This window comes from Mugil cephalus, chromosome 20 (assembly GCF_022458985.1).
Source record: "Mugil cephalus isolate CIBA_MC_2020 chromosome 20, CIBA_Mcephalus_1.1, whole genome shotgun sequence".
Classification (NCBI taxonomy): domain Eukaryota; kingdom Metazoa; phylum Chordata; class Actinopteri; order Mugiliformes; family Mugilidae; genus Mugil; species Mugil cephalus.
Window position 1 is genome coordinate 6963137 of NC_061789.1, and position 71029 is coordinate 7034165.

Below are 71029 nucleotides of genomic sequence, written 5' to 3' on the forward strand. Positions count from 1 at the left end.
TCTCAACTAATTATCTTTAGGAGGAGTACACTGAACCTATTCCCAAAACCTTGGATATCAATTTATAGTCCCACAGTGGGGAAGGATTCAGGAAGAGAATGAGTTTAAGACGGCAAGTTGATAACGTCCGTAATAAGCGGAGGTCGAGAGTCTTTTGATGCCCAAAAGGCAAGAAACCTTCAATCTGTGTTGAGTCTTGAAGATTCTCATTTATAAAGATATGAATAAAACTGTAAAACCTGGCTCTGTTTGGACAGCATTAATTGTTCTCGTACCCTCCTCTGCTCTCGATTGACAGACTGAAACTTTCGAATCCTTTTTACCAAATTCGTAATATCTGTGTTTAGTTTTTTAGAATGGCTTTTTCAACTTTGTAAGTGTGTAATGTATTATATTTAAGTGTTTTGTTTACCAGTAACTGGTAAGTTTTCTTAGATCCAGACTGTTGAAAGACTTTTTCTAAAGTGAAGATATGGAAAAAAATCTAATAATTTCCATATCCAGGTCCTCTAACTCTGTATATTTTTGAAGAAGAGTAGGGGTTAGGTGTCACCTATAGGAATTTACTGGCTTCTCAGGCATCAGTACGGACAGGATTAAGGGGGAGCGACCTGATAAAGTTCTCGACAGATATTCGTAGTCCAATGTTCTATGGAAGAATTGATGTGATAATCTATGAAGGAATAATCTCCAGGTTTGAGGGTGCATGCATCTCTAAATGTCAAGATTTAAATCTTTCATAAAGGCCTGGGTTGTTTTAGCTGCCTTTGTTTTTGTTAATGTCATAGTCGACTTGTCTACCACGGGATCCAAGCAGAAATTAAAGTCTTTCAAGAACATTTCCTGTATAAAGGATTCATGCATTTAAATGTAAGAGTGTCCAGCACTTTGAAAATATTTGAAATATTAGTTGACAAGAACATATCGCCCTGACGAATCACTAACAGTGTCTTGAATTTCTACAAGGGTGTTTTTTTTTTGTTTTTTTGTTTTTATCAGAATGGCTATTTCCCTGACCTTAGAATTAAAAGATGACAATATTACCTGTCCTATCTGCTATTTTCCCAACTTTTTATGCCCCTGTACAGTTAGGTATGTCACTTCTATAAAGGTGTATAAAGTGCTATCAAAAAATTAAAATAATCACATTAATCGCAGGGTTGCTTTGGATTATTTTCGAATAATCGTGATTAAATACCGATCATTTTTAATCTATATTAATCGCGATTCATAAGCAAACAGACAAAAGAAAGAAGGGAATATATATGCACTTAATGGATTTGCTAATCACCTTAAAACAACTTAAATTTTTCGTCTTTTTTTAAAAAAAAATCATTTATTAACATTAATGTGGCCCTGTTGCTACTCTTTCACAAAGACAGTGAACAGTGCAGTTGATGTTGTTTATTCTAATAAAACATTTTTTTAAAAAAAATGTGAATCAGCATTTGAAGCTGCCCCGTAAACCTGAACTAATATCTGTGCAAAACTGTTCTTATTTGCCAAAGTAGGGATTTATTTTATGTAATTTTGATCATTCATGGGTTCAATTACTAAGACTTCATCTAAACTAAAGAAAAAAAGAAAAACTGGAAATCTAAACACCATTTGCCATTAATGCAGCCCTATAGTGGTAAATAAACCTCAGCCCCAACACACCCTGGTCATCTTTCCGGAGTCCCAATAGGATGCAAAGCAGTGTCATGCAAATGTCACAAAGAGGGACCAGAGAAGAGAATGTTGAACTTTTATTTTATATAAGTTGCAACACTACATTTTTGAAAAATATTTATGTCTTTCATATATATATATACAAGAATAAGTATGCTGTAAAATGCTCCAATGAAAGAAAGAGACTAAAGTAAAGTAAAGATTATTACAATATACAATATAGACAGGATTATAAATTCAAAATGTCAAATGATTCCTATATTGGCAGTATTATACAGAGGTTTACTTTCAGAATGTAATAGTAGGAAAGCACTATTTTACATAAAATGAAAACACAAACAAAGAAACCTTTAATTTCAGCTAAAGTTTTCAAATAAATGTATTGAGCTGCATGGATCTACTAGTTAATTAGCTCAGCTAATTAGCTGGTGTTTTTTTTTATTTCTGTGGCTAGGCTAATTGTACCTCGTTTCTGACATACGCAGAAGAATGAGATGTCCTGGTCTGAGTGTAGTTGCATTCCCATCATCTCTATTACCGACTGCTGGTGTCTAGGCTAATTAGCTGATGTTTTTATTTCCGTGGCTAGGCTAATTGTATCTTGTTTCTGACAGTTAGTAGCTGACCACTGGTCTGCTGGTTGGTTGTCCAGTTGGACCTGGCTTCTAATGGAGTTTTGCCTTAGATCATGGCACAAGGGATTGTAACATCTTGTCCTGTGTATAAATGAATACCAAACCATGCCTACATTTGGAGTATTATACATTAGGCTACTTTCAGAATATAACAGTAGAAAGGAACTATTTCTCAAAATTGAAAGACAAAGACACCTATAATTTCTACTAAAATAGTCAAATAAATGTATTTAGCTGCATGGATCTACTGGTTTAAAGCCTCTTCTGACAAAAGAAGTTTCTTCTCTCGTTGCAGCTCCTTGTCCCAAAAGATGAAGTGGTCGTCTTCTCCAGGACACCACAGAACCGGTCAGCCTCGCACCTTTGAATGTTGTTGTACATCACCTGTTCTCCGCTCACCCACAGCCACTCACCAGCCAGGAAACGCAGGCCCGTCCACACCTACAAACATTTACCAGAGAGAAACAAACCTTCATGCCAACACAGAGGATGAATAGATCAGCAACACAAAAATACTGCAGCCAACGCCCCGACCTCATCAGTGGTAGCCTGCTGCGCGTTATGCCACACATATTCGTGTTCAGCCGGAGAGGTCAGTGTGACCAGGTCGTAGCTGTTCCCATACAGAGAGGCTGGATTATTTGTGTCCACTCCTCCGAGAGACCTGCAGTGGTCCAACGCTTCCTCCCACGTCTTATTCTCTTTCACCAGGACCAACATCTCATCGTAACACGTAAAAGAACGTGTGATACCGCAGTAATCGGACCTCCAACGTCCAGATCCAAATTTAACACCACAATGTTTGCCTGGGAATGGTTCTGCAAGAAGTAGAAAATGCAGATACATGGGTGAGTTTCAGAATCATTCGTTTCTTCTGTTGATATTGAATGCACAGAAATTCATCAAGTGGATGTCCTGGGAGTGGATGTACAGAATTAAATCCTTTAGACCTAAGAACAGAACATGTGTTTTGACACTGAATTTGAACAGCTGCAAATGAATGGACAGAGTCTGGGCCACCATTACACCCTAACAGGACTGTATGTAGGCCAATAGTAATCCATGTTAAAGATCTGACGTTCCATTAATAATATCAGGCCCCACAAAGAGAACAGGAGTTTCGTACTCTGCAAATTGGTATTAAGGCTTGTGTAAGAATCATAATAAGAATAAAATCAGTGGCAACCGAAACACAAACAGGAGTTGCTTAAAGAAAGACCAAATCAGTTTCATGCATCTTACCATTTTGATCCCAGTTTGTGTAGTTGGTTTTCTCATCTCCTCTGGACCATTTCCATGTTTTTCCTGTGCCATCTCTGTACAATCCAATCCAGCCCTGTGCTGAATCGTAGAACTAACTATCATGCTCATTTCTGATTGTGATTAGGTCTGTGTGATACTTCCGGCAGAAAGCCTGCGCATCTTTCCAGGTCAAGTTATTATAGAGAACTTTAAAGTTTAAGAATGCATGTCCACATAAAGGGAAAACGAAGAGGAGGAGCAGCAGGGGGAAAATAATGCACATCTTCCTCATAGTGTGTTTTTATCCACTGGAGAGTTTACACTGAAAGACAAACAGGCATCCATGAAAGAGATAGAGATGATAAATAAGAGACAAATAATGTACAAATGCATTTAAAGTGACCTGCCCCTCGGTCATCTGGTAACACTGGCCATATCTGTATTTGCCTTGAGAGACACAATTGGATGATGCACTCTGTATCATTTAACGGCATGGTATTTTGGACAACATTAATCAAACCATTCAAATTTTTAATCGCGATTAAGCAGGGTTGCTGTGGATTGATTTCAATTAATCGCAATTAAATATATATGCACTTAATGTGTTTATTAACCCCCCTGAAACAACTTAAATTTTTGTCTCTTTTTTTTTAAACAAACATTTATCCATGTTAATGTGGCCCTGTTGCTACTCTTTCACAAAGACAGTGAACAATGCAGTTGATGAACATTTGTACTAGTAGAACATTAGATTTTTAAAAATGTGAATGAGCATTTGAAGCTGCCTGGTAAACCTGAACTAACATCTGTGCAAAACCATTCTTGTTTGTCAAAGTAAGGATTTACTTTATGCAATTTTGATCATTTGATGGCATGCTATCATGAACAACATGGTTTCAATTACTAAAACTTTATCCAAACTAAATCAGTGCTTCCTATCACACACCATTTTCCATTATAGCAGCCCTATAGTGGTAAATAAACTCCAGCCCCTGCAATAGTATTTCCTTGTTCTACTTAATTTTCTACATCAGTTTCTACAGTACAACTCACCTTTCAAGAAAGTCTTCTCCTGAGCCAAGTCTAGTAAATACTCTGGAGGAATCTAAACCGGCTTTAGACTCTAATCTTCAGTCACGAGATCATGCAAATCCTGCAGAATGCCCTTGCAGGTAAGACACATCCTAATTTGCAGGACTTGACATTTGCATCCTCTCTTCTGAGTCATCTTTTCGGAGTGCCAAGAAGTTGCAAAGCAGTGTCATGCAAACACACAGTCACGTAGAGTGCCTAGAGAATGATTATATTGAAATACTGGACTTTGCTTTCTTCTCCTGTCATATGACAACTACTGTGGTTGCAAGTGTGCAAACTGGTGTTCTTTTCATGAAATATACATAGAACACCAATACGGTAGATCTTACAAACACATGATATATTACTGTGAAGTAGTGTAGCCATTGGGTCTTAAGCGAAGTACTCAAAAGGCTTGGTTGAAGGTCAAATTGGTGGTCATTTTATTTACAGTGTAACCAGGAATGTGCAAGAAGAAAAACTAAACAAAACTAGTAACATAAGTAATTGAGGCTAAATCATCTCATTATAACTCAACTCAAAGTACAGCACAAGCTGCTTTGGTAAACTTTCCTTCTCTGGTAGTGATGTGCGGATTAATACCGAAATATTGATACTTCCAATACCAGGTCTTTATGCTCTAAAATCATTTCTCAAATAAAAAATATCAATACTTTAGAAAATTCAGTCATTCAAGGTAATTTAGGACACAGCGGAAAGTAAATAAACTATTGGGAGACACCTTGTGAAACACCTCGGGTTGAACCACAACACAGAATACGAGGCATTTAGGATGAGGAGGACAGAAGAGGAGAGCACAAAGTATGAATTAAAGGGCAATTTTCATTTTATAGTAGTTCTTAATAGTTAAACGGTCCGGTTGGGGTAGAGTTGAGGTGAGGACCCAGGTGCAGGATGATAAGGATGAGGCAGGGAGTTCAACAAAAAGTATTTTATAATTAACAAAAAGCGCTGCACGAGGCAGGAAAGTACAAAAATACAAAAATCAAAAGAATCATGAGAATGGCATGGAGCTAAACAAATTAAAAGAGAAATTAAATGGCAAATAAATACACATATACTCAGGTGACAAATGGCATCTATAGGCCCACTTTGTCACAATTACATTAAAACAAAGACTTGGTTGTGTAATGCGTTCATAAAGTTGCTATTAAATCAAAATTTAACTCAGTATTATGAGATTGAATGTCCAAAACCCGGCATGGAGGACAAAGGAAATCTAGCAAAAACTAGTCATGCAAAAAACACATTTGATATAATGAGAATGACAACTGATCTATTCATTATTACACAGGATGAGATGTTACAGTCCCTTGTGCCCTGATCCGATGCAAAACATTTCGAAGCCCAGTCCAACTAAGAAACTGAGCAGCATCCTAGCAGTCAGCTACCAGCTAGCAACCAACATAAAGACACCAACCGACTAGCCTAGCCAACAACAGTAGGTTAGGAGTGATGGGATATGCAACTACATGTCAACGAAGACTTCGCCCTTGTGCCAAGATTCAGGAAAAGACACATTTGGAAAACCCAACCATGTGACTTTCAACCAAGAGGTTAGCTTAGCCCTACTACTAACTACTAAAACTACTCAACTAGCCTTACCTTTAGCATGCTCCTCAGGTAAGATGTTTCCTCCTTAGCCACAGCCACTCATTTACTCGCTCTGCTGCCAGGGACATGTTGTCTGTTCTCTCCCACGAATGCCCAGCTCTTACAGGAGAGCAATAGTGGATTAGCGACAAATCAACCTCCAAAGTTGCACCTTAATCCAACCCACCTCCACCAGTGCTCCCCCCTCGCTGCTCAGCTTCTGCTGCCATCTCTGCATATCTAACTCTCATTAGCCCCCTCAACTCTATCTTCCCACGGGACAGTAAGTTCAATAAAATACACTACCTTCTCTACTTCTGACCGCAACAGCAGGTGTGTTTTAGTTATTCTTATTTCTACCTGGGAAACAAATTCTGATATTTGAAGGATGGTCCATATACTTGCACATCATGTTGTATTTGGTTTATTGAAAACTAAAATAAAATAGACGGCTTGGGAAGGCTTTTTATTAAATGCAGGGTAAGACCAAGCATGTGGTAAAATGTTCTATCGAAATGAAAAAGACCTCCACTGAATATGCTATTTTTACAATAATATAGAAGGTAAAGGAAGCAACATATCACTGGTTTAATCAGGGCTTTCCTTACAATAGCCAGGTAATTATACCAAACCATGCATAGTTGTTATGTTCATAAGTGCTTGCTCACACAAAGAAATAACAACGAGAAGCAGAAGCACAAGAGTGCACATCAGTGAAGAGGGAGATGTTTTGCTGATTGTGGCTGTGGAACATTTCAATCACTAAAATCTTCTTTGAATATTAATGCGATCTAGAATTCAGTTTGTATTTATAGATTTAAGAGTTTCAGGTTTTTACAGGCAATTACTTTAGATATTTCCAGAATACAGAGTAAGTGAGTTCTAAGAATGGCTTGTAGAAATAAGTAATCTTTATCAGAGCTCAGCTCGTATGGGCTGAACGACACAATACAGCAGAACACAGTTTCTACAGAAACAGAACTCACCTTTTTGAGACAAGAGAAGAGGTGGTCAGCTTAGGAAGTCTTCTCCTCAGCCAAGTCTGTTAAATACTAATCACACAGGCAAGAACTGCCTTTAGAGAATAATTTCCAGTCACAGGATTATGCAAATCTTGTAGAATGACCTTGCCAGGGATACATGCACATTTGCTTTGCTTCTTCCGAGTCATCTTTCCGGAGTGTCAACAAGTTGCAAAGCAGTGTTATGCAAATGTCACAGAGACAACATATTTTATTACAATAAATAAATAAATAAATAAGTGGAATACAATCAGTAGGCTTGAAATGGATTTTTAATAAATGCTCAAATGGAAGAAAAAGACCTCCACTGAAATGCTGCTCTTATAATAATATAGAAGGTAGGGGAAGCAACATATCACTGGTTTAATCAGGGTTTTCATTATAATAGACAGGTAATTATACCAAACCATGCCTACATTTGGAGTATTATACAGAGTTTTACTTTCAGAATATAACAGTAGAAAGGAGCGATTTTTCATAAAATGGAAAGACGAACAAAGACACCTTTAACTTACTAAAGTACCCAAGTAAATGTATTTAGCTGCATGGATCTAGTGGTTTAAAGCCTCTTCTGACAAAAGAAGTTTCTTCTCTCGTTGCAGCTCCTTGTCCCAAAGAATGAAGTGTTCTTCCTCTCCAGGACACCACAGAACCGGTCAGCCTCGCACCTTTGAATGTTGTCGTACTTCACCTGTTCTCCGCTCACCCACAGCCACTCACCAGCCAGGAAACGCAGGCCCGTCCACACCTACAAACATTTACCAGAGAGAAACAAACCTTCATACCAACACAGAGGATGAGCTGCTCAAATGCAGTGTAGAAAACTGCCTGACCTCATCGGTGGTAGCTTCTCGGGCTTCACTTCTTGCAAAGCTGTGGTCAAATTCAGAGGACAGTGTCACCAGGTCGTAGCGGTGGTCCCTGTTGGTAGAGGTGTCCACTCCCCTGAGAGACCTGCAGTGGTCCAACGCCTCCTCCCATGTCTTATTCTCCTTCACCAGGACCAACGTCTCATCGTAACAGATGAAAGAGTGATCAACTGTACAGGGACCGTTCCACCATGTGTCGTAATTCGGATACTTAAACGCACAGTTTTGCTTTGAGTCCAGTTCTGCAAAAAGTAGACAACACTATAGTACGGTAGCCCTAAGCGGCCATGCATGCATACATATTAATTCCTCTGTTTTTCCCATGACAACAAGTTCATTTCCTCTGTTTTCAAAAGTTAATTATCTCATTATCTCAGGAAAACAAACACACATTGTAGTGTTAAGGGCATCCGTCAGTCAGCATGATGGAACTCGATAACGAGGTAAATAATTCATTTTCTTGGGAAAACAGGAAAAAATAATATGTAAGTGCATGGCCACTTAGGGCTTCCGTACTATGCTACAGCTTTGTAATATGGAGAATAAATAGTAGGCTATGGGACAACTTTGAACTTCCATCAATAAATATTAGGTTCCACAATGAGAGTTGAAGTCTTCATCTTTTGTAACTGAATATATTCCATCTCAAACACAGTCTGACAAAAATATGATGGAACTTAAGCTTAAAAACTCTTTTATGTGTCGCTTACCACTAGGGTCGAAAAAGGTGTAGTTGGCTTTCTCGTCTCCTCTGGACCACTTCCATGGACTACTGTCGTCCTCTCTGTACAAACCAATCCATCCTCTGCGTCCGTTAAGCTGCTGATTCTCTTCTTCATTTCTGATTGTCACCAGGTCAGTGTGGCGCGTCCTGCAGAAGTTCTGTGCCTCATTCCATGTCCGGCGTTTGTTAGTATATGTTGTTATGTTCATAAGTGCTTGCTCACACAAAGGAACAACGACGAGAAGCAGGAGCACAAGAATGCACATCTTCCTTGTCATGTTTTCCACTGGATAATTTGCACTGGAAGAGAAAAAAGAAGCGACAGAAACCGTTGAAGTCATGAAGAGGGAGATGTTTTGCTGATTGTGGCTGTGGAATATTTCAATCACTAATATACTTTGAACATTAATGCGATCTAAAATTCAGCTTGCATTTATAGATTTAAGAGTTTCACATTTTACAGGCAATTACTTTAGATATTTCCAGAATATACTGTAGGTGAGTTCTAAGAATGGCTTGTAGAAATAAGTAATCTTTAGCAGAGCTCAACTCATGGATCGAATGATACAATGACACAATACCAGCTGTGATTTACTTAGAAATCAGCAGAACTCACCTTTTTGAGACAAGAGGAGGTCAGCTTAGGAAGTCTTCTCCTCAGCCAAGTCTGTTAAATACTCAGCACACCGGCAAAACCTTTAGACCATAATTTCCAGTCACAAGATCATGCAAATCTAGAGTAAACATGCCAGGTACATTTACATCCTCTCTTCCGAGTCATCTTTCCAGAGTGTCAACAAGTTGCAAAGCAGTGTCATGCAAGTGTCACATAGACAACATGTTTTATCAGAATAAAGAAATAAATGGAATACAATCAGTAGGCTTGAAATGGATTTTTAATAAATGCTCAAATGGAGGAAAAAGACCTCCACTGAAATGCTGCTCTTATAATAATATAGAAGGTAAGGGAAGCAACATATCACTGGTTTAATCAGGGTTTTCATTGTAATAGACAGGTAATCATACCAAACCATGCCTACATTTGGAATATTATACAGAGTTTTACTTTCAGAATATAACAGTAGAAAGGAACTATTTTTCATAAAATGGAAAGACGAACAAAGACACCTTTAACTTACTAAAGTACCCAAGTAAATGTATTTAGCTGCATGTATCTACTGGTTTAAAGCCTCTTCTGACAAAAGAAGTTTCTTCTCTCGTTGCAGCTCCTTATCCCAAAGAATGAAGTGGTCTTCCTCTCCAGGACGCCACAGAACCGGTCAGCCTCGCACCTTTGAATTTTGTTGTACATCACCTGTTCTCCGCTCACCCACAGCCACTCACCAGCCAGGAAACGCAGGCCCGTCCACACCTACAAACATTTACCAGAGAGAAACAAAAATTCATGCCAACACAGAGGATGAGCTGCTCAAATGCAGTGTAGAAAACTGCCTGACCTCATCGGTGGTAGCTTCTCGGGCTTCAGTTCTTGCAAAGCTGTGGTCAAATTCAGAGGACAGTGTCACCAGGTCATAGCGGTGGTCCCTGTTGGTAGAGGTGTCCACTCCCCCGAGAGACCTGCAGTGGTCCAACGCCTCCTCCCACGTCTTATTCTCCTTCACCAGGACCAACGTCTCATCGTAACAGTTGAAAGCGCGGCCATTATAACAGGGAGACTTCCACCATGTGTCATATTTAAAATTCTTAAACGCACAGTTTTGGTTTGAGTCCAGTTCTGCAAGAAGTAGACAGCACTGTAGTACGGTAGCCCTAAGCGGCCATGCATGCATACATATTAATTACTCCGTTTTTCCCATGACAACAAGTTCATTTCCTCTGTTTCAAAAGTTAATTATCTCATTATCTCAGGAAAACAAACACACATTGTAGTGTTAAGGGCATCCATCAGTCAGCATGATGGAACTCGATAACGAGGTAAATAATTCATTTTCTTGGGAAAACAGGAAAAAATAACATGTGGGCTTCCGTACTATGCCACAGCTATGTAATATGGAGAATAAATAGTAGGCTATGGGACAACTTTGAACTTCCATCAATAAATATTAGGTTCCACAATGAGAGTTGAAGTCTTCATCTTTTGTAACTGAATATATTCCATCTCAAACACAGTCTGACAAAAATATGATGGAACTTAAGCTTAAAAACTCTGTTATGTGTCGCTTACCATTAGTGTACCAGGAGGTGTAGTTGGCTTTCTCGTCTCCTCTGGACCACTTCCATGGACTACTGTCGTCCTCTCTGTACAAACCAATCCATCCTCTCCGTCCGTAAAGCTGCTGATTCTCTTCTTCATTTCTGATTGTCACCAGGTCAGTGTGGTGCGTCCTGCAGAAGGTCTGTGCCTCATTCCATGTCCGGTAATTTTCAGTATATGTTGTTATGTTCATAAGTGCTTGCTCACACAAAGGAACAACGACGAGAAGCAGGAACACAAGAATGCACATCTTCCTTGTCATGTTTTCCACTGGATAATTTGCACTGGAAGAGAAAAAAGAAGAGACAGAAACCGTTGAAGTCATGAAGAGGGAGATGTTTTGCTGATTGTGGCTGTGGAACATTTCAATCACTAATATACTTTGAACACTAATGCGATCTAAAATTCAGCTTGCATTTATAGATTTAAGAGTTTCAGGTTTTACAGGCAATTACTTTAGATATTTCCAGAATATACTGTAGGTGAGTTCTAAGAATGGCTTGTAGAAATAAGTAATCTTTAGCAGAGCTCAACAACACAATACAGCAGAACACAGTTTCTACAGAAACAGAACTCACCTTTTTGAGACAAGAGAAGAGGTGGTCAGCTTAGGAAGTCTTCTCCTCAGCCAAGTCTGTTAAATACTCATCACACAGGCAAGAACTGCCTTTAGACCATAATTTCCAGCCACAAGATCATGCAAATCTTGTAGAATGACCTTGCTTGGGATAAAGGCACATTTGCTTTGCTTCTTCCGAATCATCTTTCCGGAGTACCAACAAGTTGTAAAGCAGTGTCATGCAAATGTCAAGTAGACGTCAAATTTTATTAGAAAAAAAAAATGTTATACAACAACTGGGCTTGAAATGGATTTTTAATGCTTTAATGCTCCAGTGGACGAAAAAGACCTCCACTGAAATGCTGCTCTTATAATAATATAGAAGGTAAGGGAAGCAACATATCACTGGTCTGGTGTGTCATGTGAGCTGTTCTCTAAAGCTGGAGAACTTGCATCAAAAAAAACTCAATCGCCTGAATGCAAATACATACACAGTTGAGTCTCTCAACTTGTCTGCAATGATGTTTACAATCCAGCAGGTGTCATTGTTGAGCGACACAGTAGACACAGTATTGCTACAGTTTGGGTAATGTGCAACAAGGCTTCACAAGGAGCAATCGCTCCAGCTCAGAGACAGTCCCTGGTGATGTGGCTGGCTGGAAAATCGAAAAAGAGCCTGACAACTTGCCATGCCAACCCTCCACATTTCTTGCCCAAAAGAAGACCAGGTGTGCCGCCATCTCTCTCAGAATACGTGGACAATCCATTGACATTTGAGCAGTTCAGTATGACCAGGCTGCAGCCAAAACACTGCGTGCCAGCACAAATAAAAATGCTGCAAAAAATATCATTGCAAGCAAAAAATTCAAATGGACTGGGGTCACAGAGGCTGAAAGTGCATTGGAATCACGCTGTGCATTCTGAAGCTATCCAAGCTCTGAGATTGTTGGTGTGCCAGTTCCACCTTCTGTGTTCCATATCCTCAGATGGTCATGTCCAAAGACCGGCTCCTCACCATCACTTGGAACATTAATTTGAGTGACCCTGCAGAAGATGCCTTCAATGACAGCAGAAAAGGAAGAAAATACGCCCCCTGTATGACGGTTTCCATTTAGCCTGCAAAGCTGTGTACCACCCTCGGCAAAACCTTTCCGCGGATGAGCGTATGGTAGCCACCAAGGCCAGAATCGCCCTGAAGCAATACATAAAGAATAAGCCAACAATGTGGAGGGATATAACTTCCTGTGCTGTCTGACAACAGAGGCAACTTCTGCTTGGACACCCCCTGAAACACACAACTAATGTTGCGTTAGCTAGCTGTTAGCATTAGCATTAACTTAACAAGTACCCTTAACTTCAGGTAATTTGACAAATCGTCCATCACTCACTGGATTAGACATACTGACACAAGGATAATTTATATATATAATATGAAATAGGTCCTAGGACTGAGCCCTGTGGCACACCTTTAGTTATCTCTAATGAAGAAGATGTAGCATTGGCCATCTGAACACACTCCTGTCAAGACAGGTAATCTGCATACCAGGTAGATGCCTGGTTAGAAACATCGATTTTCTGCAAGATACTGATCAGTATCACATGGTCAAACGCGTCAGATCAACAAAAAGGGCAACACAGACTAGTTTAATTAAGATTTCTTAAGTGCTTCAATCAAATCACTTAAAATTTTCAGGACAGCCCTGGCAGTGCTATTCCTCATGGAGAAAGATAAAGGGAGTGGTATGTGACTGTGCTGGATCATTTTATTGACAGTGCCAGAACAAACAGCTATTCGCTCAACAAAGATCTGTGTGGCGGACTGGAGCAGCAGCCACGGACACGTCAAGCCTTCCAGGAGCCCGTTGACAGCTGAGCTCTGTGAAGCGCCCTCACAACCAGTCCTGATGACTGATCAGCACATCCCATTGTTGAACCCTGGTGGAGCTGTGTGATTGCACAACTCAAGTGTTTTGCACATTTAAGATTTTGCACATCTAAAGCTCTGTTTACAATTGAATAATCCATGCTGCACTACTACCATCATTCATGCTGATTGTTTCTGTTTTACACATATATATATATATATATATATATATATGTTGTTTTGTTTTGCAAAGTCTTTGGTTGATTAGACACTTTTTTTTAAAAAAAATTCCCCCATAATGTTTCCATCAGAAATTGAAGTTTCTTTAAATACACGTTGACATGAATCCAATATAATATAGCAGAGGGATAAATGGAGGCAGTCAGCACTTCACTCAATTCGTCTCTACAGTTTCACACAGAGCGCTGCACTAGCCGAGACCTGTCGATCTAAGCCTCCTGTACACAGTAGGACCCGCCCCTATCGGCGCTGAGCCAATCACAAGGCCGCATATAACACTCTGACTCTGTCAGGTTCCCAGCAATTGGCCGAGAGCCTATTCAGTCCCCAGGAGAAATCCAAGACGCATATTAGCATAAGAGAAGCTAACAGTGCAGGTCGCTCCCATTTACCAACTACTGGAGCCAAAATGGCCGATTCACTGTCCCTACTACATTTAGTTGAAGACATGTTTAAAGTTAAAACTTGAATCTGTTAATTACATCAGTTAGGTATGTTTTTGTCAGGTATTATGTTTACGCCAGTTGCACCTTACTCTAGTGCACATTTGAAATAAGAAAATAAATATTTGAACCCGTGTATTATTAGAATAGCTTAACATTGAATGCAAAATGATAATAACAATGTATATGCCTCCCTACTTAATCCCTCCATCAGTTTGGGGGCCCTTGGCCGTGTTTTTTCGTAGATCTTGTCAGACTGACGGTGTTTATGTTGCTGACGTGGGCTACAACTAAGTAACAGTTACTATGCAGAAAAGCCTCATACGATCCAATATGTACTGTGGTCAAAGCGTTACTTTCTGCTGTGTTTTTACGTGCGACGATTAGTGAACCATAAAAAAAGTCGTTCAACCCCTGGTCGCTTACCATTAGGGTCCCAGGAGGTGAAGTTGGCTTCCTCGTTTCGTCTGGACCACTTCCATAGGCCATCCTCGTCCTTTCTGTGCAAACCAATCCATCCTCCGTATCCGGAAAGCTACCGATTCTGTTCTTCATTTCTGATTGTGGCCAGGTCAGTGTGGTAGTTCCTGCAGAAGGCCTGTGCCTCGCTCCATGTTACGCTGTAGCCACTGTATACTGTAAAGCTTACGAGTCCTTGCTCACACAAGGGAACCAGGGCGAGAAGCAGGGGCACAAGAATGCACGTCCTCCTCGTCATGTTTTCTACAGGGGGAGAGGATAAAACAAGTGTCCCAGAAAAAACAAGAGACATAAATCTTGAACATTAATCCAATATCCACTCTGCGCTCACCTCTGAGACGTCTTGAAGGAGGTCAGCTGTGAACCTTCAGGTATTCTGGTCAGTCTAGGTTGTCAAACATTTAGGGCAGGCTCCACTACTCATATGAACTCAGATGGCCAATCATAGCATCATGCAAAACCTTGAAAAGTATACAGAGTAACGCCACATATTTCAAGATGTCTCCCTTCCAAGTTATGTCAACATAAGGCAAAACAGTGGCATGCAAAACCAGGGTCCTTTTGGGGTATTGGAGAATTTTCATATGTGGGGTTGGGTCAGTCGACTCAGTATATACTGCAGAGTAGTCTATGGTTGCTCCTTTTAATGATAACCACACGGGAACATTTACAGCATCTGGAGTTGATTCCTCTTCATTTTTAGAGGCCTACAAACACACAGACACTGATACATTTTTAATTTTTTTTATTCCAGTCACAAACCTTATGTGACAATTGTATTTACATGCCTCTTATTGTATTAATATGAAGATTGCCTGTTTTTTTGCAGGGGCACAAAAAAATGTACGCTGAAGGTCTGGTGATGGTTGTATGTGATTTGCATTTTGTGAACCCACGGCATGCGTTACACTTTGTTTAAACTGCAAATACGGTTTGTTTTTTGACGTTCCTGCTCCCGACGCAAATCCCAAAAAAGGTGTGTGCAGGTGCATTTAGGACGAGCTTCAAGGAGCGGTTGCCAGTGGCAACTGTCAATAACAGCTGTCTGTCACAATGTCTCTTCCTGTTTTTGTTAACTACAGTTAAGCATCTTGGAAAAATGTACACTTGAAAATGCATTAGGATTATATTCACTACCTAAAGGGACAGAAACACTCTTTATTTTAGTGTTTCAGTTTGGCAAAGTACCACCCATTATTGTGGAGAGGGTGGGGCTCATGACCTATACTGCAGCCAGCCACCAGGGGAAGCTCCACATGCTTTGGCTTAACTTTCGAGGAGCTGTCATGGCGTCCAATTATCTTACACGTGCAAAACAGCTCCCTCCCCAGGCATTATATCAATGGCGTGTCCCCAGAGGAACAAATGTGGCGTGCACTAGAGTACTAAAGACAGACATATAATTTTTGCTAAATAATCATACAACAACACTCGCAGAAGATATACTTTCAAGTGTTACTTGCTGTATTGATTTCTATCCATTCTAGCCTACCCGCAAATATACTTTCACATGCCACACCAGTCCTATAGTATATAGAGATATATTACTTTATGAGATGTAATAGTAGATACTTATTTACCATAAAATTGAAAGAGGAGCACAGATCCCTCAAATCTTAGATTCAAATGTATTTAGCTGCATGGATCTACTGGTTTAAAGCCTCTTCTGACAAAAGAAGTTTCTTCTCTCATTGCAGCGCCTTGTCCCAAAGGAAGGAAGTGGTCTTCCTCTCCAGGACACCACAGAAACGGTCAGCAACACAAAGGAACAACGACGAGAAGCAGGAGCACAAGAATGCACATCTTCCTTGTCATGTTTTCCACTGGATAATTTGCACTGGAAGAGAAAAAAGAAGAGACAGAAACCGTTGTAGTCATGAAGAGGGAGATGTTTTGCTGATTGTGGCTGTGGAACATTTCAATCACTAATATACTTTGAACAATTATGCGATCTAAAATTCAGCTTGCATTTATAGATTTAAGAGTTTCAGGTTTTACAGGCAATTACTTTAGATATTTCCAGAATATACTGTAGGTGAGTTCTAAGAATGGCTTGTAGAAATAAGTAATCTTTAGCAGAGCTCAACTCGTATGGGCTGAACAACACAATACAGCAGAACACAGTTTCTACAGAAACAGAACTCACCTTTTTGAGACAAGAGAAGAGGTGGTCAGCTTAGGAAGTCTTCTCCTCAGCCAAGTCTGTTAAATACTCATCACACATGCAAGAACTGCCTTTAGACCATAACTTCCAGTCACAAGATTATGCAAATCTTGTAGAATGACCTTGCCAGGGATACATGCACATTTGCTTTGCTTCTTCTGAATCATCTTTCCGGAGTGCCAACAAGTTGCAAAGCAGTGTCATGCAAATGTCAAGTAGACGTCATATTTTATTAGAAAAAAAAAAAAAAACGTTATACAACAACTGGGCTTGAAATGGATTTTGAATGCTTTAATGCTCCAGTGGAAGAAAAAGACCTCCACTGAAAACTTTTATAATATAATATGATAATGATATAGGTAAGGGAAGCAACATATCACTGGCTTAATCAGGGTTTTCATTATAATAGACGGGTAATTATACCAAACCATGTCTACATTTGGAGTATTATACAGAAGTCTACTTTCAGAATATAACAGTAAAAAGGAACTATTTTTCAAAATCGAAAGACAAAGACACCTTTAACTTCTACTAAAATAGTCAAGTAAATGTATTTAGCTGCATGTATCTACTGGTTTAAAGCCTCTTCTGACAAAAGAAGTTTCTTCTCTCGTTGCAGCTCCTTATCCCAAAGAATGAAGTGTTCTTCCTCTCCAGGACACCACAGAACCGGTCAGCCTCGCACCTTTGAATGTTGTCGTACATCACCTGTTCTCCGCTCACCCACAGCCACTCACCAGCCAGGAAACGCAGGCCCGTCCACACCTACAAACATTTACCAGAGAGAAACAAACCTTCATACCAACACAGAGGATGAGCTGCTCAAATGCAGTGTAGAAAACTGTCCAACCTCATCGGTGGTAGCTTCTCGGGCTTCACTTCTTGCAAAGATGTGGTCAAATTCAGAGGACAGTGTCACCAGGTCGTAGAGGTGGACCCTGTTGGTAGAGGTGTCCAATCCCCCGAGAGACCTGCAGTGGTCCAACGCCTCCTCCCACGTCTTATTCTCCTTCACCAGGACCAACGTCTCATCATAACAGATGAAATACTGTCCAGAACCACAGTCAACGTTCCACCATTCCGGTGAATAGGCCCACCTAATGCCACAGTGTTTGTCTGACTCTGGTTCTGCAAGAAGTAGAAAAAAACAAAACAAAAAAATACATTGGTAATTTTTCCTGTCAGTCTTTTTTTGTTTGTTTTTTTGATCAAGTGGGCGTCCTGTTGGTAGCTGGTGATACATAAGGCAAAGAGATACTTAAATGCTCTAGACCAGGGGTCTTCAATGTTTTTCAGGCCAAGGACCCCCAAACTGATGCAGAGATTAAGTAGGAACCCCCTACCTACTGTATGTGTTCTTTATTAAACTAGTGCCATTTATAAATATACATTATTATTATCATTTTGCATTCAATATTAAGCTATTCAAATAATACACAGGTTCAAATATTCTTTTTTTTTTTTTAGTTCAAACATGTGCAACAATAGGGTGTTTAAGGGGGAAAATTTTGGCGGTCTGGCCAGGTCTGTTGAAGACCCATGCTTTAGACATCAGCTTGTACTCGTTGTTCAACGGTATCACACATTAACCGCGCTGAATTTAAATTGCTGAAGTTGCAAATAAATTGTCAGCCACCCTGACGATACTTTACTACAGCTATGTAATATGGTAAATAAATAGTAGTCTATGTGCTAACTTTGACCTTCCATCAAAAAAAATTAGGTTCCACAAAGAGCTGAAGTCTTTGGTAACTGAATACATTCCACCTCAACCACAAATAATCAGACAACAATATGATGGAACTTCAGCTTAAAAACTCTTGTGTGTTGCTTACCACCATTGGCCCAGAAGGACAAGTTGACTCTCTCGTCTCCTCTGGACCACTTCCATGGACTACCATAGCCCTCTCTGTACAAACCAATCCATCCTCTGCGTCCGTTAAGCTGCCGATTCTCTTCTTCATTGGTGATTGTCACCAGGTCAGTGTGGTGCTTCCTGCAGAAGGTCTGTGCCCTGTTCCACGTCAGTTCATATTCACCGTATACTGTTATGTTCTTCAGTGCTTGCGCACAAAAAGGAAGATGGATGAGAAGCAGGAGCAAAAGAATGCACATCTTCCTCGTCGTGTTTTCTACTGGAAAATTTACACTGGAAAAAAACCAAAAAAGCAGACGACTGAAATTTTAATAGCAGTAATATGATAATACTACATTTTGCACAACACAGATTGTGTATTACAAATATGTCCAAAATGTAGGTGAGTTAAAATATATATATATAGCATGCAGGAGGCAAACGTTTTTATTGGGAGAGATTCTGATTACATAGTCCCAGTGTAATAAATCTTTAACTCTACTTTTCAAGCCGAGTTAAACTCATAGGACTCAAATTATATGATACACAATATAGCCTTTGATTTATCCATGTAACATGACAATATAATATACTGAGCCATGAGTGCAGCCTTGGTGGGTAACATCCTGGGCTCCTCATTCTTGGTTCTACTTAACATTCCAAACTTGTTTCTACCTTCTACTTGTACTCACCTTGTCTGATGTTTTTCAGGTAAGATTCCTTATACTTCAAGTCTGTGGCATAACAATCTCAGAAACACGGCGCACACAAAGCTTGAAAGGATCCTGAGGGCCAATCACAGCATTGCACAAAACCCCAACAGAAACAGTAGTCATAACATAGTCCTGTCGGTCACGTGATCTACGTCATAACAAGGTGTCTCTTGCTCATGCCTTCTTTAAGGTGATTTTCATTTTTCCAAAGCGGAAGCAAACCTTCAAACCTTTCAAACGCACTTTTGCATAAATTATGTGGCATATTTGTTTACATGTCCTTCGTTTTGCATTTGTACTGTGTGGTGTCTAATCACCAGTGGGTTTACTAGAGTCTCCGGAGGACCTGCGAGGCTAAAATGTTGCTCGCATGCTGCAGAGGTGATTGCAGAAAGAGACTGCAAGATCCTCTGCAAGGTTCTAGATGTGATGGCTGCAGATAAGAAAACCCACTGTTTGAGAGGTACTGAATACCTGGAGCAAAACTGACGCCATGACACACTTCATTGCTTCCTGCTATTTACATTTGCACAATGAGTAAAAAAAACACAGAATCAGTTTGTGTGTTGGCACATTAAACAGCAATCATTATTCTACCAGGGGCAAATGTTATAATAACAATGCTCCCCTCCATTTACATGATAACAATCACACAACGATAACAAAATTTCAAGTCTCCGTTTAACCAAAAACAAAAATTTACTAAACTCAAAGAATACTTAACGCTGGTATGCATACAAAATAAAAAATAGACAGGTAAGAAGCTGTAGAGCACAAGCAGGTCGTAGTGTAGAGTCAGAAAAATATAATAAACCGGTGAATGTATAGGCGAACATACCCGTGTATCGGCCTATACCGATACCAAAATGCAAATATCGGTCCGATATATGTCAGTATTTTTTATTTTTTTTTTGGTAAACCTGTTGATACAAGGAAGGATGACTTTCATGTTGTTTCAAAATCCCAATGCAAATCATCAGACAAGGCACAACTTGTGTATTTTTTGTGAGTCTTTGCTAACTGAAGAACAGTTCCTAACTGACAGTTTTGACATGTTTCCCTTTCAGAAATGCTCTCCTGCATTCATATTGTAACAAGCAGCAGAAGCAAGGTGCTTTTACCCAGAAAACTGCTGCTCCCTCGGATATTCTTTCCTCTGTAACCCTAGAGACAATTGTCCCTCTAGATCATCAGAATTCAGTCACATTGAAGAGTTCTCAGGCATGAACGTCCTTTTTAAGGTCATGCCACAGCATCTCAATAGGAGTCAGGTCAGGACTTTGACTAGGCCACTCCAAAGTCTTCATTTAGTTTTTCTTCAATCATTCAGAGGTGGACTTGCTGGTATGCTTTGGATCATTGTCCTGCCTCAGAACCCAAGTTCACTTTAGCTTGAGGTCACAAACCGATGGCTGGCCGTTCTCCTTCAGGGTTTTTCCCAAAAGACTTGGGGATCATCAAGATGTTTTCTGGCAAAACTGAGACGAGTCTGGCCATTTTAGCCTAGCCTCTTTCTTGTGGTCATGAACACTATCCTTAACTGAAGCAAGGCCTGCAGTTCTTTGGATGTTGTTGTGGGGTCTTTTGTGAACTTTTGGATGAGTTGTCTCTGTGCTTATTTTGGGGTAATTTTGGTCGGCCGGCCATTCCTGGTAAGGTTCACCAGTGTTCCATGTTTTCTCCATTTCCATTTTCACTCGAGCCCCAAATCTTTAGAAAATGCTTCATAACCTTTACCACACTGATAGGTCTCAATCACGTTCTTTCTCATTTCATCCTGAATTTCTTTGGATCTCAGCACGACTTTAACTGCTTGGTCTATCCCAGATGTCCGGCACATAGTAGCTTGTTTCTGGGGAGGTGGACGTCAGGCTACGCTGTTAGGGTCTGTATAGAAGCCTAGGCAGAGGCCTAAACCGCCTATTGGGTGTTGTATTTGTGGTCAAAGGTCAAAATTTAGCCCAGAGGTGTCAAACTCACTTTAGTTCAAGGGCCATATCCAAGTTCTCTCTTCGCAGATACATGACCTTACAGATGACGCTAAAAGGATATAGCACTGAGGGTCACCAAGGAAATAATAGTTCATTGTGAACCTGTGTCTGTACCAGATTTAATGGGACATCCCATCAATAATTGTTGATTTCACTCTGAATGGAGAGAGTGTAAATTGCTAGACAGTTAATCTAGCTGCTGGATTAAATATCTGAAAATCTTTATGAGATTTCCAATAAGAGGATATCAACTGGAAGCTTGGACTATGAAGACAGAATGTAGGACAAAATATAAAGAAGATTGTGGTGGTAGAGTAACACTAATAGGTGGAAAAGGGGGTCTCTTGGCTGAATCTCTTAAGATGCATTGGAGATAACGTGGGTGATAGTGAGCAGATAGCTTGTGCAATCGTCGGTGTATACTAAATTATTATTTCACATTATGTTTGGTATGAGAAACATATCTTATCATATATTCAAAGTAAGGATTTTGGGCCGGGCTCTTGTTTTGAATGTTATGCTCCCAAACACACCCATTCAAATCCAGCATGGCTCAGGGACAGTCAGTCACAAACAATTTGATAAACAGATGTGTCTTTACATAGAGTGACACTGTCTTGCCCTTTGACAGGACGGCTGTGTGACTTGTCCAATATCATCCTCTTTTGTATACTTTTCAATAACCATTTCTTCTTAGTGTGTTCTTTTGTCAGGGGGGAAACATCTTAGTGGGTGAATACTTTTTAAAAAGAGTGTATTTTGCTGCCAATGTGGCTATAATTATGGCTGAATTTTTACTGCTGCGCACTAAAACTATAAGACAGAGCAGGAAAAGGACTGGATGGAAGGAAGGATCATATTCACAAAATTATTGAAAGAAATGCTCAAATTATTTGGAAATTATTTGGAATTTTGAAAAGAGGCATCACTGTTCAGTCCATAACATGTTCAGTTAAGTTTTATGTATTTCCAAACAAAAAAGCAACAATGAAAAACCTGTTAACATCTTTAAATACATATGTATATGTTCTGTGATTCTATGAGTCCAGAGGAGTTTATGTTCAGGAGTTGGCACCAGTCCGTGGCCCTCGCATAATGTGGATCCTGGCTTCATCATCCAGTTCCTCCACGATTCTCTCCTGCTTGACAGACAGGATGGTGTAGCTAACTGGACAGCTACAGGTTAGGGAAAAGGAACACAATATAGCCGGCCGATCAGACATAACATTATGACCACCTTCCTAATATTGTGTAGGTCTCCCTTGTGTCTCCAAAACGGTTGGGACTCATCAGAGAATGGAAATGGGTCTTCTGAGGGTGTCATGTGGTGTCTGGTAACAGGATGCGGTTAGTGGGGGGCTTTGGGTCTTATGGGTTGAGGGGAGGGGCCTTAGTGGATTATCCCACAGATACTTGATCAGCTTTTAAACCGTTTTTGTGTGTGTCAGGTTGCATCCTGCTGGGGATGGCTGCCGCCATCAAAGAATGCCATTGCTATGGGGTGGGGGTGCAGACCCTTACACCGTAGCTGACATGCACCTCCCCAGAGCAGAATGCAAGAGCTGTGATTGGTCTGCTTGGTAGTACCGTGTTTCTGCTTAAGTGATTGTTTTGGATCAATAAAGATGGAACACACCGAGGAAAGGTTAACCAGGGAGGTTCAGAGATGCAAACATTTGTATTACTGGTCTTTGGAGAGATTTTGTGTGGTGTTTTTACAGAGTGAGCCAGACTGACGAGCACTCTGGTATAAATTTCTCTCACTAGTGTTGGCCACGCAAGTTACACAGGTTACATGGTTTATCAACGTACGGAGGGGCCTAGTTTGAGTGCACCCTAAAAAAATCCTTACATCCAGGTCCAAAACTTTTCCAGCAGAACATTTTTGTCACGAGATGGTCGATGTTATTTACTTGTGCTGTCAGTGGTTTTCATATTGTGGCTAATCGGCGTGTGTACTGTAAATGTAGACAAAGTGTAGTTGTCTTTTCAGTGTCTCATATTTGTATTTTTTAAATGTCGGTTATGTATTTTAAACTGTATAGAAAAGAGATTAGTAATATATGGGTAAATGAGGGGGAAGGCAGGCTCCAGCCAATCAGATAATAGTTGTAAATATAACTTTCTATTTGGTTTAAAGAAACTTGTCCTTTATCAGATTAATATACTAATAGGTTTTGTTCAAACACTTCACACACCAAAGAAAAGACACCAAAAATTGAGAGCCCTGTTTTAGCCCCTGAAATCTGCACAGACAGTTATATTGCAATTCACAATAATAAAGCCATTTTTAAAAGAAATTAAGTTTCTATTATCTACAAAGTTAACTGCCAAATGTATAAGTCCCTGGTTTGGGTGGATATGGCCATGCAACAGTCCAATATAATATATCATCACTATAATATTAATTAGCAATTAAGCCCAAATACTCTTCTGCGGAGTATCTGCGGTATCATACGCATACGGTACTGTCAGTTTGAAGGTCCACTTTATGAAAATTTGGACTTCCCTCTAAATTCTGACTTTATTTCGAGTTTTTCCTCGAAGCGCATGATGAAAAAAAAAATCCCAATACTCTTACGTACAAATGCAATTGCGCTTGTGTCATGTAAATTACTGTCAGTGACCCTCGTCCTCCTTCCTCCTCAGTAAAGGATACACATGCCGATCACAAATGCTCCGATAGCCAGGCCCGTCAGCCGGTTCCGGGTTCGGAGCCGCGCTGCGTTCTGCTTCCAGTGGTCCAGCTCCAGTCTCTGGCGCTGAAGCTGCTTCTGCGCCGCCGTCAGGGCAGGTTTAGCCTCTGCTTCTCCTCCGGTTTCCACCATGACTTCTTGTTATGAGATTACAAGTGGACCGGAAGTTCCGCGTCACGTGACCCGGAAAACCGGAGGCGAGTACACGCTTCCGCCATACAGTCAATGCGCCGCCTACTGTCTGAGGAGGTCTACAGATAGATAGATAGATAGATAGATAGATAGATAGATAGATAGATAGATAGATAGATAGATAGATAGATAGATAGATAGATAGATAGATGCCTTAATATAAAATTATAAATATAAATAGCCTTGGTGTATTAAAAAGGACCCCAGTCTGGCCTTAATATTAGTTAATGACACAGATGTTTCTGCTGAATAAAAATATGAATTTCAAAGTAAAGAACCTCTGCAAAAGGGAGGATGAAGTTTAATGTATTGTGTTGTAAGAATGAACCCAAGAGTTACCCAGAAAGAATTCACTGAATGATTTGGAAAGCAGAGGTGGAAAGTAAATAGACAGGATTGAAATGCATTGATGTCATAGATTAACAATGTTACATTTTTAAGCTTTATTGTATTATTATTACTATTATTATATTAAGCCGGTGTATATAATGTTTTTTTTGTGATATTCAGATTTGTTCAATAAAGTTAATGGGGAAAACACAACCATGTGAGAGAATCAAAGAAGAAATGTGTTGTTGTTTTTTAAGAAATTAAAACTTTATTGGTGCATTGTACAAACATGAAACACTTTGGAACAGCAACGTCAGAGTCACAAACTCCAGAAATAAAATTATGAATACATATTTTGCCACGACATTTAGTCACACACCCATTCACATCCTTTTATTTTAAACCCATATTTTATGTCCCACATGTTCGCTTATAAAAAATAAATCCCATCTCCATCACCAAAAACCTTCTTCTTTCTTTTTTTTCCACACAAACTTTATAAGTGCATTACATACACTTTAGAAAATTAAATAATTAACTAACCAAAGTGACAACCGTAAACAAAGGACATTACGTAAATAAAATGACATATTTCTTTGGATTATTTACCCACATTTCACACTTTTTTCCCCCCAAAATATTTATTAATAAGTCCAAGAATCAATGGAGGTGCCATTATCAAACATCACAGTATTAATCACAACAAAAGGATGGAATCGTGACATAAGGTATCTGTCAGTTAAGCAAACATTTGAACTAGACATGGCACTTAATTACCACAACCGAAGACAAACTTAAAAAGTAAACACGAAAATGCTTTGGGTTTGATCTCAAACCTCATACAACCTGAGAATTTTAACGTTGGCATTTGAAGAAAGAAAAAAAAAAACAACAACGACAAAAAAAAAAAAAAAAAAAAAAAAAAACGTTAGAGCAAACAAAGGAGGATTTGCTTAAGATCCCTGAGTGCTGAGTTGGGATTTTCCATGAACACTCTGGCAAAGCCTGTTTTCTTATGAAAGACTGAGCATCTGAAGACATTCTAGCTGAGGTTGCAATGTTAAAACCTGATATTTAGCCTTGCCAAGGTCAGGAACTTCAACAAGAAAATGTTATTCCTTCAAAAGGAACTTCATTTATGGAGGTAACAAATAAACCACGTGAGAAAGTGGCATCAGTGGTACTGGTATGGTTAGGCAAAAAAAGAAAAAAAATCCTTCGTATGTGCCTTAATATTATCTACCATTATTGATGCTCTTCCTCACATTTTCTAAGAAATTTCCAACAAAGTGCTCGCATAACATGTCTGGTTACAAATGAACTGTAACTGGACTAACACATTTACCAATCACATTAGGTTCCTATATTTTGATATTCTGAATACCTTGGTTCTCTTAAAGTTCACCGTCCAACCAGTTTGTCATTCATCAATTGCACAAATGATTTATTTGAAAGGTTTACAGGGATCCGCTTCACACCTGTATGTGAATCCAACAATCCCACTGACTCCAGTGGAATAATTTTAAATGCTAGGCCCATAATGTAGAATTGGCAATAACATGTTCACTCTACAAATTAAATTAGGTTATAACTGATTTTAATATAGATACATTTTGACTTTCCAATTTCGCCCTACAAGCACCAGGTGCTGTTTTCATCAAATCAAGCTACTGTTGTGGATCGTTAGCATTTTTGCTAACTATGTGGTGTTTAAAGGATATTTTCCTGGTTATTATTTCGTCATTCAGTGTCATATTGCATTCTTATCGCAGCATTGTATATTGCACAAGTGCCGTCTGTAAACCCAACCGATGACCCCAGCGTCTTCTACCCATACCTAATACACTTCAGGTGGTTTTTGAAGAAGTGAAGCTGCAGTTTGAACTCACTGTCACTATGTGCAGGGTTTCTGAAATGGCTGTAGTCGGCGCTGGCTGATCTGGGCTGATGGCCAATGGACACGTGGCCACATGAGGCAACCATCAAGGAACCCAGGCCATCCATAAAGAACTCTGGAGTCAGAGGCAGACATTTTACTTACTGGCTATGGAAAACCGAAAAGGCTTTGGACTTACTCAGAAATTGAAACGCTGTCGAGGTCTGGACCTACCTGAGTGCGCTACACGCTTGAGCTTAGGGTCAAATCCAACCCTCTGTACGGCATCTGTACGAGCCAGGAAGAAGTTGACTACCCCACTGGCCAGAGAACATTGTGGGTAATCAGGGAGAGAATGGAACTTCCCATTAGACTTCCTGTCCAGGCAGCCACCATCTGTTTCTGTTCCTTCGTTATAGTCAAGAGAAAAGTAAAACATGTTCCCTTCCACTGAAGCACCAACCTGATCAGATCGGAGACAACAGGGAACCAGTTATGATGAGGTTTACGCTCCTTTGTGCATTGTGTGCATTGTGTGCATTGTGTCCAATACATGTTGAGGAAGCATCAAACAGAAACAATTTCTTTCTCTCATGGTTTGTACGTGAGAAACAGTAGTCCTGATTTATCAACCAAAGTAAGGAAATAATATTGCAAAACAGGAACACAGCAGAACTTAGACTGAAATGAACTTCCACATCTGATTATAGAACTAGAACGAGTGTAACCAGGAGTGATTTATGTTACATAACAAAAAAATAAAAAACAAATAGAAATAATCCTTACTACGTCGAGTTCAGGAACTGCCTCCATCACCTCCACAAGTTTCTCTATCTTTGTGTTCTCTGTAAACACAAAGTCATCATCCACCCACAGAAAGTATTTGGTGGTAACCTGGGACACAGCCAGATTCCTGCCAGCAAACCAGCCCTGACGGAGGAAACATGGTTACAGTGACGGGTGACATGCAGGTCACTGACCGAGAAATAACTTTTCTATGTCTTCAGCTGAAATCATAGATCATCTGCAAATAAATTGGTTGATTATTATATCTATTCGTAAGTATATTACTTTATCAAATATCATTTTGGTTAATTGTTAATTTCAAAATGTAAACTAAGTCTGAATTCTGAAGGGTACCCCCAATACCAGATAACTCAGTACAAATTTGAAAAGTCCAATGTTTAAGTATGCGTTAACATAAATTACAGGGTCTGTGTATGTACCTGGGCTGGAGGCATGATGTAATGCAGGACGTTTTCTCCAGTAATGGGCTCTGGTTTTAGGCTGTCATCTGCAATAATGACTTTTATGTTGCTATAGAAATCCCGGATGCTTTTTAACAGCACCTTCAGTTGTGGATAACGCAGGAAAGTCTTGGTGGCGATGGTAACATGAGAGTTGATGTCTGACAAAAAAAAAAAAAAAGAAAGAAAAAAAAGCCAATGATAAGTCAGAATAAGAGTCAACAAAAGCTGCACAGTGAGTGAAATGCATGGCAACACATGAGTGACAAATGTGAGTCTGAACAAATGTGAAAAGTCTGAACACCACCACGTTTATGCCAAAAATAGTTTGTTGCATAATTTCCTTGAGTGTCTTTGTTAACCACTTTGCACACTTTTTGGTATTCTCTTCACAAGCTACATGGGGTTGTTGCCTGAGGTATTTCTAACAAACTTGAAAGAGTTAGAGTTATACTTTACTCTGCGGTCCAACTCATGCATCATCAGGCCAGGTTCTGGGTGAGGCTTTACTTCATATTTTTTGGTGCTCTTTTGTGTCATTACGCTGTGGTATTCTAGCAAAACGTGCATAAATTTTGTGCAGTTTAACTGCTCTATAGTTGACCTACGTACTTTGTATTGGTTGGAGGACAATCACGGCAATTACAGTTGCCGTAAAGCTATGCCACCCACATGAACTCTGAATCACTTTTATGGGCTCTAAACTGAATCACTATTAAACATTTATTTTTGAGGCTGGACGGTTTCATGAATTGTGCTATGTTTGATGAGGCCTTGTGAGAAGCAGATTTTTATAGCGCTGGATGGTTTTTGCCACTGAACTTGAAAATTTCCAGATGGACTGACTTTTAGGTCTTGAAACAATGATTGACTGTCATTTCTTTTTACTTATCTGAGTGATACTCTCCATAATACCGATTGCAACAGCAACTAAATAGGACTGTTTGCTGTATACCGATGTGGCCATGGCGCAACAGCACTAATGACGTCAAACATAGTAAAGAGACAAGACATTTCACCACTTAACTCTAACCCTAAGCCCTTACCCTAACCCTAACCCTAAGCCCTAACCCTAATAATGAAAACCCTTCCATGAAACACACGTTCATTGAATATTTTCATATGTGCTACTTTAGATTTGAATGTTTTCAGTGTTGTTCCACACTGAAGATAGTTAAACAAATGTTGATGAAAAGCTTGGTTAAAAAGAGAGTTTGTGTCTGGATTTAAAAGCAGAAAAAGACTATTTGCAAATTATAATTGTTACCTTTTCCCATGTCGTAGAGGACTGGGAGCTGAGGCTGTTTAATGGCAATAGGAAACACAGCATGGTGGTCTTCAAACTTGAAGGAAGCTACAGAAACGACGGAAAAGTATGATTTACATACAGGAATAATATAATATGTCTACATTTCTGTATTCTTTCAGTAAAAAAACACTAAAATGCACTGATTCCTTTTGATTATGTTTACTTCATCAAGAGACATATGATGATTATGATGTCGACATTACTTGTCATTTCTTACACACATACCAAGGTCTGCGGTATTCACGTGATAGACAGTACTAGTGTAGGTCACTTTGGCCAGAAGCTTGTTGAGGACGTCGAGGTTGCTAGACTCAATAGTCAGCCCCGTCTTACCAACCTCTGTCATGTACAAACACAAAAAAATTTCACAACGGTCAAACATAAAATCTTTGTATAATGTTTAGACACAGCATAATTAATTCATACATTCATCTTGGCTGAAATATCAGCCCTGATGCAAAGTAAATGGAAATGATCAAAATAAGCCTGGTTTGCATGTCTTCCACTGACGTAACCTGTAAGGTAAATTTGTATGCCATATGAAAATAAATTGAAACGTCTGGCTTTTTCAGAAAGAGCGCAGACAGACAGTAGCAACGCATAGATCCCCAAACTGCAGTAAATAGGCTAAAATCAAACCAAACCAAACCATTTGTATGGCTCAGTTTGCAGTGATAGTCATTATAGTTCATTAGTGTAATTTTCTTAACAGAATCAGACTATGACACATTTACTAAACAACTATAGCAAGCACAAGAGAAGCAACTATCAGAGGCGCAACAAATAAAACCTTTGACGGTCGCCTCTTCTCCGGGGATCTCCGTGCTCAGGGTGCCTTTGGACACATCCAAGAACACCTAGGAGAGAAAAGGGGTCGGAAAAGCTTGACAGAGCCCTGTGTGAATTTTAGATACAAGCATATGATACGAGAAAGCAATGAGGTGCATAGTCTGAAGTCCTGTGGTAACAAGTGGATGACTGGCAAGAATGTCCAGAACACCTCATTAAAACAACAAGTTCAAAATATTACTATATCACAGAGGTAGGGGGGAAGGAGAGAAAACAGATGGTGGTTGCATAGATATTAATAAAATATTAGATCACATCATTAAGGGTGTTGTGTGACATTTACAAGCCTATACCAAACCACTTGTTAGGCAAACTGGTACATATGATACACCTGTCCCTTTCCTTGCTTCTCAAGCATCCTGAGTATGCAGGGTAAGAGTAGTCTTAAGGTCAACATTTCTGGGCCTCAGAAATATTCCTTCACTGAATGGTGACCATGACTGCCCCATTTGCAGGCACCCAGTGTCTTTTCTTGACTTGACTTATTCCTGACTGCTGAATTGTCACACAGCTGTTGTATCAAAAGGGAATCAAAAGGGACCGTTTCTTTATCGCCATATCTCCATGAGAGACGTAACTCTACACTCGCGTAAGTCTTTTGTCCCTGGGAAAATAGCTGATGCGGTATCTAGGCAAATGGGCAAAGCTGCCCCCGCACACCAAACACACAAAGGATCAGAGAAAGTAAAGACAGAACCTGTGGTCTGCATCAGAAAGAGCAGTAAAGTTTGGGATCCCTGATAAAAAGCCTGTTCACAACAGCAAGCAGAATAATGCAATTCACATTTTAACTTTAATATTTACTCGAACTTTGGACTTTGCTGCCTTTTCCGTGACATCCATCAATCAACTCCATTCTTGTTGAATGATTCTGTAGAGTTGTCAGCAAATATGTTGGCATGTGCCAGGGATTTTTGTAAATCTTTAGCTGACAGTCTAGGATTCTTCGTCACCTCATTGACCATTCCACACCCAGGGAGAGTGCTGAACCTTCTACATTTGCAGACGATCTGTCTTAGCATGGATACAAGGCTTTTAGAGATACTTTTATAATTCTTTCCAGCTTCATGCAAGTCAACAATTCTTGACTGTAGGTCTTCTGAGAGCTCTTTTGTGGATAAGCATGGTTCACATCAGGCAATGCTTCTTGGGAACAGCAAAATCAAAACTGGTATGTGTTTTTTGCAGGGCAGGGCAGCTTAAACCAACACCTCCAATCTTATCACATTGACCGGACTCAAGTTTGCCTGAGAAGTCATTAGCCTTAAGGGTCCACATACTTTTACCGCCCTGCAGTGTCAATGTTTAAAGGTTTAAGCAGACTTTGTTTGTCAATTGTATGACTTGGATTAAGATCAGAACACACACACCTGAACGCAACGAAGTGCAATTAAGTTTAGGCTGAGACTGTAACTAAGATGGTTACTGAACAATGATAGAGACTCATGTCAAATGGGTGTCCATTGTCAAAACAATGAAAGAGAGAGATGATTCATAGAAATGCTCAGAAAAGGCACTCCAATCTGAAAGCTCTCTGATTGGAGAGTCAGCTGGGCCAACGTTGACTAAATTCTTTATCAAAAAGGAAAGCTTAATCTTAAAAGCCCTCACTGGTTCCACAGTTGAATGCTTTGTCTCCCCTACTACCTTTGGAAACTAGAGATATTAAAAACAAGGTACTATGAGGTTATTAAGGGTCTTTTACGTAAGCAGAAGAACAGATTACATTACAGATACATTCTATTCAGCAGCCATCTTGTTTTAACCCACCAAACCTGACTGCTTTTACAGGCAAATATGAGAGACAATGACTTGCCAACTTGCCAGTTCTCACCAACCTTGTAGTTGCTTCTTTTCCCCGCATGCAGCTCTAAACCTGTAATTAAAATGATTCAACACTGTTCTTTTACAGAAAGAAACATATGTTGAAATACTGGCTATTGCACAACATAAATTCCACAAATGAGTTACCCAATGAACCCAACCTGCCCTGGTATCTGATCCATGGGCTTTAGTAAAATGAGCATACCTGGTATAAGGGTTGGGGTCAAAGGCCGTACTGTGTACCCCTGGACAGGGTACTGCAGGGGAGAGTTGGGCAAAGCAAACAGCAGCCTGGATAATACAGATGATGTCCTGTGGAGGAGATTTTATTAAGAAAACAAGGAAGCAAAGCTACACATTTGGAGATCAAAGTGTGAGGTGCTGCAGAGATTTTAGTTGCTAAATGAATAGTGAGTACTCTAAAGTTAAAGCATTAGCATTAATTAGCCCCATTAAAGCACTGAAATCAATTAAACTGGTAAAAGTAAAATGAAAAAATGAAAAAACAAAAATGTTTTCAGTTTTGTTTTAAAATTCATTCTGTTGAGTATATTTCATATATACAGTATATATTAGGGTTGGCCAACATTTAAAAGTTTTAATTGCAATTAATCGCATGATTTCCATGTGATTAATCGCAATTAATCACATTGCTATACGTAAAAAATCTAATAATGATTTCAAAAGTAGCGTATAGCGCACTTTTATTTTACAATTACTGCCATATGAACAAAAGTGCTACAACATTTGTTTTGCAAAGACTTTTACCATCATTTTGTTTATATAGTAGCAGCTAAATAAAATATTTAGTGCAAATCTCAACTTAAACAATATTTAAACGAAGCTAGTGTTAAAAAATAGACTTTTTGTTTTCCCTCTGAACGTACATTTACTACTGTAAAAATAAATTTAGTCTTTGTGTGTCCCTAACAGGATTCTACACTGCTTTGCCAGAAGACTTATACTTTATATTTACACCTGAATATATAATAATTTGATAATTTAGTAAATGCAGTGGGCGGTATACTGGAAATTACAGGTGTCAACTTGTGATAAGATCACACTTGTCAACACCAGGTATGAATGTTTTCATAGACGGCCATAAAGAAAACTGTAGTGAGACTATGTTATTGTCACAGCGCTTTATGTTTTATTAAAGACCAACTGAATTATTTAACAGCTAGATTCACCAGTATTTTCACTGTTATTAGAATATCACCAGGATACTACAGAGTTAGCGTCTTTACAGTTTTTCTCAATTGTTTACACACAAATACTGGTAATTGAGACACAATGACTGCATTGTGTAACTTGTACCCGATCTCCTCAGACCCATTCTGCTAAAACTACAAGCACAATTCCTGTTTTACACTCAAATTGCTGTTGCTTGTTGAAGTCCCAGGCCAGCGCGGAGGGAACATCACAATTAGTGTAGCGATTACCCACCACGGCATCAGCCATCACCGTGCTACCCTTGGCCCCTACATCACTGCCCATCTGATCACATTCCTGGACACCATACACAACACACTCTTCACCAGATCAGATAGATGGCCCAGAGCAGCTCAGGTACGTTGTCATTTGGGACAACTTAAGTTTCCTTTGGTTACTCTGGTTCATAACTGGTTCACTGCCCAATCACGCTTTTTAGTTTAGTTTATCTCCCTCCATATTCTCCATTCCTCAAATTATTCCTATTGAGGAATGTTCTTCATCTGCCTGGAGATAGAACTTGTATGACCGAAATGCACAAATGCATCTTCCATAGCTTGGAGAGCATGTGGAGATATAGCAGTTGATGCTTTTTACACCCTAACAAAAAAAAAAAAAATATGATGAATGTAGAGGAAGTGTTTTACTGTACACTGACAACATCCGTGTTGAACTGGTTCTTATAAATGTCTATTTATATGGTTTGTTTGTGTCATTTGAATACAAAATACCATTTTGAGAGAAAATAACAGTGTTTTGAATGTAAAGTTTCATTTTGCAGGAGAATTGAGGGGTTTTGCCCATTGTGTGTGTGTGTTTCTTGATTTGTGTGTAGAGTTGTGAGAGTACGAGGCATGCTCTCAGAAAATGTGTGGAAACAGTCAAGAAAAATTGTAATTACAACCTCCCCTCTGGATGCATCTAATACCTGGCTTTGTGCTGCTTTAACTCCTTAGCCCGACGTTGCATCAGCTCCTCATACTCCTCCTTGGGGATGTGGTCTTTGAGTAACACTGAGCCCCCAGGACAGGTACATTCACTAGGTGGAGGAGGGCCAATGGAGAACGATAACCTGGAAGGGAAGAGTCATTTTATTCTCTGTCATATTCTGCAACAGTTGTAACTTTTTATGAACACTGTGTCAGTTAGAGGTCAAACCAAACAATCGTTTTTAGACGCCTTATCGCTAAGGAGACTTTTGCCAGGAAGCTCTATCCAACAAATTAGGCAATTGCCTCACCTCCTGATACACTCACACGGTTAAATTCCCTGCCTTAACTCAACATACTGACCACACAAGGTAGAGGCAGTGCAACTTACTGGTATGGGTTACAGCCAAAAAAGATAGGTAGTGAGGGTGGAGCCAAACCCGAATACGGTACACCTGAGGAGCGACAAGTCTCGACTCTGTAACTGAGAAGGCTCTGACTCATTTCTGAGTCATCATCGCAGTGAATGCGATCAGAGAGTGTGCCCCTTTAAGTCGGCCTAAATCAGCCGTATTAGCTGCATTTAATGGTAAACATCAACCAGTATTATACACCCACAATTATTATAATTATTATAATGACTAATTAAAGAATTGTTATTTTTACAACCTAAATAAGAAGTGTATCTCACAGAAGATAAACTAGCAGAGTTCAAAACTGGAGGACACATTTATTTCAGTATTGACGCTGAACAGGTTAGTGTAAAGCAATACAGAAACAAAAAGAGGACAAAGAAAGTCCACGTTGTTAATATACACTCACTGGCCACTTTATTAGGTACACCTTGCTAGTAAAAGGTTGGACCCCCTTTTACCTTCAGAACTGCCTTAATTCTTTGTGGCATACCTTCAACAAGGTGTTGGAAACATTCCTCAGAGATTTTGATCCATATTAACGTGATAGCAACACACAGTTGCTGCAGATTTGTCGGCTGCACATCTATGATGCAAATCTCCCGGTTTATCACATTCCAAAGGTTCCTCTATTCGATTAAGATCTGGTGACCGTTGAGGCCGTTGGAGTACAGTGAACTCATTGTCATGTTCCAGAAACTAGTTTGAGATGATATGAGCTTTGTGACATGGTGCATTATCCTGCTGGAAGTAGCCATCAGAAGAAGGGTCCACTGTGGTCATAAAGGGATGGACATGGTCAGCAACAATACTCAGGTAGACTGTGGCATTTAAACGATGCTCAGTTTGTCGCAGCTGTAGCCCATCTTCTTCATGGTTGGACATGATGTGCGTTCAGAAATGGTATTCTGCATTCCTTGGTTGTAACAAGTGTTTATTTGAGTTACTGTTGCTTTTCTATCATCTCCAACCAGTCTGCCCATTCTCCTCTGACCTCTCACATCAACAAGGCATTTTTGTCCACACAACTGCAACTCACTGGATATTTTCTATTTTTGGACCATTCTCTGTAAACCCTAGAGGTGGTTGTGAGTTAAAATCCCAGTAGATCAGCAGTTTCTGAAATACTCAGACCAATTCTGGCACCAACAACCATACCATGTTCAAAGTCACCTAAATCCCCTTTCCTCCCCATTCTGATGCTCGGTTTTAACTTCAGCAAGTTGTCTTGATCACCTCTACATGAATAAATGCATTGAATTGCAGCCATGTGATTGACTGATTAGCTATTTGTATTATCAAGCAATTGAACAGGTGTACCTGATAAAGTGGCAACTGAGTGTATATGAATGGGCATGTTGACTAAATTATAACCAGCACAAAAACAACCTCTCATTTATAAAAATTCCAATTAACTGCATGTGCCATTCTGTCGTTGGTTTCATACATGTACGACATACTTCACCTTTTTGACGGGGGGCGAACATCAGTGGGTAGCTCTCCGGCAGAGTTAGAATACATTAAACAGAGCATCAGAAAGGTGGCAACAAAAATGACCAACACCAGCAATGATCTCTTCCCAAACATCTGCAGAGATACACAAAACACACACATTATTACTAAGAGAATGTATATATATAAAATAACAAGGACCAAGTGATCCTTGCATATAATTTTCATTTTAGGTTACCAGGCTACCACATTTCATACATAAAATATTTACTGTACTCCTGTGATGTTCCCCATTGCAGAGGGGAGGAGGAACAGAGGTGGGTGTTGATTAACACCTCACACCTCACCTCGCAACCTAACATATAGCATAGAAACTCAAAAAACTCATTGGACCAGCTACAGAGTTGACAACATAAAGCAAAGATCCTATTTCAAGTGAAATATGTACTTAATAATAACCTGTCTGGGACACACCTGTCTTCAAAGTGGCTCGGGTTACACATGACTTCATTGTTAGGCATTTGGGGTATGGCAAAAGAAGAGTTTCACAAATTTGTTGTTTCTGTGGGTTTTCTTAAGCATGTGGATATTTCTCAAGTGTAACTCTTGTAATACCAACTATTAGAAGAAACAATAAGATAAGACTACTACTTCCTGGACGCGCTGTATTTTTCATTACGGTTTCAATAGAAAATATACTACCAAAAACAATAGGATCAACTCTAGGCTAGTCATTGAGAGAAAGATTTCTTAAAATTAAATAAATAAATAATAAAATTACAGCCTCTTAGGAATATATTAATATAATATCAGCCAACCTTTTTTGTTGGCTCAGAAACGGAAACTACTTAAAACACAGAGACTGGGATTTTGACTATGAAACAAAACAAATGCTTTAGTTTAAATTTAATAGGGACAATTCTTACCGTTTGCTTGTTTCCGTCCTACAGTGTTGCAATCATGTACTCTTAAAACAAATACATTCCTCCTCTGTTTTGCTTATCTGTCACAAGGAAGTCAACAGAACAGTCCCAGGTGTGGTAATTTATAACCTGCATCACTGGGGAGGGGCAGAGAGAGCACTACGAACACAGTCGACAGTGAATTTAAAATTAAAGGAACAAAACACAGAGGCTTTATTTGCCACATGAATGAAACAGCTGCTTTATTCACTGTCAGTCAAATGGCAAACTATCATATATTTGTCCTTTTACATCGTATAGGTCCTGAAACTATCATATAATACGTTGATTAAAAGAAGAAGATTAAACTTTGAGATTAGTGTACAAAAAAATAATAATAATAATTTAGAACAAGTGTACAGCCATAGGGTTCAATCAAATATTCTATAGGAGACTTCAACTGCAATTCTTCAAAAAAAAGTACCGCTAAAGTACGCTACTTTTTTTCCCACGCATTGAACCATGCGGCTTATGCAAAGATGTGGCTTTTCTGTGAATCATCATTTTCGGGCAGCTTAACCCCAGGATGACAGCGACACGGAGAGCAACACTGACTTAGACACAGAAAAGGTATGTGACGAAGCTTTTCTGAGGCTCTTCAACTCCTACACTGAAGGAGACGACTTCAGTGGTTTCAGTGCGCAGGAGGAGGATGATTAAACCAATCAATAACTTTTCTGTTTTGTTTGATCAGCAATTTTTACTTTTATGTTACAGGCACCGTTTGGAAACTGATCAGTTCAGTTATGTTCAGTTAAACTTATCAGTTCAGTAGATATCGGCGGCTTATACCCCGGTGCGGATTATATATGTACATTTCCATGGAATAATTTGCCATTTGCAAATGGCAAATTATTTATAGAGGATTTTGACGGTGCGTCATAAATCCGATAGTCGCCATGTTGGAGGTACTCGGCCAGGTAAACAAAGCAGACTGAAGCAGACCTTGGAAAATGGTGAATTTTTGCCGTGTTTTTGGTTGTACCAATTGGGCAGGCCAGGAAAAACATGCTGAATTTTATAGACTACCAAAAGCTGTTACAAATCAGGAAGAACAAATTATCAGAGGGAAGGAGGTGCTTGTGGTGAGCGAAGCTAAACCAATATCTGGATGATTCATATCAAGCTACATGTTTCTTCGGGTGATCTTTGCTGACCTGTCATTCTAACAGATTTCACCCAGTTCGGGTGACTTTTTACCTGGAATACAATGAAAAATACAGCAGATTTTAGCTCAACGTTTTAAGAACGTTGTTGCTACTGTAACAGGCGATCATTACACTAGAAAATTAGTTAAGAGCCACTGCCATCAACATTTCAATTACCTGACAACAAATGTGCCAAAATTCAGATGTTGTCTAGACTTTTGTAGATCCTGGTTTAGCTTCGCTATCCACAAGAGTCACTTTTACTCTGATTTTGGCATTGTTCTCTCTGATTTGTAACAACTATTGGCAGTCTATAAAATTCCAAATGTTTTTCGCGATCCTCCTGATTGGTACAGCCAAAAAGTCACTGACAATAACTCACTATTTTCCATGATTTACTTCAGTCCGTGTACTTTATTTACGTTGTCGAGTGCCTCCAACATGGCGACTTCCGGATTTATGACGCGCCGTTAAAAACCCTCTATTCACAGAGACCATGGGATGTCATTGCGTTTAAACGCCGTCATCTTTGTGTATGAAACGGCCACAGCGCCTCAAAGCCAAGATTGATTAACAATTAACTTAGACCTGTCGTTAAAAAATTAGCCTTAATTTTAGAGAAAGGCTATATTATTTTTATTATTAAAAACCAGAATACAGAAGAAAATATCTAACTGACTAAAAGTGCAACTGTGAACAAAATTGTACATAACGGTGCTAAGTGAAGTGGTGTGGTCGTCCCTTCTAAAGATTAGCAACGTTAAGGGCTAACAAACAAAACAAGTTAAGCATCCGTACTTTTGAAGGCCTGTATCAGAAATTACCCCCTACATCTGTGTTTTATGTGGTTCATTCGCCCTCTGCTACTTTGATTTGTAAGTTATAATGGATAATAAAATATATATTTTGATGCTGTTTATGAATTATAGCACACCTTTCATAACCTCTTTGGCACCCATGAATAGGTTAACCGCTTTGGTTTTGCTGGTACGGTCCCATTGAGATTAAACTGCGCTGTATGTGGCCCCTGAGGTAAGGATCAGTGTTTACATGGCAAATTTTAATTCTGGAAATCTGATGATTTTGGAAATAACAAGTACATCGTCAGATTGACTTGGTAAATTCCCTGCTTTGGCAAGTTTTCAAGCCAACTGACAGAAACTGATGGAGGTATTCTTCTATCTTGTTTTCAAATGTTTGCACAAGGATGATGCCAAAACGTCATTCATCTTTAGAGCTCGGCGCCAAGAAAATCTCAGAGAAGTACTTGCCAAAACACTGTCTGCACAGTTCAGTCACAGAACCACGACTAAAAATCAAATCATATGAAGTGGCATTTTACTGCAGTGAGTACTTTTAACACGCTAATTAACTTTTCCTGTCTTTTACTTAAGTTAAAAGACATAAATACTTTCTTCACGCATAAATTAAACCCCTCTTTGTCTGATTTTAATTTAATTTATCAACAGCTATGTGTGTACAGGTGCATATCAACATTAATACGTCATGTATTTCTCTTTCTTATTTTTCTTATTATTATTTTTCTGTTGCATCAGGCAACATGTTTTCGGTGAGGGCAGAACCTCTCTGGGGACTCGGCAGGGGCTTGTGGTATATCTCCTTTGGGGAATGAGTCAGTGGCTGGAATAAGCCTGAACGTAAGAAGCCAGATAATACACAATAAAGCACCTACCGGCAGACGAGGCAGATAGATGCTCCTCGGACTTGGGGTCAACGGTTGGGTGTAGATTCTACAGGATGTCAAGACTGGGAGGACAGACTTACGCTATGAACAGGGATGCAAGAGCAGTGGAAAGTGTCTTCAAAAGTGTTAGCTGGCTCGGGAGCAGGTCTGGACACTTTGTTAATCCACCGTAGCTGAGACCTGGGTGTGTCATTCCCCCACCTTTGTAAGACATGGGAACAGGAGGCGGATAAGTGTCCTCCTGAGACTGAGATGCTAGTCAACCGTCACTCGAAAGCTTGGTTGAAGTGGATTCGTGTTGTCACAAATAACAATGGTTGAACTCCCTTGTTAAGACACATTGTTAAACTTCTGGGTAAAGTCTATCAGCCTACACTGTAGATAAATCTATTTTCAGAAAATATTGCTCAAGCTAGATTCACCCCAAAAAAGCAACCACCCAAATTAGTAAGCACCCAAACAGCAAAAAAAAAAAAAAAAAAAAAAAGCTTATTAAGAGTTGAAATACAGAGGCAATCAACAAGCTACAGCGAGCAAGCAAAAGACAAAAGACCAGGAACATGCGAGAAATCTGCTGCCAAGCTTGAGCACTGAGAGAAAGAAAGTTATCACAAATGAGCAACATTGGTGGACCTTAAACAAAAGCAGGATGTAAATTAAGATAGCAGGAATTTCATGAGGGCTTGTTTGTTTCAACTGAGACTCCAGTCTTCCCCGGAAGTGTCATTAGTCCTTAAATTAAATTCATTATAGATGTAAACTTAAGATCATTGTTTCATGTTATGGCCTTGATGTTCTGGCTTTTGGTCTTTGTGCCCTCAAAAAATTAACAACACAAAAGGCTAAGTGGCCTTGCCCCTACATTGACTAAATTCCAGGCCTGAGGCACTGAGAGAAGAGAATAATAAAGACCTCAAATAAATAATAAATGTACACACAGTATTTGGATACCAAAGGTCACGGCAGCCTCAATGGAATTCCTTGTATGAGTCCTGTGTACATGTAAACATGGAAAACGTTAAGCTGTTTTGATTTGAAACAAGACATATAGCCTTCACACTGGGAAGTTTAAACAAAAACAAAACACGACCAAATGAGATGGCTGAACCTCGAATGACTGACGGGAACACCTCCTCCTCCTCCACACTAGGTGGCGATATGTGCCTTTTCAGTGGGTTAATACGGCCCCCTTTCTGGTTGACTTATTACATTTGTGGACAAGTGGCTAGCTAGTTGGTAGCTAGTTAGAAAATGGAAGCAGTAGTCCCAAATACAGTAAGTGGGTGCCTGCTATATGGACACTTTTGGCTTTGTGTTACCATTTAAATTTTTGGCTTACAGAGGGAACTGGGGCATTGGCTCAACTTGACTGTGGGCAAGAGCTTTGCAGAAGTTGTGTTAAATGTTCAGGTGAGCATTAATACAGTAAATATGAAGCAGAGACTAAACTAAAACAATGGAGTTGTGCAGTAAAAGAGTAGCTGAAGCAGTAAAAAGGTGTATTTATTATTACACAGGATAATATGTTACAATCCCTTGTGACAAGATCCGAGGAAAAACACATTTAGAAGCTGAGTGCAACTGAAAAAAAAAACAACCAGCAGGCTAGCAGTCAGCTGCCAACTAGCAACCAACAAGAAGACACCAGCTAACTAGCCTAGCCAACAGCAGTATGGCAGTATACGGCACATCGTTGGCGTTTTCAGGTGAGGTTTTGTTAAGTTAGGCCCACGACACCTCAAGATGGCTTAACAGGCAGTTCCAGCGTTCTGGAGTCACCCCCCTCCATGCTGCCACTGCACAACTGCTTGACTTTCAACCAGCGAGATATTAGCTTATGCCTTTGAAAAGAAGTCTTTTGAAGTCTCGTTAGAGAATGGAACATAGTGTAGCTTAGTTTGTTTAAATGTGGTTAAAATGTGGTCAGGAAAAGGAATGTTGTTGAATGTGATTAATTATTAGATGGACGGTGTTTCATCCATCCAAGTGCAGTCAGGAACAATCCCTTTCTCACTCATAGCAAACTTAATTTCATTTTAATTTAGTTTTGTCTCATGACCTTAGCTTATGTTCAGACATATTTATTTTCTTTGTATGTGCTTCCCCTAGGTCACATAATTTGCAGGCATGGTGTCTTATACCACTTTTACACTGATGATACTATTAACTATTTCCATGACGTTAAAATTAGATAGGTAGGAACTTGCATGGTACTTAACCTTGTGAAACACATGTGGTTTGCCCATAGCTGTTGACAAAGCATGTATCATGTTTGACTTGACAACGTAAGTTTGTAACCCCACATTACCAAGCTTGTTCAATCCTGTTTTAACCGTCTGAGGAACATTTCTAAAATTCCTTGCCCATTTTATTAGTATTTCATCACAAGTGGGCTGGGCTATTTAACAGGTGGGCTATGTTAAGAGCCTGTTTGAACAATCAGCGCGTTTACAGAGCTGTGCTCGAAATTCAACTTGAATGCAGACCTATGAAGGTAGATTTGTTTCTTTATTGTTCAATCAAAAAATATTTCACTTCAATCAAAGAAAAAATTTTCAAATAAAAAAAAACCTTCACTTCAATCAAAATAAACATTTTCAATCAAAGAAAAAAGGTGTTTGAATGCAAAAATAAATTTGAGACCAAAAAAAATTATTGAGATTGATGTTGATGTTGATGTCCATGTATTTCTGAGCCAAGATGTCTCCAAGTGTTTTAACTGCCCATTCTGTGATTTTCTTTGCGTTAATGTCATCCTTGGCATCCTCTAATTAAACTGTCCAGTTCCTCCGGTGTCACCTCCTTGTGTCGCATCTCCTTCTTCTTTTCATATTCTCTTCTCTTTTTCTCTTCTGCTGCATCCCAGTCTTCAAAATGATCAAATTCACCAAATAGGTTAAAATCACTAATTTTTTGTCACCTGTATTGTCGTTGTGGTAACTGTGAAATAACGCATGTTCTGTGTTTCTGTTGCCACGGTTTCCAAACCGTTTCAACCAACGCAATGATTTAGAACTGTCATCGGGAAATTTGTCAGAATCGAGGATTCTGATTGGCTGCGGTCAAATCCGGTCAAAATGCCGCGGAGTGTAAAACCCGTGATTTTTGATGTGAAAGTTGATTACCACTGTTGAACAAGTCCTTGAACAAATAGTGTGTGGTTCCAACGCCGCCATGGTAGCTTACTACATTACCCCATGCATTACCCAAACAAAGCCATGGTCCAGGTCACATAAACCAGACCAATTAAATATTAAAATCAAATTCAGTCCTGTGGCCCCGTTTTTCCGTATTTTTGATCTGAGTCTCAAATTGAGATATGAAAAAACAGGCGTTTTTTCGTTTTTTTGTGTTAGATTAAAAAACGAAAAACAAAATGATCTGTCACTTTTTGATTTTTTGATTTTTTGATTAACAACTGAAAATAGGAAGAACGAATGATACACGGATTCATGCACGCTATCCCTAAGACGATTCTTCCACCAGCTCCATTTACCTTCTTCTTCTTCTGCGACCGGTTCCAGGGTCACACGCCAGTGCAGCTATTGTGAAGCGCACACACACCCGTTATCCTGTCGTAGTCCGATTAAGGTGTATACATGCCGGACTAAATCGAATTCCAATAGCATTATCTGGGTTAATTGGTCTTATTCGGATAAAGAGATTGGAGTAACGTGTTTACACATACTTAAGTTCTCCAGTTAGAGTCCGATTATGGTAAGTTTTTTTTTTTTTTTTTTTCACGTGCATGTACGTTTACATGCATAAAAAAATGAATAATGAGTAATGAGTCAACCTCAGACTCAGTAGCCAGGTCTTTAACAAGGAAAAGAGACTGTGTTCTTTAGGTTCAGCACTTGATCCCAACATGTTTTACAGTTTATTTTAAGATCTAACTGATTACATTTAAAGTTCTAAATGGTTTTGCCCTCGGCTGTATCACTGGCCTCTTGCCACTATAATGGCAGCATGTACCTTGAGACGGCTGTGGATCGATTTGCTGAAGGAAATCAAGAAGAGTGTGTTGGAAGAGTCAAACGTGATGGGTATTAGATTAATTTGGAAGGACAGTGGTAGCAAAATCCGTCTGGTAGAAGAGATTCGTTACTAAATAGCTTTGGGTGATTAGGAAATTCTAAAGCACAAAATATAGTCATACTTGACCTAAACAGTAGTTTAGGTCAAGTATGACTATATATTGCGTATAATAATAAATATATAGCATGATCCGGTTAAACGGATCATGCTATATAATATTATTATATTAATGCTGCCCAGTAAAGTCATTCATTTTCACTGATGGAGATGACAAAATGGATGGTAGAAGTCAAACAGGTCCAGCATGTTTCATCCTGCAGTGGTGACAGTTACAGTTAAACAAAAGCTTTGCATGAAGCAGGCTACTCAGGTATTATTCTTAGGGACACATTTATAAGACATGAGGCACGGCCATGACAGATTAAACAGTTGGACTGTCGCACAGGAAGTAAACATTGCGATTCAATCAGCTCGTTGGTATATATATTCTTATGGTAATCACTCTGGAACAGGGTAAATCTGGATTCATCACGACCTTTTCCATTGCTCTACAGTCCAATTTTTATGCTCCCTAGCAAATAGAAGCCTTTTTTCCTGGTTAGCCTCACTGATTAGTGGTTTTCTTGAGGCTGCACGGCTGTTTAGTCCCAATCCCCAGTCCCCTTCACACACGCTCATACTTTAATTAAACACAGCCCTGAGTTCTACTATTGCTTTTCTTCGCCAGACATTTAAGTGATCACTGATCTATCAGGATTTATTTCCAATCACATTTCGTCGATCCTAACACAATTTTTGGGTCTTTCTTCTTCAGTCTCCTTGGATGTTTTCTCTGCTTTACACTTCAGGGCAATGATTTAACACTTCTCAAACAATCAAACATATTTACCACGATCACCGGATGTGCCTTTGCACATGGTTATTTAAGAAATGAGAAGTAACTCAATCCAACAGCTGGGGTTAAATAAGTTGTTGTCAGCTGAAAGATAATCGCCCATGCAGTAATTATCCAAAAGGAGGCTCAAACCTATTTGCTTAGTCAAACCCAGGTCGACAGACCGTCTCATTCAATATTGTTTTCTTTACTTTCAATATTGCAGTCTGCTGTGAAGGTTATTAGTCATCCAGGTCATGGTAATCACTGGAGTTTCTGGTCAAGCAAGTTTCTGGTGGGTGTACTCACAGAGTTTTCCTATTTAAATCTCAATTTACCACTAATCCCACTAAGAAGCTACTCGGATGAGTGGCAAAACGTCTTCAAGTCCAGTTGACCTTATTTTCTACATTGCAGATACATATTGAAAACATTGAATATATGAATCAAGATTTATGGAATTGTGTAGCTAAGTATAAATTGCTAAATTACATTACATTTACATTTTAGATACCTCAAAGTAGTCACCCTTTGCTTTGTTGCCCGCGCTGCAAACCCTTGGCCTTCTCTCCTCATTTCACAGGTGCGCCTTGTCAGAGTTCATTTGTGGAATTTCTTGCCTTCTTGATGGGGCTGTAGCCATCGGTCAGGTTGGTACACATTGCACAGCAAAGAGAGAGAAGGACTGTCAGTCAATCCAGAGAACTGTAAAAACATCCAGGAAACGAAGACAATGTACAAAGACTTGTGGGGATTTCTTGCTAAAAGCAGGAGGACACTTGTGTCCCAGTCAACATGAAACTGAACACATGTTTGAGTACTCCAATGCTCTTTGTCCATGCCCCCAAGCAGGACAGTTTACACATTTACATTACATTTTGCTTTGCAAAAACCTTAAAAAATAGCCACATAAACCACACCTTCATTTAAATACGCAGACCATGAAGACTAAAGTGGAGGTTGTCAGTGTTTAAATCAGACACAGATTTACACATTCATGATTTCATCCGCCTAAACGTGTGAATAGTTCAGCGACAGCCTCACTTTGCTCCCAAACTTTGATCTACAGCACATCCTTCATAATACTTAAGTGACAGGAAATCATGGAGATGCTGATTCACACTGGATTAGTTTTATCTTAGGACTCCTGTGTTACCGGCGGAGGAAGGCAGCGCACTCCTGCTGCCAAAACAGTAATTTGACAGTTTGTCCCCACGGGATCAACTTTTGTAGGTATGCGCATATGCAGCCGATGAAGTCTCCGTGAGGCACCGCACATTTCCACGGTCATTGCACCGTTGACGCGTCTGACTCTGCGGCGAGGAAGACCTTGCGGCACACGTTTTGGCGTACGCACCCTTTGAAAGCGAGGCCACGCACATTTCTGTGCTCAGATTGAAGCCCAGATAAATGATATATGTCTACATCAACTGTTCAGAAGACTGTGAGAATCAGGTCTTTACAGCAGCTAAGAAACCACTGCTATGGAAAAACAATGTGCGGAAGAGATTTGTTTGGGCCAAGAAACACAAGGAATGGACATCATACCAGAGGAAATCTGCGCTTCAGTCCAAATTTGAAATTTGAGATCTCTGTTTCCTCCTGCAGTGTTTCTGTGCGACGCAGAAACGGTGAACGGGTCGTCTCCACAGTCACCTCAATCTAAACCCAGTCAAGGTGGTTCGGGTTGAGATGGAGCGCAGAGCGAAGGTAAAAGAACCAACGAGTGCTCAGCGTCTCTGGGAACTCCTCTGGGACTGTTGCAAAACCATTTCAGGTGACTACTGTGCAAGGTACTAGTCAAAGCAAAGGGTGGCCATTTTGAAGAATCTTAAAATATAAAACGTATTTTTAGTTATTTTACACTTTTTTGTTAACTACATAATTCTATATGTGTTCATTCATAGTTTTGATACCTTCACTGACAATCTACAATGTAAATAATCATGAAAAAACATTAAGTGAGAGGGTATGTCCAATTGTATACACACACACACACACACACACAAAACACTGATCTCAGACAGTTCAGGTTCAAGTGAAACTAGGTTTATTAAAATAAATTCTCTACAAAATCACAAAAATAAACTGAACTATTCAAATGAAGTTTTTTTTGTGTAGTTCAGTAATCTTAGCTATTCACTTGTATTAGTCTCTGTTCCAATACATATAATAATAGCTTTATTTTTAATATTTTTTTTTTTAAATGTCAAATATGTAAACACCGCTTATGCATAGCTCCACCAACTGGTCAAAAACAAAACTGTACTCATCTCCACTATAAAAGAAAACAGACTAGTTTGGATGTTGTGTATCTGTGAAAAATGTTTGTATCACTAAGGCTGAAAATTGAATCTAAAAATTTACACTACAGCGTAAATTAAAAAAAAGTGAATTGTAAAGTGTTTTAACTCCCTGTGTTAAACTTTGGCACATGTACAGAAGTCCAGATTCTGGGTTGTGGAGTGTTTGATCTGAAGTGCTTAATACTCTTTGAAGAAGTGCTGAAAAACCAGGAAACGAAGAGCAAACATGTTCTGTGGGATCACGCAACAATCCGTCCTGCTAGGCTTCACATTATGAGGTTAGTGTTAGCATTAGCGTTATTGGTTGTAGCTGGCAGATGGTAACCTGCCAAGCATGTTCTTGAAAGTGCCGTAACTTCTCCATCTCTTACAAACCTTCGGACGTCAGGTAATTTTTTTTTTTTTTTTTTAAAAGGGAATGGTCAAAATTAGAGCATCGGACGCGATATCCTGACTGTCTTTCATTGGAATCTCACGTGTTACGAAATCCCCAACCACAGTAAATAAGGTGGGTCTCCAAAGCCGAGCTCCGTCCTCATCTGGGTCATTTTTGTCAAACTCTGAAAAGCTCCTGTCCTTGAGACAAGTAAACAAGCCTCTATGTGCAAAATTGGCAAAACGCCCCTAAAATACCAGACCCATCTCCCAATAGATATGTTGACTTGGACAGAGGTAGAATTAGTGAAGACAAGTCAAAACGTCTACTATAAAAGAGGTCTGGAGAGATTCAACATAAGCATAAGATCTGGAAGGGACACAGTGTCTGGCAGTGCCTGGTCCACAGTACAAAGTAAACACTAGCTTGAGGTTTCAACTCTGCAGAGTGATCTGGATGTGAAACACCGACAAAGTTGCCCTTTTCAGACTAAGCAACCTTACTATAGATGTTGTGTTTCTAAAAAACCTTGAACAAAAAGGCTTTGGGGGATAAACCCAGCTTTAAAAATAGAACGTAATTTACAGATTTTACCTTCACCTTTAAGAGTTTACCTTTAAAACCGTACCTTTTCTTCTCACAGTAGAGGAAAAAAAAAAACCAAGAAAAGTCCACAACAGAAAAGGTTTCGGTGAGAAAGAATACCACATTCTATATACTCTAGGGCTCGACGAGAGGATTCTCCGGAGCCCTCAGAGCTAAAACCCCTGAGCTAGCGAGCCGGGCAGCTAGGACGCAGGAGGTGGAGACTGCTGGGAGGCGGAGGAGAGAGCAGAGCTGACGAATGAGTCGGAGAGGCTCTTGGCGTATTCCACCAACTCGTAGGATTCTCTGATGTCCGCCAGGCCGAACCAGAAGACGGTCCACACGCCATTAACAAAGCTGCCATCGCAGTGTTTAAAGTACCTGGAACGACAGAAAGATCGCAGCATGACAGATGACACTGTGGTGTGTTGTAACAAGCTCCCTAATATCCCTGTAATTTCTGCTTTCAAAACTTTACATATCTATAAAGTTGTACTTGAAAACACCTGACCGTTGAGCGATGTTGCTGTTCCAGATCTTTGCCTTCAACTATCTTAGGTTTGTATCGGTACATCATGCCAGGATTCCTACACCTAGGACCTTCATCCTAGACCTCTAAACCCCGAAGCTGCTTTTCGTTACTGGGCTTCAAAAGCGACGAGTATATTCTAAGTGCCGACGCGAAAGTCTTAAAAAGGTCCACATGTCTTACCAAGGGTTGATCCTGTTGGTGGCCCTAGACCTCCAGAACAGTTTGCCCAGGTCCTGCCTGATACACTCCCACAGGATGTGACTGGTGCCCTGGCCCTGCTTACTGCTGCTCACCACAAACTTGTCGAGGTAGGGAGTGCCGCTGTTCACCGGTTCCAAGGTGATGATGGCTGCAGCACTGTAGCTAGAGGGATACGGCACACAGACATCCATTTGTAACTGATGCTTCGGGCATATTTGATCAGCAGCAGACCGCAGAAAACTCTTAACAGCTGAACACACCCTTCAGAGAGGTAGATAGAGTGAAGCCGCCCTTCCAGAGAATCGATGTAGTCACGTCTCAACGTCTTATCAAAAGACTTGTTGATGAGAGCTAGCAGACGAGTCACATCGATCCCATCCAGAGAACTGTACCTGCACGAACATAAAACAAGATGTAAAATAGAAACTAACCCCATTCTAGCGATGGGCTAATTTTAGGTTCTGACTTTATGAATTTAGGGTTACGATTCAGATTACACAGGATTGTGCGACATCTACTGACCGGTGTATGGGGTCGGCATTTTTAAAGAGCGTCCCCGAACCTGAAACGGAGGAGCAGACAGAAAAACAAGCAATTAAAATTCAAAAAGTTTTTGAACTTTTTGGGGACGGCTAAAAAGCACCCCTCCCGAACGCACACGAACGGGATGGCCTCTTGGGTTACACCTCAAAATAGACATGCGGGTGCGCACGTGGACACGCGGCGTCGGCGAGAAGGTCTCACCCTTGTGGCTGAACAGCTCGGTCAGCAGCGTGTCAGCCGAGGTGATCACAGCGGACGACTCGGTCGGCAGCTGATTGAGGAGTCTGGCTATGGTGGTCACTCTGCGCCGCTCGACCACGCTCAGCCACGACGCCACGGACAGAGCGGGGAGGTCCGTAGGCAATGACACCGTGTCAAGCACCTGTGCATGAGAACAGAAGTCCAGAAGTGAACATGGGGTTCAAAAATATACACAAAAAAATGCTTCTTCTGCAGTGGTAGACCACAATTAGACTTAGATACACTATGGAAACACAGTCAGGGTTAGGGCTGGGCGGTATACCGGTTCATATCGAACATCGTTATTATTTTCCGTTATGACATGAATTTTTTTTCAGACGGTGCAAATAACAAAATGTTGCACACTACAGTTGTTATATCTCTGAGATGTAAATGTTCCCGGATTTCCGTGCTCAATCTGGTTTTATCGCAAGTGTCGGAATATTTTACAATATTTACTCATCATCACGGTACAAAAGTCCATCCTTTGTCAACCTACTGCATTAATTCCTAGAATTAGAAGATGTTGTGAATAGGTGATTATGCATGGGGGGGGAAAAAAAAAACAGTGAAAACTTTGAAAAATACGGTGGTACACATATTTCGCGATATCGCCCAGCCCTAGTATGTGCCGGCTTCCGTGCCTTGTGTTCTTTGCTGCGCAGGCCTCCCGAGTTGTTCAGGAACATGACTTTGTGGGGCTGCAGCACTCTGGAAATGGCTGCCGTCACCTCCGTCGGGTCCAGTGTTGCAGAGCAACCTTGCCCGTCTCGCCCCACCGGGCAAACCAGCGGGATTGTCCCACAATCCAGACTCCACTGGAGGAGGCTGATATCCACAGCAATGGAGGGCGGCGCACTGCAGGGAGTGGAATGAAAACCGGATCAGAGGGCACAAAGAAACATTGAGAAACATTAATAGGACTTAGGAAAAGCAAATATTATCTTAGGAAGCAAATAGACTGATGTCCATCTGTGCAGCAGTCTGTTAAATATGGTTTGCCTTCAGCATGACAAAAAGTACTAAATACGCTAGAGTTTGCCCGTATCTAGATCCTTCCTGGCTTTTTCTACGTAGAATATCGCAGTATGTCACAACAATGTACCGTATCGTGACTCAAGTATCGTGATACGTATCGTATCGTGAAGTCCCTGCCAATACCCACCCCTACTAAGCAGCCTTCATCTGTGGATTATCTTGTAATTTTGTGATCATTTTCTAATAATCAGAATCATGACAATCAACTATGTAGTCAATGGTTTAACTCACTAGGTGCATCTCGTTTGGCAGGAAATGAAACGTGTTATCATTTCAATGAGTGAATGTCTATTCACTAGAGTAAATATACTGAACGTGTAACTAGGAAATCTAGTCACTAGCATATGAATACTTTTCAAGGAATGCAAGTTGCTAACCTGTGGATCTTAGTCCTTAGCCTAAAAAAAAAAAAACCTTGTCGCTAGCAGAACAAAATTTGTCGTTAGCTTTGACCAGCAAATTTAGCTACATCAACCGGTAGCTGAATCAGCAGTACCAGCAGATTTAGGTCTTAGTAGCGAACACGTGTTTGAAGTGGGAACTTTGTGCGCCTCAACTGTCACCTGCTTCCTTGCGACGCTTCGTTCAGCAGGAGGAAGGACTCTGCAGAGAAGAAGGGCAGGACGGTGGCCGAGTGCTGCTGCAGGGCCTCGGTCAGCTGCTGGCACCGCTTCACTAGCCCCCGGGCGGCCACCGGCTCCGCCAGCCCCGTCTCCTGGTGCTCGGACCAGCCCATCACCACCACGGGCTTCATATCCATCCGCTGCAGGAAGGACAGCCCGAAGGCCAGGCTCTGCACCATTTCCCTGCCGTCGAGCACCGAGCTGTCCACCTAGGGAGGACAGAAAAAACCCAAAGTGTTTAAGGACCTGAGCTAGCGCACTTGTTACATGCAGCACTAAAAAAAATTGTTATTCGGTTTAAAATGTGCATTAAAGTGGTGATTATACGGGCAATATACCAGTTAAAGGTGTCCCAGCAGAATGCATCATCTAAGGAAGGAAGGAGCTTTTTTTTCTTGATGGTTTTTACTGGTGTACGTGCACTTTTAGATCTATGAAAAGGGACCTTGAGGCAAATACCACACGTCTGGTTGCAGACCTTGGAGAATATCACGAGAAAGATATGCGTTTTAGAAAAGTTTGTAGCGGACCAAAACAATTAAACTAAGTAACACTTCTTTAGGGTTAGAGGTGAGGTTATATCGCCCCCTGCTGGGTTGGATTATATGGCAACTTTTATATGGACAAAGACTAATATATTACAAGTACCAAGCATTTCTACCTGCTTCCTGCAAGCTTTTTTTTAAAGTTTATTTGGAATTTATTTTTGTTATGTTCTCAACGTAGCATTTTAATAGCTCACTAATCATAAACACTTTTTTTTGCGTTGCACAAATGGCCTTTCACATCATACACCACATTTACATTTTTTTTTTTTTTTTTTTTTAAACATTAGAGACTTTCTTTTCTTTTTTACCTCCAGCACTGCAAAGGCAGGAGACTGAGCCGAAGCCGCTTTCTGAAACTGGGTCAGCCAGTACCGAGCCTCCCGGGGGTTTCCACCAACTTCATTGAGAAAAGCCTTCACGTCCCGGTAAATCAGATTCCGGTTGGGAAGCACATGCCGGTCTGCGGCGGAGAAATAGCCCGTGTTCTCCTGCTGGGCCAAAGCCGCGGTTTTTCCTCCCGTGCCTGCCGCGCCGGAGCTCAGCGCCCGGTGCGGCGGAGCGAACATCCTCCTCCTCCGCTGCTGCTGCTGCTGCAGGCTGGAGCTCCGCGGCAGCGCCGAGGAAGACGGTCTGGACAAGAACTTTCCTGCCATTACCATGGCCCGACAACCGGGAGAACCGCTGTTCACTTTGGACATGTTGAAAGTTGACAAACGGGCCTATGAATCCCTCGGGCGGGCGGCTGGAGCGGAGCAGCGGCGCAGAGAAGAGCACCGGTAGCCGGACTGTTTTACTTGACGCGCGGCTGCTACGTCGGCACTTCTCCGATTTCCTCTGAGCCTGACATGGTGGTGGGGGTGGTGGTGGGTTGAGATGGGGGTGGGGGGTAAAATTTTCCAGAAACACCGATCAGCCACAACATTAAAACCATTATTAACATTGACTATCCAGTTTCTACCGTATGTGCTACCGTATAAAAGTATGAGTTTGGCTGCAAAGAAAACAATCACAGGAAACTGGATGAAATCTGATGCAACAACTGAAGATAATCGGCTAAGCATTATTAAAGAAATTCCCGAGATGGAAATTCTTACGTTCCTTTTTAGACTTAAAAAGGACCTTTATATTGGCAAGATGGGGAAAGTGGTCTCTGTTTCTTGGGCTACAGAGTGATAGGTGTGGGGGTTTTCCACGTAGACTTGATTGGGCAGGTTGAGGTTTTTCTTTCATGAATTTTGTATGTTGTGGTCTGGAGGAGTGGTCCGCGGATTGTGTGATTTAGTTCTTTCTGACCCCTTTAGTGCTCCCCATGGCAACTGTTGGTACATCTGGACATCGGGAGTTTGATGATGTGGACTGGTGACAAAGTTCACCCACCAAACACCAGATGTCATTTCAACATTGGGTTTTGGGCTAAATCTAGTCGGTCTGTCATAGCCTTGATATAGTCCAGAAATAGTCGTTGAAAATTGGGTTGTGTTTAGCCTGTCCGATTTTGTCCAAATTTAGTCCAAAAATAGCCGCTGAAAATTGGGTTGTGTCTTTTTGAAGACGTCTTTTCAACAACATGAACTTGACGGCTTTTCACTGTTCACTTTTCAACCAAATTAAGACGTTGTTTAGACGCGCATGAGTGACGTCTTTTCAACTACTTTTTGCTGGGTGGGCATGCACTGCGCTTGTTTTTCATTTATTTATTTATTTATTTTGTTTTGTTAATTTCTCCGTTTGAAATTGGAAAAAAAAAATCATCAAAATCTAAGTAGAAAAACTAGTCTCTGTGGAATTGTAAAAGAGGCTGAACACCATGCCATATCATCACCAGCAGGGTTAGCAAACTTCCATACGGTCTATGGACGTAACCAATCCCTAAACTTTCAACCTTTGTGTAACCTTCACCCAAAAACCAAGTCTTACCAGATTTTGACCCTCAAAGTGATGTGGGTTCCTGAAAATCCCTTTAATGACAATGCAGTGTTGAACACAATAGAGCAAACATGCTCAAAGAAAGAATTAAATTTAATCCAACCACAGAGAAACCATCAGATCGAGTGTTTACATGGTTATTGTCTGTTCTGCCTGACTAGAGTTCAGCTGAGATGACTCTGGCAAATACAGAGAATTCAAATTATACAACAAAAGAAGAGGAAAAATATCTCTTTTAGTATTATACAGTCATTAAAAACTGGCAAAAAATTAACACAAGGATTTGTTGCAACAGCTGGGAAACTTTTGGACCTGGCATTCGTTCATGTCGATGTCACGTAGACATGTCGCACCCACCTAAACCAGACCAGGCACACACACAAAAACGCTTTAGGACCTGGCCCCTAAATTCACTAAATCCTAAATCGATGAGTAGGAGTGGGATGCACTGGAACAGGATGGACTATCAACATCATAATGCCAGACACCACAGGACACCCTCAGAAAGCCCACGTCCATTCTCCAATGAGTCGCAACTGCTTTGGAAGTGGTCCTAATGTTAAGGCTGATTGGTGTAACAACCTGAGTAGGGTAAAATGTTGCCAATTGTGTTTTGCTTGTGTTTTACAGTCAGACTGACCAGGGCATTCTTATGTGTGGACAGAGCTGAAGTTATCGACAGCAACACATTTTCTGTCAGAGAAACTGTGTTGCCGTCTATAATGGACCAAGTTATCAATGAAAGTCTGTATTCAACCTCATTAATGTTTTTGTTTGTTTGTTTTGGTTTTGTTTTTCAGCCTGATTTTCTCACCTGTGTTCTATCTTAGGTTCTTAGGTTTCTATCTCATTCCTCCTGGCCTCATCAGCAGAGACAGTGACTTCATAGAACCCAAGTTACATCCGTAACTTTACATCCGTAACTTGGGTCCTGGTGCACCAGCATGGGAAACTCATCACAGACAAAAGATTCGAAGCTTGGGGATATTTGGGGAAATACAGAGAGGTCTTTGCAGGGCAGATTAGTTTAATCAGTACTACTGTGTGACAGTTCTGACATTGTTACTCCCGAGATGCCTTCACTGGCCCCCACAGACCATAATAACACAGGGACCTGCCAGACTCATACTGACAACGGAGCTAAATGACTTTACCAGTACTTCCAGCTGTTTATTTTTGTAGCGTAAAAATGTGCTGACTCTCTCGGTTCGTTTATGCTCTTTATGGACTTCGCTGCAACATCCCAACGTATTTATAACTCTTCCTAGTCGTCACCCTTTGATGACATCATGCCCCTGTCTCCGTTTCCTCCCTATCTCTGTCTGTCATCACGCTGGACGACTACATCTGCCCTGGCCGCCCTGGGGGCAACAACAAACACCACACACACACACACACACACAGTGAGCGAGGGCAGTGCGTAGGTGCACGTACTGTATAATCTTCAGGAAGTGATTAGGGGGTGTGAGATCAAAGGTTGTGTACGACGGAAAAACATTCCTCCCTCTGTACCCCCTGGAGGTAAAAGACGGACAGCTTCCTCTTGTTTAACCCTGTGCGTTAACCCCCCCGAAAAACCTCTTTTTAAAAGGCCCGATATGAAAAAGAAACTCAAAATGACTGTTTAATAAAATAATTTAAATCAAACTGTTTTCAGTTAATAATTCCTAACAGCGTTGCTCTTTAGGAAAACGCAAATTAATGGGGGGAAATGTTACATTAAAATAATAATACAATGAATACGTATTAATGGAAGGAAAAAATAAATAGTTATGATCAAATCAGAATAAATGTAATAATGCTGCTTTTTAGCCACTGACAAAGGGGGAAAGCAGTTAAATGCATTTACTCAAGCACTGCAAACATTTAAAGGAAGTTCGTTAAATGTACTTGTTCTTTACTTCAGTATTTCCATTTTAAATACAATTCAGAGGAAGTCTTATGCACCTGACAGTTGAGGTCATATTTATGTATAGACTAGGTTAAATGCACTTGTAAATCCCACAACGCTTAAATTAAATAGGGATTTTTTTTTTAAGTAAAATACTTCATTTAAAACAATAAACATAAGTTAAGTCATTAAAAAAAAGTATTTTCATGTTGCATTTCATTTTATGTGGGTTTTTATTTTACATGTTCGGTTTAATTTTACTTGTTTCTTTTTTTGTTTTTGTTTTTTTGTTTTTTGCATTTTAAATTTTCTCTGTAGAAGTTTGACTTTTACTTTGCAGGGATCCTTTTTTTTTATTCTCATAAGACTAATGAAATACTGCACTAAAACAAATATGGCCCTAATGTAATTACTATGTCTGCATACATCATTTTTAATAACTTATTTTGAACCTCTTAGTTTTGTGGAGCTACTCTTTGCAGTACACGTGCGTCCTTTAAATCTGTTAATTTATGACACTTTGGAACAGGTCGCTCTGATCCTAGATGAACGCACAGCACGTTCTGTATGGAAAACTATTTGTTTAAACTGAAGTGAAACATAATGACCGTTAAGAGTAAGTATGCCCCTGAATTACAGTGAACTCAGCTTTGCCGACTGTCGTTTTCATTCATACAGAACAGTAGAGGGCAGTAGACACCAGGAACTTCGTGTGTGTGTGTCGTTGCCAAACTCTTCCTCTGCTTATGTTGTGAGGCCCCACATCTTTTTGGATGGTCAAAGCCTGGTAGGACTTGGTTTAGGCTAGGGGATGCATTATGTCAATGAGAAGTGTGCTTAATTGCTCTCTCTGCAGACACTGTTTACTCGCATGCAACCCAAGCCCGCTCTAAAGTAATTGGTCAATCCCACTCAGCCTCAATTCATCAGCAGATATCTGTTTATAGAGATCAGGCTCCAGTCTTGTGAATAAGTGAATCCTCTGGAAGACGGTTGAGCCACCACATAATATTATGTAGCATCATATGCAGCTTCAGCTTCCATTACGAGACGCAAATTTTGTTGGATGCAAATGTTCAGACTCTAAATCCTTGGACCCTTTTTCTATACTTTTAGGGGGGAAAGTAAGGACAATTCAAAAAGATAGCTTTAAAAAAAGAGGAAATGATTAAACCATCATCATAAAAACTAGAATTTTGTAATATAATTATAAAATATAGTAGTAAAATTAGTTATCTCTTTGTTTTCACTTGATTTTGTCCGCAAACGTTAAATATCCGCAAATCATAAGGGAAAAAATACTGACCAACAAAACCCGAGATTCTGCATGAAATAGTTTGTTCTTGCCCTAGCTATCTTTTTAATAAATTATTACTATGGCTACATCAGTCATAAATACATCAAAGAATACAAGTTACTTTCACCTTTTTTGTGTCTTTCTTGTATTTCTAACTTCTCAGCCTTAGTTTTATCACATAAGGACAACGAAGTGACCCTTGATTTTCTACACAAAAATGAGAATTTTTGAAAAATTTCACAACACTAAAAACGTCTTAATATGTCAATTTTATTGATTTTCCAGTCTGATAAACGAATGCTACACGGGCGACCCTTCAGCCTTTACAATGAGGGCGTGTTTTCTAATCTGTTTTTTGTTTTTTCATGGGCCCAGAATTCCTGGCAGCGCCCCTGCACACAAACAAAACACCTCTGCATCATTCTCTATGTCCAGTTAGCCCTCAGGCTTTCTGCACTATAACACTGGTGTGTGGTGTGATGAAGTCATCAGGCCTGCAACGGAGAACTCCGACGGATGGTGACTCAAATCCATCAGAGGAGGCGTGTTCGCTCTGCACCAAGGCGTGGAACGGCTGATATGGTTTCTAAATTATTGTTCATGAAAAAAGGTCATCTTTAGTCATCTTTCTTGAGTGGAAAGAGATTTATGAGACAAAACAATTCAACATAAACACAAACGTTCCCAGATCTGAATGAAAGGGAGCAAAAAGGAGAATAATCTTATATAATCTGCCTCTTTACCCCAAGAATCAATTTACAAAGAACTTGAATTAAAAAAAAAAAAAAAAGCAGCAAAATAATGACAATAATAAAATAAAATGAAATAAAACAGGTACTGGCCAACACTCACTGCCACGTTTCCATTTTAGTGTTCGAGATACAATTCCATCATACAAACAAAACAAAACAAAAAATTAGATGTTTGTAGACCTTTCATGACTACACACTTATACTTCCTCAACATAGTGGCATTAATTGCTCTTTTAAATGTAAATTCTAAATTTAGTCACATCGTTGTTGTTTTATAAAATGTCTGAGGTAAGATTTTGACATTTCTAACAGCTTCGCTCTTACATTATGCCTTTAAATGTCATACATTGCATCATTACCCGGCTGTTAACATGCTAAAATGTTAGCTACGCTGAATTCTAGCAGCGGTGTTCTCACGTCCTGTGTCTGATGTCACCACTTGGACGTCACGTATTCTGTGCACGCTACTTCCCATATCGCTAGTGCAGACGTTTCACTTGAAGCTGATGATGCTAACAGGCAGAACTAAGACTTGCTAACTGTTCCCGGCCGGCGTTACAACCAGTGGGACAGGATTTTAACCTTTAAACCTCTGAGGTGACATGGTCGCACTCTATTTGTCTTCTCCTTGTGCCACTTCGAAGCAAGGTCATTGCTATTCTAAGATTAGCGTGGCGTTAGCATGCTAAGCTGCTAGCCTGGTTGGCATCTAGGCGGACAACAGTTGCCTGGCAGTGGTGTTAAGTTAGGATTAGGGTTACCTGAACAGTAAACGGTTTTGTGCACAGAACTTTCCGCAATATCATGTGTTCCATTTGTGGGCTGCATTATTTTATTTTTTTAATAGTTAATTTTGATGGGACAGTGCATAATAATGAACAGTAGCTACATGATGTATTGTAAATATGCCAGAGTTAGCTTTACATGCTAAATTTCATCCGCAGTCCCCAACATGTATGACGTGTATATATATATGCAAAACAGTGCAAACACATTCCAATTAATGGTCCACATAGGACTTTGTATAAAAACACATTCCTGTCGACAAAGCTTAAAATGAACAAAACTGGAAAAAATCGTACTTTTTAGGATGTTCAGTTCATGCAGTGATGGTGTAAGAGATGTTTTATTTTTAAAAACCTTTAATGCTGTCTTGTATAATTATTCAATGGGTGTGAGTGTCATCACACCTGTGAAAGACCAAGCAGTAGTCAAGTAGTTTGTAAAGCAGTAGTTAATGTGAGACGAAATCATACATTAAATAGAGTCCCTGTTGGCCAAACTAGAATTGGAGCAGGGGAGAGCCATAAAGTGCCCCCTGGGTAATGCAGTTTATTTTGCAGCATAATGAATAATCTAATAATATGGAGAGGACGGAAAAAGACACAGCTTGTGTGAGAGGACATCACTCTATCTGACCTGACTTCAGTATCGGTGGCTGCCTTCTCTCCTGGCCTTCATCAAACTTTATCAAAATTATAATTTTAATATTTTCCCATTAATCTTATTAAATTAAATCATCCCCGTTAATGCTTTGATTTTTGATTTATTTTTTTTGGCGGAAGGAGGAAGTAATGGATTTGGTTGCAGATCTTCTTAGAAAGACATTTTCAAAGCGGACTTTGAAGGAAAAGCTGAATATTGTGAGGAAAGGGCGCCTAATCCCAGAGCTAGCTAGCTAGCTACTTAGCTAGCCTGGCCCAGCCGGAGAGAGGGTGTGTCCGCCACTTTCAGGTCAGTGACTATGAGCACTATCCTTGGCAGACAGGCTCCGAGAAGGAACTCTAAATAGTTTCTTAAGTTCTGGTGAGTAAATTGAATTTTTACATCTTTTATGTTTATTTTTGCCATTTTATTGGGTCAAAATCGACGCTTCTGCTGGATTTTTCCAACGTATGTGGCACTCGTGCACAGCTGCAGCGCATCTGGGGCTGCACTGAGTTAGTAACTTGTTTTAGTAATGGCATTCATCTCACTATACGAGATACCCATCTATGATGCAACATGCTGTTTTATTGCATATCCCATGACTGCTGGTGGTTTCTACAGCAGTGGCATCATAACCATCGCATTAAGAGGTGTTTTGAATAAAGTTGGAGGGCATTGAAGGCCTAGGTGGACCACTGGTAAACAATATTCCTTCAGCTAGCTAAATAGCTCATTTGCTTTCTTCTAATGAACCAGACCTGCTCACCCTGCTTGTTTCTTACCTATCTGCCTGAACGCCCGCCTGTTTGTGAGGGCGGTCATTTAATCACAGACTGCATGTGGTCACTCATCCCTCAGAGAGCGAGACTGAATTAGAGCTCTGGAGCATCCCTGATTAGACAGGCAGCAGCTTGTGTTTGTACAAATCCGTCATTTAAACACATGAGAGGACGCCACTGTGCAGTAAACACGTGAGATGTGTTGGTGCGCGCCATATGGTTTTGATGCTCATGTGTATTTTGAGAGGTTATAGTCAAAAACTGATGAGGTGAGGTAATTGTTTTTTTTTATTCTCAAAAGAAAATATGCATAAAGAAAATGGAGTGCAATGTAATTATTTATTGTAAAATACCTAACATTTTCTACCAAGGTACAATACATATAGAATTTTTATGTTTAATTTTCATGGCTTAATACATCTTATCTATCTCTGACATAGAGCTCCAACTTAAAATTGTCCCCAAGCTTCTTCTTTTCTTCTCTACTTTTGCCTTAAACTACAGAGTCTAATGGGGCCTTTAAAACTAAATAAATAAAATACACCGTATTTAAGGCCAGTCTTCAATACTTAGGGGTTTTAATTGTAGAGAGCATTTGGACCTTGTCTCTTACTAGGAATCAAAAATCAGAATATGGAATGTTTATGAGAATGTAATTCAAAGTTTGTGGATTTTTTTTGTCCATTTGCTTTAATAAATTCAAAACAGTAACTGCGTCTGGATCCAGTTTGAAATTTTCTTATTATTATTATTATTATTATTATTTAGTATCATGGTGAGTTATTTTTAGCTTTCTGAGGGACAGATGTCACAGAACCTGCAGAAAAAACATACAAAAATCTAACAATTTATTCATGATTTGTGAAATTATACTTCAGTTCATTGAACTTGAGTAAAGCTGGATTTATGATTGATAGTGCACTGGACTCAACTATAAACTATGATTTAATTAATTAATTAATTAATAAATAGAAGGCAATGGGAATTGCGTATATAGCGCCTACTAGCAGTTGTACGATTTCCGATCTTTCAGTCGACTGTTACGTGTTGACTAGTCTCTGATGACGTCACTAATAAAAACACAGTAAAAAGTGATGAAATCTGTACTTCTATATTTATGCTGAGAACAGACAGCTCATGTGTTACATACTGTATGATCCAGATATGTATAGCCTGTATAGAAACAGGCTGCAACTCAGCAGCATCAACAGCATTTAATAGAACTCCACAGTGTGTTGGAAGATGGCATAGTATAGCTGGGTTGATGCAGCTGAAAATCAAACAAATTGTTGATGTAGCCTCCCTCTCTCTGTTCCCTTGTAGGACGTTTGGTGGAGTTGTTAACTAACTGCTTTAGAGAGGATTTGGACCATTCCTCTGCTAGCGTTAGCCATTGTCTTTTTAGATGCAGTAGTACTTTTGTTGTATTTCAGGAGTGATTTTATTCATGGTGTGGGCTTCATCTTTAGTGAAGTATTTCCACGCACATGATGAACTACTGCAACGACCCACTGGGCTCCTCGTAGCGTTGCCAGATATACGATAATTATCATATTTGTACGATGATATTGAAATTAGCAAACACAAACAGTGTTTTTAGTTTATTTAAAGGTAAAACTGCATTACAAGCTATACTATATAGTCTGTGGCAATGTTGTACCTAGCAAATGGTCCTGAAATCAGGTATGTACGATCATTTTAATCTTCTGGTATGACAATTTGTCATTGCCCACCTCGATTCCTCACCTGTCTTCTTGGAGGCGTCCATGTTGTTATTGTCACGTGATCAGTGGCTAGTCGACTGACTAGTCCACTACCACTAGCTGGACAATGTATCCCCTGAGAACTATGCTTTTTTAGCTATTTATTTTCTCTTACTGTATATCAGGCTAGGTACTACCTCCGCACAAGTGTCAAGCCATGTGTCCAGAAACATGCAAAACACTCTGCAAACACCAGCTCTCAATGCTAGCTTAAAAGAATGTAAGTGTTGTTGTATGTTGCATATCATTAGCCTAATAGCATGATTTCTTGACTTTTACAATCAATATAAAAAGCAATGTGCTTGCTATTTGTTTTGTTTCTTGTTTTCCGAAAACATTCAAATACAACATTAGCAATTATGTTAATTATAATGGCTAACGATATGTCAGTGATCCTATTGGATGCAAACACATCAAACGGCCTCAAAGGCTCAGTGGTTATTGCTAAGGACTGGGGTAAAAGACATCGAGCAAAAGATGAGCTCATTCCACTAAACTTGTGCATCATAAATTATAAGTTGCACATAAGACTGAAGCACTAGAGGTGCACTTTTTTTTAATTAAAGTATATTATAGTTCTTCAGTTTGTTCTAAATTACATTAACTATAGGAATAGCCTCGGCATTAGTTCTGAAACACATGCGAAGGGGTTAAACCAACTTCACAGCAGTAAATCCCAGAGTGCTCAGTACAAGTGACAGTGTGTAAAAATGCAGCATTTTTTCACTAAACAAAATAAAAGAAGGCTTTGAACCATAGCAGACAGCTTGTGGGCACATGCAACCTCCCCCCATCCAGGCAGCAAAGACACCCACAAATCCCCCAGCAGTGCCACCCTGCCACTCTGCCACCCCAGTGCCACACAGAGACTTGAAAAGCTAAATTAGAGTCAGTCAGGATGGCGGATTTGGATGCAGAGTCAGGGTGGCCTCATTGGTGTGGTTGGGTATGTTGGCAAAATGTGGTTATGTGTGGGTATAAAGTATTTACTTTAGTGATAGCGGGTTGCATCTGAGTGTGTGTGTGGTCAGTGTCTGTGTGTGTGTTGAAACCAGGTCTAGCCTCCGTCCAACCATATGATCTCCTGATTAAAATGTCACTAAACAGCAGACTGAGCACTAAACAGGCTGTCAAATCCAGTCACAGTATATTTTGTTGCAGGGTAAACAAACACCCATATCTCCCTACTCTGTTTCATTTGTGTGTTGCGTCCCCAGAGATGGACTAGGGATGAGGAGAATAACAATAAAGGAGAAGTCAGAGAAACCCAATAGATTGATCAAATAAATCAAATTTGTGGGTAGTTGGTTCAGGTCGATGAGGGTTCACTACTCAGTCCACTGCTTGTATTTGTACCTTGAGTCACAGCATTTAGACAAGAACAGTATGAATGTGGATTTGCTCCTGGTATTAAAAACATTTAGCGGAGACAGCTTTTGAACCAGGTTCTTAGAAATGGTGTTTGTCTGTAAAATTGTGTCTAGAAGATAAAATGTATGGTTTCCTCAAGCAGACACTGGAAAGTGTGTGGAACATTGAGGTGGAGGAAGCTTTAAAGGGGAAATGAAGCACTTAATCAAGTAAACCGCATTTTGTAGACGGAGATCCGCTCTTATCAACAATATATAACACTATTTACAAATGTTAGCATTAAAGGAAAAAATATGGCGGCCCTTGACGTCATGGGTGACAGTGAAAAATTGATAGTGGAAGATAGATTAGTTAAAAAAATCCCAGACATTAGTTGCATTTCCATTACAGTTCTTCACAAAATAAAAGCTATATTCCTGAAATTTAACTAAAGTACAATTGCGCTTTGTATTGAAAGTTGCGAATGAGCCATAAGTCTCGCGATATCCCATAATTCGCTTAAATTCTCGTCACGCGAGACTTTACTTTGAGGAAATTAAATGGTCACATGGAAATTTCCATTGAACTTTTGTGATATGTCTGAAAAACCAGCTCATGAGAGCGTAAAGGTGTTTTAGCTTTAGACATATGAGAGGTTCTTCGAAAAATGCAGGTGTTCCATGTCCCGTTTTTTATTGAAATATTCGGGTTTTGCACATTTCCAGGGGGAATGGAAATGTAGAAAGTGAAATATAAAAATCACAAACATAGATGGTAAGACACAGATACAGCAAAAGACAGTGAAAGGTGGAGAAAGAGGTAGCAATAGAACATCAGAGGTTAGCTAAAACTAGCAACGGCCTCGGTGTAGCTAGTAATTTGTGCCAGTAGAGCAAACACGCATCAGTTACACAAAAATCATACCTAAAAGGGTTAACACGGATATATTGTTCTCATTGTTTATAGTCATATTCATCTATCTAACCAACACTACGTAGTGTGTACTTACTTCCAGCTAGCTTACCCGCTACAAATATCTTTCAGTGAAAGCATTCCCACTTCCAACACGTCAAAAGTGTAAGTAGATTTACATCTGGGCGCAGGCTCTTCCATTTAGCTAGTACGTCCTACATCAAAACAAAAGCTCTCCATTTTTGAATATATTTTGATGTACTTAGTCTGATAAACATATACACAACATAAACAGAAGTCCAAGTCGACTCATGTGTGTCTGCTAAGTATTTTGATGGTTAAACAAGTAATAGAAGAAATAATAATCATGATATGTGTGGAATCTTTCACAATAAGAGCATCAGATATGCTTTTATTTGCCTTAAGTTCAATAAAGTGAACCCCAGTGCCAAGAGGAAATTAAATAGATGTGTTAGCATATTTTTCCATTTTCCATAAATGTGCATTAAGTTAAAAAACTGAACAAACATCTGAGTCAATATGTTATTTACCTGAGCTTGTTTCGTGGTTTCTTTACGCAGTCCAGATGATGTGGTTGAATCCTTGGGCAATTAAAGCTCCTGCACCTCCAAAAATAAATGAAAGTCAATGGAAAAGATGACGAATGGATGAAAAATCATCACTGTGGGTTTTGAGGAAGCGTTTAGACACCTTTAATCAGTACAGTACAAACCCTTTATAAGATTTTAAAAGGAACAGATTTTGCAAAAAATTAAAACTGCAATGCTGCAATAATATCAGGATGCAACAGGTGCAGAAACTTCTCACGAAATTTTCCTAAAGTAACTATTCAAGATAATTAATAATGAAAAATTAAATATGACATGCAAATTGTTCTCAGAAAACTGAACCAAAAACCCAAAGAGTCTAAGTGGCCGTACTTACGTACATTAGAATGAAATAATTACAGTGATTATTTTTCACATCTTTAGTGTTTTATTTGTCAAGAATAATAACCGTACTGTGTCAACTTCACTTAAAAATGTGAAGGCCTTGATTTGTTTGAAGGGCAGGTGATTTCTAGGAATAGCGGCGCGGAACCACCAGAGCCACGTCGGCTCAAATTGCTGCCGTTAGAAAAATCTTGTGGAACACCATTTCAAGTTAAAGCAATTACCCTTTAAAAAATCATTTGTTTTCAGTTAGTGCTCTACGTCTTTTGCAAGTGAGCGCTGCGAAAGAAAACGGCACCCACCCATTTAATTCTCCTCACGGCCCCGACGTTGGAAATCACCTTTTTTACGCACACGCCATAAACAGTCACTGAAAAACACCCTCCTTGTATTTCATCCAAGATTTTTTTTTTCTCTCTCTCAGAACACCCTTCTCTTTTGTTTTTGCCCAAACTCTGGTGAAATTCCAACACGAGGCGAACGGGGCAGAAGAAGGACGGAGGAAAAACATGTTGGAATTTTCTTCTCCTCTCAGATCTTCAGGGTTTCTCAGCAGCAATTACACAGAAGTGTTACCAGATGCTTCTCGCCATTGTCGGACCCAAAAAACCCTGTATCTGCACAAAGGCAGCCTATCTCTCAAGGCTTGGGGAAACAGGAAATGCCGTTTCTCTCTTTAATTCACGGCAATACGGTTTTGAAATTTTACACTGTATTTTTTTAACAAAATACCTCTAATGTTGATCAGGGTCGACCGATGGGCCGGGCGAAATATTGTTTCGTTGTGTTCATTTCCCCAAGAGCGGCAGCATTTGGTTTCTGCAATCTTACCGTATCCTTGAGCTCCGACTCCTAGATCCCGTCAATTAGTTGGGAAAAAAAAACACACCTAGGAGTACGGACACATGCACAGATGCTCGTCATACAAGTTTCTGCACAGGCGTGAACGAGTCAATGTTTCCATCTTGACACATGGGAGTATTAATTTATAGCAAGTGTATGGAGAGCAGAGAGCAATTAATCATTTAGGATGTAGCGTGTCACCCGTTTTATAGCTGGAACTGTACAAAATGGGAGTTAAAATGGTTTTCTTCGAAGAATCTCAACCCCTTTACACAACCAATTAAGGGATATACACAGGACTCCAAAAGTACAAGTTAAAGGCAGATTATGTAATTTATTTTTGCCAAAATTTAATCCAAATTTGATAATAGTCTGTTACCATATTGTAATTTAAGTGTTATGAGAGAACAGCTGACTTTTGTGCCTCCTCCTGGCTGTATTTACGGGCTTTATAAAAATCACCTAGTATTTTTCTACCAATCACAGGACATTCACGTCCATTTGCTTTGAAGGCTCAGTGGTGGACTTCTCCATGCCAATGCATTTTATGCATGTTACGGCAACTGGAGATGTTTGTGCTAAAGTCGGGCGCGCTCTGGTCAACGAAAACAAAAATGTTGATGGCTTTTTTGACCTATGTTCTCCCTGAAAAAGAGGTTTAAGTGTTCACAGGGAGGAGGAGGAGGAAGTCCAACTGCGACTGTAAACAAGAAGAGGGAGGGGGGACAGCGCAGATTTTACTTACCCTGCCTTTAACATCCATGACAGCTGCAGTATTGACCCCTTCACAGTTTGTAAACAGTGTGTCGTTTTTGAGGGGCGGGGCTTAGCTGGAGGCAAAACATCTCTAGCACCATAGCCTGTAATCGCCAGTTAGCATATTTCTGCTTCTGTTTTAGCAAATATGGAGGAGGAAAACTCATGTTTTAGAGAATATACTAATACACTCACTCCCCGTTATTTTAAAAAGTTGACTCTGGCTTAGCGCTAACCTGTAGCAAGAATCCCCCAAATAATGATTAACTTTTTAACTAATTGTAACTGAACAAAATTTCAGTCCAGGGATGTCACGATTACAGTTTTCCTTAGTACGATTATTGTCAGAGAATTTATCACGATATTACGATAATCACAATTATTATGCATTGATTGATTTCACAACTCTATTCATATGTAAAATCACATGAACACTCCTTAAAGGTCGTAAAGTTTCCTTTATTTCTATCTTTTGATGCGAATTATATGATCCAATATTTGTATTCATACACACATGCACCCACCACCATCATGTGATATTGTCAACAGACCACCGTGTGGCGAGAATGTCAGCGCTCAAAAGAGGAGATAAACAGAAACGGACATGTGGTGTTAAACTTCTGGGCCATAATAACCTCGTTCTTTATTGATAATTGATATTGATAAACCGAGCGCCATCCAGTGGATTGAGACACTTGAGGAAGTTTACAAAGTGACGGTAACCGGTAAATTAAGAACCCCAAAGAGTAGATACTGAGCAAGATAGTTATCTGTTGTTTACCTTAGAACTCGCGAGTACCCAACGCAGTGCATGACTCTGCTGTGAAGGTGGAGACATGCAGCAGTGGTGTACAATAAAAAAATTTGAAGGAGCTCCTAAGTGAATGAAGAGGAAACACTGCATGGGTGTTGCGTAGCTTTGTTTTCGTTCCGTTTGAGTTGCCCTTAACTATAGTTCCGGCTTAATATTTTCTGACGGTATTCAGGAAACGTCACAGTCAATTAATTGTAGCGCTTAATACCATGATTAATTGTGAAATTGAGTAATCGTGACATCCCTATTTGAGTCACAATTTATTCTAACGCATAACGTTGTCCAGGCTGAAACTGATAATGCAATATGTAACTTTACCTGATATCAAGTGTGAGCTGCAAACACGCACCCAAAAATACAGAAAAACAACATTTACCCAGTTGACAGTGTTCGCCTCAAGCTTCCCTCTGTTTTGCCTCCAGTTAACGTTGTGACGTCACAGTGACGTAGGCCATGAAGGGTCTATGCTCCATGTCAGTGGATGGCACTTGGGCACCAACCAAAATACATATAAATGATTTTTAAAATTTTTTTTTAGATAGTTGCTGTCATTTTAAGTCATTATTTTAATTTCAATGTATGTCCAAGTTTTGTTTTTGACTCCACAAGATGGCGCCGTCCACATCCCAGGAGTTTTGGCATCACTTAGGAGGTGGACACTTTTTTTTTATACTATTATCTTATCTTATTAACTTAGCTCACTTTAGCTTAAGAGCAATTTCTTGTTGCTTGAGATGGTAATTTTTAATTATTTTTTGGGCTTTCTTGGTTCTGATTTGTAACATTAAGACAGAGCCAAGTTGTTTTTCCCCATTCCCAGACTTTTGCTAACTTTCTGCAATTTGCAGCTTTATATACAGCATATAGACATTACATTTTCTTATCGCACCATTTTTTAAACCTTATTGCATCCATGCTAATGGATCTCTTCTACAAGCAATTTAACCCTAATCCACCAAACACAGGGCTCGCTTTGCCCGGCAGGTCGTCCCCACCTAAAACTGGAGGAAACTGTGACTACAAATCAGATATTTCTGACACTGGTTGGTGTCTCACTAGCTCAACCTCAGAGTAGTGTATCAGCTTTCAGTTTTCCAATGGTCCACAGCTTGGGGCCATTGGTTTAGTGGAAACTAAATACCTCATGTGGGCAAAGGAATTATGATTATTCTGGGTTTTGTGTGGTAAAGCTCAGTTTTCTGACACAGTCACTTCGGGTTTCGATCTGACTTACACACAAATGTATTGACTTAGCATGAGCTAAGGATTCACACACAACTCACCCACGCATGGCAAAATTTGCCCCCCCACACACATACACATACACACACACACACACACACACAAGACTCTTACTCATTCATTCACACACCCCAAGAGAAGCAGCTTATGCTCTCAGTTTCTCCCGGTGTCTCGGGGGACGAGGTAATTGCTGCGGAAACTGAGCTACTGAGCGCCAGCCGCCTGTTTGGTTGATAGGGATCAGTGGGCAAAGCAGAACTCTTCACAACCGTGGCACACAACATACAACAGTTTCTCCTTTGAGTCTGCCTCTTGAACTTTTAATAACTTTGCTATAGCGAGATCGCCCCTGAACACATCATTAATCTTGTTGATTACAGATTTTAGATCTATACTTCTACTGAGATGGAGAGCGATCAGATGCTGCATTCAGATAGAAACTTAGCCGAATTTTTGCCTCAGGTCCTTAGCTTGAATTTGACCTCTGGATGCTTTGTGTCTATTATCAGCCAATGCTGACACATTAAGGGTGAGGTAGCAGGCAATGGACACGCTGACCATGTCTTGGAGTTGTAGTTGAACTCAGCCTTTGACTGATCTCAGAAATTTTCTCAAGAAAAAGTGAAGGATACGCCCAAATTTCTTCCTCAGGTTGAAGCAGTTTCAACCAGCCCAGACACGTCTCCAACCTCAGGGTGAATTTGCAACTAGTCCTGTCTTTACATTGACATCACGTATCATTGTATCTCTTTTTAAAGTGTCTGAGCTGATGAGACATTTCCCTGTGAAGTTTTACTCATAGTCCTGGATTGGAGTCTGACTCATTTTTAGTTTCTGTAATACCATCAAACTGAAGTATAAGTTTGCAAGTGTTATCAAATCAAATAATCCAAATATCACAGTGAATGTTGGATGGAAATTGGAAGGTCTAACTATGTGTCAACACAGTTCTGCAAAATAGTCAATAGTCCAGCATTTTAAAAACTGCCTGTTTTGCAGTCTAGGGACTGGATTTGCAAGCTATCATATATTAGGCTTTGAAAGCAGTGGCATATGACATTTGTGGTGTATCTTAGCAATATAAGACTGCATAAACATAGAAATAGGTGCAGCTATGCCTTCACACTTGGTATATCTATACATTCCTTGTGCAAACACATTAACACAACATATTTTAGTAATGGGATAAGGGATAGCTTAATAATGAATGGAAAATTATAATAATAATGTATATTTATAAGTAGCACTAGGCCGAGTTTAATGTAGAACACATATAGTAAGTACGGGGTCCTTTCTTAATCTCTCCATGAGTTTGGGGTCCTTGGCCTGAAAAACATTGAAGACCCCTGCTTTAGAGCAACACTGAATTCATGACCAACGCTAATATTTGGCACCAAATGAAGAAGAACAGCGTCTTTTAAGTCAGAAATATCTCAAAAAACGTTAGATGCAGGGCAATGAAATTCAAAGTTCTCAGAATTGCACCCTCTTCACGCTTTCTTTAGCACCATCTGTAGGTCAAAGTTATCACTCATCCAGGAAAGCATTGGATGTTTCTGGTATGTTCAGGGCAAACTTTGATTAGCACCTAACTTTTCCAATCAGATCAAATGTTTGTGGTAATTAGCATGAAGGGTGTAAGCAACAGGCTAAACCAACATGGCAAACCAATTTAACATTTTGGTATTGTCATTCAGAGCCTTTTGGCTTGCTAATGTTAGCATTTAGGGCGTCACAGTGGTGTGGTGTTTAGCACACTCACAGCAAGAAGGTTCCTCAGCTTTTATCTACTTTGCATGTTCTCCCTGTGTCTACGTGGGTTTTTCACTTTGTTAATAGGCTGGAAACATGTCCGGAGTGTACCCAATGACAGTTGGGACAGACAATTAATGAATGTTAGCATTTAGCCATGCCAGAGTGCTCCCTGAAGAAGGTGCTAGCATGTCTTTATTATTACTTTTTTTTTTCTGGCATAAGAGCAGTAGCGCCACCCTAACCACACATTAAATATATATCGCGTGTCAGAATAAGCTTTTTTGTGCTGCATGCAAACAGAGTTTCGCCGCCTACCCCCGAGAGCCACCTGCTCCGATCTTCTTAGAATGTGCAGACCCTGTCTGATGCTGTCAATCGACATGCTTCAGCGATCAAAGTTTTGCTTCCAAAACCCATAAAATTCTTAAAATACCAGCTGTAGTTTTCAAAACATTTCTTTCTGGTCACAAAATGAGTCACCTTTCCATCCCCCCACGAGTCTACAGGCAGGACTGGGCAACCTCTTAAGGAGTTCGGGTTCAATTTTAAGTTCAGATAGCTTTTCGAAAAGTAGCCAACAGGATTTCCGGGTACCAAACTTAAATGTACGAAATAAAATAATTGACCAACCTTAAGCCTGCATGTTTCTGGACATGATAGATTGTTAGAGAACCATTAGCGGCGCAAAGACGATACTACAAAATCTGAATAAGATCATCTAACTTGGGTGAGTACTGGGTCTTAAGCAGAACCTAGTTATGTGGGCACCACCCATAGGTGCTTTGACAAAAACATCTGATCTCCCCACCAGTCACTTAGGACTGAACCTGGATGAGTGGTGGAATGTCTCCAAGAAACCTCAAACAAGTTCGTTGCTTCATGGTAAACACTTAAGATCAGGAGAAATAAAGAGATTTAAAAGGACAGAGAAGTATTCCCTATGATATTTTTGGTAAAGGACATTATGATGCATACGAGTGCAGTGTCTGTAGTCATGACTACAAGTCTGAGAAGGAGCACTCGACCAAAGAGAGTGAGATTGGTAGAGAGTAAAACCAAGATGCAAGTAACCAAAATTAGGGGAAGGCACGAAATATAAAAAAAGACATGGAAGAGAGAAAGAAAAAAAAAGTAAGCAAAAGTAA

General features: G+C 39.9%; 5 protein-coding genes across 8 annotated transcripts; all 5 read right to left on the reverse strand.

Annotated features, from left to right (window-relative positions):
* Window positions 1-7512: 7512 nt before the first annotated feature.
* Window positions 7513-11740, reverse strand: LOC124998165 (macrophage mannose receptor 1-like). Of its 2 annotated transcripts, XM_047572389.1 has the most exons (6): window positions 11037-11170; window positions 10309-10586; window positions 9468-10223; window positions 8838-9151; window positions 8092-8369; window positions 7513-8006 (listed from the first exon to the last, which is right to left on the reverse strand). In XM_047572389.1, exons 4-6 carry the CDS (start codon window positions 9127-9129, stop codon window positions 7818-7820), a joined length of 759 nt encoding a protein of 252 aa, XP_047428345.1. In that variant the 5' UTR covers window positions 9130-9151; window positions 9468-10223; window positions 10309-10586; window positions 11037-11170; the 3' UTR covers window positions 7513-7817. The 2 variants fall into 2 exon arrangements, with proteins under 2 accessions (XP_047428345.1, XP_047428346.1); XM_047572390.1 differs by lacking the exons at window positions 9468-10223; window positions 10309-10586; window positions 11037-11170 and adding an exon at window positions 11645-11740.
* A 4409-nt stretch (window positions 11741-16149) lies between these two features.
* LOC124998393 (secretory phospholipase A2 receptor-like) lies at window positions 16150-22179 on the reverse strand. 2 transcript variants are annotated; one of them, XR_007111053.1, is made up of 5 exons: window positions 19364-22179; window positions 18652-18965; window positions 17667-17944; window positions 16799-17581; window positions 16150-16489 (listed from the first exon to the last, which is right to left on the reverse strand). XR_007111053.1 is itself a non-coding variant. In XM_047572759.1 (4 exons), exons 2-4 carry the CDS (start codon window positions 18929-18931, stop codon window positions 17393-17395), a joined length of 747 nt encoding a protein of 248 aa, XP_047428715.1. In that variant the 5' UTR covers window positions 18932-18965; window positions 19364-22179; the 3' UTR covers window positions 16542-17392. The 2 variants fall into 2 exon arrangements, 1 of the variants encoding a protein (XP_047428715.1); XM_047572759.1 differs by lacking the exon at window positions 16150-16489 and having other exon boundaries at window positions 16542-17581.
* A 138-nt stretch (window positions 22180-22317) lies between these two features.
* LOC124998394 (cytochrome c oxidase assembly factor 3 homolog, mitochondrial) lies at window positions 22318-24242 on the reverse strand. Its single transcript, XM_047572760.1, has 2 exons — window positions 24035-24242; window positions 22318-22543 (listed from the first exon to the last, which is right to left on the reverse strand). Exons 1-2 carry the CDS (start codon window positions 24201-24203, stop codon window positions 22437-22439), a joined length of 276 nt encoding a protein of 91 aa, XP_047428716.1. The 5' UTR covers window positions 24204-24242; the 3' UTR covers window positions 22318-22436.
* Window positions 24243-25503: 1261 nt separating this feature from the next.
* Window positions 25504-39825, reverse strand: LOC124998390 (beta-1,4 N-acetylgalactosaminyltransferase 2-like). 2 transcript variants are annotated; one of them, XM_047572755.1, is made up of 12 exons: window positions 39508-39825; window positions 35718-35839; window positions 33839-33982; window positions 31904-32010; window positions 31713-31750; window positions 29816-29882; window positions 29251-29364; window positions 28984-29070; window positions 27696-27877; window positions 27256-27399; window positions 26704-26932; window positions 25504-26605 (listed from the first exon to the last, which is right to left on the reverse strand). In XM_047572755.1, exons 2-12 carry the CDS (start codon window positions 35837-35839, stop codon window positions 26421-26423), a joined length of 1419 nt encoding a protein of 472 aa, XP_047428711.1. In that variant the 5' UTR covers window positions 39508-39825; the 3' UTR covers window positions 25504-26420. The 2 variants fall into 2 exon arrangements, with proteins under 2 accessions (XP_047428711.1, XP_047428710.1); XM_047572754.1 differs by lacking the exon at window positions 39508-39825 and adding an exon at window positions 36631-36759.
* A 6639-nt stretch (window positions 39826-46464) lies between these two features.
* Window positions 46465-52266, reverse strand: nags (N-acetylglutamate synthase). The gene is made up of 8 exons (XM_047572617.1): window positions 51732-52266; window positions 50816-51084; window positions 49859-50072; window positions 49176-49356; window positions 48954-48993; window positions 48692-48823; window positions 48411-48593; window positions 46465-48079 (listed from the first exon to the last, which is right to left on the reverse strand). The coding sequence occupies exons 1-8, from the start codon at window positions 52119-52121 to the stop codon at window positions 47902-47904; spliced, it is 1587 nt and encodes a 528-aa protein (XP_047428573.1). The 5' UTR covers window positions 52122-52266; the 3' UTR covers window positions 46465-47901.
* Between the last annotated feature and the right edge of the window lie 18763 nt (window positions 52267-71029).

Coding starts and splice junctions, on each gene's coding strand:
- LOC124998165 (XM_047572390.1), bottom strand. CDS start 9,129: ATGACAAGGAAGATGTGCATTCTTGTGCTCCTGCTTCTCGTCGTTGTT. Junction 8,370..8,837: donor CACCTTTTTCGACCCTAGTG/GTAAGCGACACA, acceptor TACTTTTTGCAG/AACTGGACTCAAAGCAAAAC. Junction 8,007..8,091: donor GAGAAGCTACCACCGATGAG/GTCAGGCAGTTT, acceptor AAATGTTTGTAG/GTGTGGACGGGCCTGCGTTT.
- LOC124998393 (XM_047572759.1), bottom strand. CDS start 18,931: ATGTGCATTCTTTTGCTCCTGCTTCTCATCCATCTTCCTTTTTGTGCG. Junction 17,945..18,651: donor GTCCTTCTGGGCCAATGGTG/GTAAGCAACACA, acceptor TACTTCTTGCAG/AACCAGAGTCAGACAAACAC. Junction 17,582..17,666: donor GAGAAGCTACCACCGATGAG/GTTGGACAGTTT, acceptor AAATGTTTGTAG/GTGTGGACGGGCCTGCGTTT.
- LOC124998394 (XM_047572760.1), bottom strand. CDS start 24,203: ATGGTGGAAACCGGAGGAGAAGCAGAGGCTAAACCTGCCCTGACGGCG. Junction 22,544..24,034: donor AGCATTTGTGATCGGCATGT/GTATCCTTTACT, acceptor GTAGCTGTCCAG/TTAGCTACACCATCCTGTCT.
- LOC124998390 (XM_047572755.1), bottom strand. CDS start 35,839: ATGTTTGGGAAGAGATCATTGCTGGTGTTGGTCATTTTTGTTGCCACC. Junction 33,983..35,717: donor GTTCGCCCCCCGTCAAAAAG/GTGAAGTATGTC, acceptor CTTCCCTTCCAG/GTTATCGTTCTCCATTGGCC. Junction 32,011..33,838: donor TTAAAGCAGCACAAAGCCAG/GTATTAGATGCA, acceptor TCTCCTCCACAG/GACATCATCTGTATTATCCA.
- nags (XM_047572617.1), bottom strand. CDS start 52,121: ATGTCCAAAGTGAACAGCGGTTCTCCCGGTTGTCGGGCCATGGTAATG. Junction 49,357..49,858: donor TGCGCAGCAAAGAACACAAG/GCACGGAAGCCG, acceptor TCTCATGCACAG/GTGCTTGACACGGTGTCATT. Junction 48,080..48,410: donor ACCAACAGGATCAACCCTTG/GTAAGACATGTG, acceptor CTGTCGTTCCAG/GTACTTTAAACACTGCGATG.